The sequence below is a fragment of the Cornus florida genome, unplaced genomic scaffold (genome assembly GCF_030987335.1).
Source record: "Cornus florida cultivar Cherokee Brave unplaced genomic scaffold, ASM3098733v1 CherokeeBrave_3.0.0_Hap2_Chr11, whole genome shotgun sequence".
Classification (NCBI taxonomy): Eukaryota; Viridiplantae; Streptophyta; class Magnoliopsida; order Cornales; family Cornaceae; genus Cornus; species Cornus florida.
The window spans coordinates 14,813,063-14,881,447 of record NW_026775581.1 but is presented as its reverse complement, the minus strand read 5'-3'; the positions used below and the strand labels follow the sequence as shown (position 1 = coordinate 14,881,447).

The window sequence follows — 68,385 nt, the reverse complement described above, 5'->3', positions numbered from 1 at the left end:
ATGGGTTCTCAAAGATAGCAAGACCGCTCACTTACCTAACTAAGAAAGGAGTACGGTTCGTGTGGGATGAACATTATCACAAAGCTTTTGATGAGCTAAAGACTAAGTCGACTTCTACACCGGTTTTGTCTACTCCACAGAGCGGGGTAGAGTATTTTGTCTACACAGATGCTTCTTTGCAAGGTCTTGGATGTGTTTTGATGCAGGAGGAATGACCGATTTCGTATTGATCTCATAAGGTGAAGCCTCATGAGCTTAATTATCCAACACATGATTTGGAATTGGCGGTTGTGGTCGTTGCCTTACGCATTTGGCGGCATTATCTATTGGGAGAGTCCTTTAGATTATTTAGTGATCACAAGAGTCTGCAGTATTTGTTCACTCAGCCAGAGCTGAATATGAGACAGCGCCGATGGTTAGAGTTTGTAAAAGACTATCAGTTCTCTAAACAGTACCATCCAGGGAAAGCAAATGTGGTGGTCAATGCACTTAGTCGTTGACCTGTTGCTAGTCTTTCTGCTCTATTCACTACTAAGTAAAATACTTTGAAGATGGTGAATGAGTTGTCTGATGTTTTTATGGCTTGCATGGTAGTTACACCTGCTATTATTCATAAAGTTTTAAAGGCGTAACTCACGGATTAGCAGTGCATTGACAAAATTGCAGAGATAACTTCTGGGGAGGTCTCATTTTACTATGTTGGGGCTGATGGAGGTTTGAGGTACAAGGGATGGTTAGTGGTACCTTCTGCTGATGATTTGAGGACGGATGTGATGACTGAGACTCATCATTCTGAGTTTTCTATTCGCCCAGGAGGAGACAAGATGTATCAGGATATGAAGCGGCAGTTTTGGTGGGCAGGTTTGAAAAAGGACATTACTATTTTTGTCTCTCGATACAGTACTTGTCAGATGGTCAAGATTGATCATCAGCGGCTGCCAGGAGCTCTACAGCCACTACCTATACCGGAGTAGAAATAGGATAGCATTTTTATGGATTTCATGGAGGGATTGCCTACTTCCTATAAGGATCACAATTCCATTTGGGTCATCATGTATTGGTTGACTAAATCATCTTATTTCTTGCTTATTCGCACTGACTTTACTTCAGAGCAGTTGGCGAGACTTTACATTACAAAGATTGTGAAGTTGTATGGGATTCCATTGTCTATTATATCAGACAGGGATTCGAGCTTTGGGTTCGGATTTTGGAAGAGTTTTCAACAGGCTTTGGGTACAGAATTGCGTCTTAGTATTGCTTATCATCCTCAGACTGATGGACAAACCGAGAGGGTTAATCAGATCATGAAGGATATGCTCCGTTCATGTGTTCTTGACTTCAAGGGCCACTTGTGGAGTTTGTGTGACACCCCCACATTTTCCACGCATAAGTTGATCAGGCTTATACACGAAAAACGAGGGATATCAAAAACAATTGGCAACATACAAGCATGGAATACAAAATGATAATAATAAAAGAATTTAGACAGGAAAGGAACACTAAATAATACAACATCCATCCATCCGTTATTTAATACAGTACTCCGTTACAACTTGGAAATCCTATGTCAAGGATCCCTAAATATAAACCTGAGAGTTCAACGTCAAAAGTAAATAAAAATTGAAACTAAGGTAATTCTTCTACCCTGAACTGGATCGTATGAGTAGATGAGTTCGGATGGTGGTCCTACACTGCTAACCTCAACCTTGGAACGGGTACTGACCGTATCCTGAAATAACAACAGTGGTGGGTCAAACCCACGAGCAAGTTCTCTCTACTATGACCCAAATCAGAGAATCAAATAAATTAATCATTAATTGGATGAGTACTATATTTGTATACATCCTAAGGGAACTATCCAATGTATAACATAACCTCAACCAGAATAGACGGTGATCACTTAGACTCACACTAGGTGGTTAAATGTCGCCTTTCCCTACCCGGGAAATCAGCCATTATACATGGTGCACGATACTGACAACACAGACTATAACGAACTACACAGTGATAACACCTCTCAATGTACTGATGAATATACTGAGCATATCAATTAGGCAACACATGCCAACAATATTAATAAATATACCGAGTATGTCAATTAGGCAATACATGCCAATAATATTAAACCACATACCCCGACAGCCACACATCTGTCTATCGCAACGAATGCATAAGGTATAAATGAGTCTAAACTTATTAGCCAGCTCACATGGTTCTATATGGCAACACATTCATATAATATAAATGCGACAGAATTTAAATAGTCCATTTATTCTCTGAAATGCACACAGCATAATAATTATGGTTGATATATGTTTAACAGTATAAATATCCCATAATATCTAATGGACAATTTATATGACAATAACCGTGACATTATTAACAGTACTAATGAATACCATTTAATAAAATAATAACAGCATCTATAGTAATGTTGTTAAATGAATCACATTCATATCCGTACGGTAAACGGGCCAATTAAGGTTTAGAAATATTAATCGGCCATTATAATACTTAACGGGTGTTAAAATAATAATTTCGTGGCCCGTTAAACCCGTAAATACCAACACAGTACCTAAAAATCCAAGTTTAAGGTTCTGAAATTTACAAAACAGGCCCTAGGGGTATTCTGGTAATTTCCAGCAGCTGACAAGGCCCTTCACGCGCCCTCACGCGCCGCCCTAAGCTCCCCCACGCGCAGCCCAACCTTCCCCACTCTTCCACGCGCCTCCACGCGCGTCTGGCATCAGCCACGCGCGCGCACGCGCTCCCATGCGCTCGTTTAAGTCTCCTGCAGACGTGGCACCTCCTGGTTGGTTGGCTGTATTGACTTGCTGTGGGTGTGCTACACAGGATCACTTCATCTCATCTCACCTAATCCAAGGGTCAATGATCCGGGTGTACCGCGGTAACATGGACCGCGATGCACTGGATCAATCAGATTCATCTAAGGCCCAGGATGCGTGCGCACGCTACCCTAAAGTACGCTGCATCACACCGGATCACTCCGGTCATCTCCCCCACATCCGGTGGCCGGAAAACTCGCCGGAAATTGCAGAAAAGCCCCGGAAAAATCTAGAAAATTCTAGAAAAATCCCTAAAGCCTTATTTAATTATTTTCAGCCCTTATAAATTTCATAGGATATTAAATAAATATATACCGTCCTATATAATTAAAATTTCATTAATTTAATAAACTAAAATTAATAATTTATTAACCTCCTAACCTGGTCTCTATGCATAAAAATAAACTAAACAATTAATTTATTAATTCAAAGGGGAAAAGTAGATAATAACTTGCCTTATGGATTTAAAATAAATCCGCCAGTTGCGCGTAGTCGGGTAAAATCGCCTACACCGGTACAGGCTCCCTTCTTTCTCTCTCTTCCTTTCACTCTTCAACAATTGCTCACTGTTATTCTTTCTTTTCTACTTAGGTGAGTTGCCTTAAGGGTAAGTTGGCTAACTAATATATATATACTAACTTATATAATATATATAATACAAATATCTAAATTTACATTTAATTCTCACCCATTCCTCACATTCCTACCTATAAGGCTTAATGGTCATGCCTCCTAAGTCCACCCAAAACCCAAATGTCTACTATAGGAATTAAATCCCAATCCAAATGTCATTGTTTTCATCATGACATTTAATTAATAATAATATAATTACATTATTATCTTATTATCATTATTATTATTTTATTAATCTTATTATTATTATTGTTATATTATAATTTAATACAACATAATCCATACAATATAACTACTAACATTAGAATATGTAGAGCACATACTAAACATATTATATTAGGCACATTATAATATTATTTTATTATTTAATAATCTTACTTTCTATTATTATAAAACACAAATAACTAAAATATATAAAAAAAAAATTAGCATTATTATACGTAGTGCACATAATCAACATTTCACGCACAAATAATTAATTTAATAATCTAACATTAAAAGATGAATAAACCTACACATTATAACATTAATTTAAATAATCACTTTCAAAAATACAGGGTATTACAGTTTGCATATAACAATAGTTTCCAGAAGACTATTGGTATGGAACCATTTGAAGCATTATACGGTCGACCATGTTGATCGCCTGTTTGTTGGATGAAGGTGGGCGAGAGCAGATTATTGGGTCCTGAGTTTATTAAGGATACTTCTGAGAAGATTGCTCTTATTAGGGATCGCATGCGCACTTCTCAGAGTAGGCAGAAGAGTTATGCAGATCGACGTACTCGTGCTTTGGAGTTTTAGGTTGGGGATCAGGTTCTGCTTAAAGTGTCTCCTATGAAAGGAGTAATGCGCTTTAGGAAGAAAGGGAAGTTGTCACCGCGGTTTGTCGGTTCATTCATGATTACGGATCGAGTTGGCGTTGTTGCTTATCGGTTAGCACTTCCGGATAATTTCGATCGCGTATACAATGTGTTCCATGTTTCCATGTTGCGGAAATTTCTGCGAGATAAGGATCGGTATCAGCATATCAATGTTGGGGAGATTGAGTTGCAGCCGGATACAACCTATTTGGAGCCACCATGCCGTATTGTCGACCAGAGGGATCCAGTTCTTTTTAATAAGGTTATTCCTTTGGTTCGTGTTCAGTGGAGTCATCACAATGAGGCTGAGTCTACTTGGGAACGGGAGGATGTCATTCGCTCACAATTTCCTAAAATATTGGAAGAAGGTAAGAGCGAATTTCGAGGACGGAATTCCTTTTGTTAGGGGAGAAGAATGTAATACCCCTAATTTTAAAAGGATAGTCTCAACATTTTTATAATTATTTTTACTGCATTTTTAGTTGATTATTTGTGTATTTGCATGATTATTGTGATTAATTGATTACTTGTTTTATTTGATTTATTTAATTGAATTGTAGTTTGTTAAATTGTTTTATTTTCTTTAATTAAATTATTTGTCTTAATTGTTAATTTTTTTTAATTAATTTAAATGGAATTAATGGAATTAATTGGATTAAATTAGTATTGTTATTGTTCAGATATAATTAGGGTTTATTTTAGAAGTCACGTATTGGTAGCCGACATAGATTATAAATTAGGTTTTATTCTATAGGCCGACTAGGGTTCAGTTTAGGGTTTTAATTGAACTTAGGTTTTGTGGTTGCCTATAAATTTGTTTGTCACACGTCTGCCAAGGGATTTAGAACCCTATTCACGTACTGGAGGTAGAGAGAAACAGAGAAATGGCTTGAGAGGAAAATAGAGAGGACCAAGGAGGTTGATTGTGGGTTAGAGCTGGAGCAATAGGAGGCTAGAGCTGGAGCAATAGGAGGCTTGACGGTATTCAGTAATTGCTGAAAACTTAGAGACGACGCCGAGATTTCATAACTGAAATCACAGACAAGTTCTTTTCTTTCTCTCTCCCATTGGCCTGTGTTCTGTGCATACCTAGATAGTCTCTAGGGTTTTAATGGATCATTAACTGAATCTTGCATGCCTATTATATATTAAATTGATCATCTGTATACGTTGAATTAACTATGTTACAGTCTTGCAAGGTTGGGTTTCAGTGTTTGTTTTCTTAAGCATGTTTAATCGGTGAGTGTTCTAAGGTTCTTAATAATGCAAACTAATCTAAGTGATGGTCTGGGATGATACTGGACACACTTAGGACTCTTAGGAACAATTTTAAAAATAAACAGAAAGATTGGAAGTGGCCGGAGTCAAAGCAGATGGTCAGAAATGGAGCTGGAACGGACTAGAGGCTCTCAGAGAGGGAGAGAGCCGACTCCATGGAAGTGGGAGCCAGCTCCCACCCCTTTAGAGCTAGCTCGAAGAGGCATGGAGCCGGCTCCATGCTTTAGGGAGCCTGCTCCCAAGTCCAGAGAGCAGGCTCTCTCTTGTTGCACGTTCTGGAATTATTTTTTTTCAATACTGTTTGAGTGAATTGGATTTTTCCGATTGGTTTTGGGACTTCACAAAGGGTTTAAATATTTAACTTTGGATGTTATTAAGTCCTCTAATTGCATAAGTTATCCATTAAATTAATTGAATGAACAGTATGAAATAAAACCACTTTGCATGCTGATTAACGGTTGGAGGGAATTTAATCACTTAGTTTAATTCGGCGATGTAACGGATTATAGCATGAGTTTAAATCCTGTTTTAAATGCACAGTAGGGTCATTTAATTATCAGATTTAACCTATGCATGCTTTGGATTTTAAATTGCTGAAATATTAGTTTTCTGCAATTACATGAGTTAAGAATTGGAATTAATTACTGGGATAAGAATTGGAATTAATTGCTGGGATATTATATACTGTTCTGTAATTAACTGGATTATGGTTTTGAACTGGATTATGGTTTTGGATTTTAATTGTTGAAATATTATACACTATTCTACAATTATCTAGATTATGGTTTTGAATTTTAATTGCTGAAATCCTATACACTATTCTGCAATTACCTAGATTATGGTTTTGAACTAGATTATGGTTTTGGACATTAATTGCTAAACTGTTATTTAGGTTCTGTAATTTACATGGATGTGGTGGACTGTATACACCGGTATGGGACAGTGGCATACCAGGGATGGTTTAGCTTAGGACGCTAAGACCTACCCTATGGGAATAAGGGAATGGATTGTAAACATTGAATCCTACTTATATTTAGGTCAGATCAACTGAGTAAGTTGAGTGACTACATGGATTAACTGTGTTTGTAGTTAAGTCATATCAACTGAATAAGTTGAATGACTAACTGGATTATAAATCGTATGTCAGATCAATATATAATTGAATGACATATTCTTGTTGTGGACGGACTTTAGATATATGGTTATTGTACCACGAGATGAGCTTGAGTCTCAGGCTCGTTGGTTAGGGTGCGTATATGCAGTGGATGCGTAGCTAGAAATGATAGGTTGAGGTGTACCATGTTAGGTCTAGGTACTCATGCCCACCTTTGGGTGAGTTTTTGCATGTTGCCTTCTATTCAGGTTGAGACCCCTTTGTAGTCTGGTGAATGTCCCTTAGTGTGGATAGATATATATATTTATGGACTAGATAGATATTGTGAGATATCTAGGATATATATACGTATTGAGTCACTGTATGGATTGTAGTTAGAATAGAATTTATTCGTGGGCCTGACCCACTCTTTTATTCTTTTCAGGTACAGGACGGTTCCAGCCTTAGAGCTTGGTCGTGCTTACCACGGTGACAGTCACTCATTCATCTGTTTACATAGGACTTCTCTCTATGTTTTAGTTTGGGATTTTATTTTCAGTTATTCAGTTCAGTTGGGATTTTGTTTAGGGGTCCACTAGATGGATTCCCGAGTTGTACTCTTGGAAGTTTTGGAGAATTGAATTATTATTATTCATTTTTATTTTGAGGATTTTACATTTAATAATTCTTTCAGTTTTTTTTCATTTTCTTAAATCTTTTTGTATTCCATGTTCGTTTATATATTAATTGTCTGATATTCCCTCGGGTTTGGGCTTGGGCTTGATCAACCCATGTCTCGGATTCGAGGGGTATCACATTATAAGGAGGATAAAAAGAGTAATCAAGTTCATAATAAGATGATGATGCTAGTAGGGAATTGGACTTAATTTCATAAGGAACAAAACATGATGGAGGGTTATAAGTAGAAAGGATGTAATGATCCCTATAACTTGGATCTAAAAATTCCTCCATTCACACTCAATCCTCTTCAACATAAAATAATAATAATAATAAAAATAATAATATACAACAAAAATAAGTGCAAGGATAAGAGTAAGAAAAACCCACAAAAGGTTCAGAAAATTCTATTCCCTATATTTTGTTGTTCCCGCACCTAAAATTTTACACCTGAAAACAAAAAAGAAATCAAAAGAAAAAAATATACAAAATCCTAAAATACAAATTAAAATAGAACTAATCTTAAACTCAATAAATCCGTGACACAGTCCCCGGCAAACCATATCTAAGACAAGGTAGGTGATAACTATTCAAAACTAGAATGGGTTGAGAACAGTTTATAAACAGTTATATCTAAGACAAGGTGATAACTATTCAAAAACTATTAATTCATTAAAACACCAATTGAGTTGACTCAATTACACAAAATCATATAATCAAAGTATATAAATTATTAAATTCCCAAAGTATAAACAATCAAACCATAGTAATCAGATCGGGTTAATTTCATCAATGCTCTAAGAGAGGAATTAGCCACTCATGACGACGCTAGATATCATCTGTGTAGTCTTCATCACCAAGGTCTGCACTTTTCTCTTGGGGACTTCCCTTCAAAACCCTAGAAGCCGCCGTGAGAGAGAGGAATGAGATTGATAGAAAAGAGATGGAAGAGATATTGATGGATGGATCCTCTGTGGCCTTCTCCTCTTCTTTTATAGTAGAGAACAAGTCACAATCCCCTTTGGATTGGTTTTACAGCTTCTGGAAATAAAGAAATATGATTTTTGATAATTCTTGGCGCCGTTGCCGGGGACTGCATCTTCCTATAATCCAAATCAGCCCCATAGTCCAAAGTTCTTTATTGAGGATGAAGAGTGGATTGAGGTCTTTCCATTACCTCTTTCCAACTTTTGTCTTCAAGCTCTTTTTTTTCCGCTTCCAAAAGAACTTTCTTATTTGGGGAAGTTTGAATCTCTTGAGAGACATGGTATAGGGTAAGGAGGACTAACATGATCTTGGTGTGTCTAGCTATCGAGATTTTTGAGGATTAGTACCTGCTTTAACTTCGTCTAGCTATCGACATTAAATTTAGCAAAGCAAGGGAATAAATTCTTTCGATGTTCCAAGCTTCTCTACCTTCTTAAATTGCTCGTGCCTTGAAATTTTCTGGGAAATGGTTTCGATAAGCCAAAAATTTGATTTTTCTGAAATGGTCTTCAGTTGTGTTTCGCAATTTTAGACTGGCCTCTTAGACCTTCTCAGCTCTAATTTTCATTCCCAGAAATTTCCATCGCTTTCGAGCAATTTCATAGGATCTTTGGCATGCAACCCATGTGCACAACCTCTCATTTTCAACGCATTGTTGGATCATGGTTCCCCAAAATTTTCCATGCATTGGAGATGAAGTGCAAGGTTTAAAAAAAAAAATTCCTACATTCATCCATGCATTTGAAGAGACCAAATCCCATCCATGCATTGAAGAGATGTTCCAAGGCTTGAAAATTTTCTCAGAATCCATCCATGCATTGGATTGGAATAATGTGTCAAGTTTCAAATTTTCCATGCATGGCTTGAATTTAGGACTGACATGTAAATTTTCAAAAATTCTCTATGCTTAAAATTTTCATTTTTGAGAATTCTATCCATTTTGCATCATGTTGCAAAAAGCTTGAAATTTTTCTTAAACTCATACATGCATTGTGTGCAGTGCAAAGTTTGAAATTTTTTTCCATCCATGCAAAAATTTCAATCCATTTCATCCATGCACTCAAAATCTATCCATGCAAGATCTTCCATGCATTCAAGTTGGCTGAAACATTCAATCTCCAAGTGCCAATTCATTTCCAAGCTACTGAGCCAATTTCGTGCCCTTCAAATCCCATTCAGATTGCTCCAAATTACCACACCAATTTTGCATGCTCACTGCCCAAGTTTGGAGCGCTCTAGCTTCCATTTGGATTGCTCCAAACTTCTCCACCATCATTCCGAGGCTGCTGCTTGTACTTAGAGCACTCTAATTCTATTTTAGAGTGCTCTAAATGTGAACCAATCTCATCCCAAGCTACTGCCTTCATTTAGAGCACTCTAGCTCCCATTTGGAGTGCTCTAAATGTGAACCATCAATCCCAAGCTCGCTGCCTTCATTTTGAGCACTCTAGCTTCCATTTAGAGTGCTCTAAATTTTCAGCCCAACATCCCGCAACCACTGTCTCCAATTCGAGCACTCGAAGGCCAAGCTTCGAGTGCTCGCAGCTGCTATCCCACTACAACCCAACATACCGAACTCTCTGTCTTTAAATCGAGCACTCGAAATCCCATTTCGAGTGCTCGAAATCTCTTTCTCACCCAAGCCAACAACCATGCAACCTTCTCTCGACATTCCTACCACATCTTGGCCAATCTCACTGCCCAGAGCTCGAGCACTCCAGCTCCCATTTAGAGTGCTCGAGCCTAACCAACCTCCCAACCTCACCACTCAACACTTCACATCTCGGCTTCCCATTATCTTCACCATCCCAACCTCACCCCCTCATACACACCACTACCTCTCGGCAACATCAACCCACCTTCCTCCTTGCTCGAGCCTAACCAGCATCTCACCTCACAAACCAACTTCCCTCTCCACCATGCAATCCTTATGCAACCCAAGCAACCCACACCTTCCAATACCAACCCCACCCTCTCGGCATCTTGCATGCACCATTAACTTCCACCACCTCAACCCACAAACTAACCTCTCGACAACCCCTCACCATCCTCAACCATGCATGCCTTCCACGGCCACCCTCCCAACACAATCCCAACCATTCACATCAACACCATGCACACACCAACCAAACCGACCACCACCCCAACCTTCACCCCTCTCTCATTCACCAACCAACCCTCACACAAGCCTTCTCTCTCTCGGCATCTACACACACCAACAACATGCAACCCCCATGCATGCCCCTCTCGGCATCCTCTTTTTTCCCAACCATCCAACCAACCTCACCAAACTTCCTCACCTTACCCCACCATGCATACCACCATCTCTCTCTCGGCACCTTCACTCCCTAACCACCCACCACCCTTCACACTCAATCAACCCCATCCTCAATTCCTCCACAACACCCTCATGCATGCCATTCAAAAAAAAAAAAAAAAATTGGCACACTTTTGGCATTCTTTTGCTATCCATTTTACACTTGTGGCTAATGTCTGCATTTGTGTTTTGTTTGGATTTTTATCTTGCACTACAATTCAGGTTAGTGTTTTTAATTCTGTTTTGATTTTTCTTAAGAGCCTATGCTTTTACATGTGTATATTAGTTGTGTTTTGCTAGGTCTTCATGTCCAAGTTTGGGGGGAGCACTTGCACATTCACATAGATGGAAACCTTTGCCTTCCTCACTCCGCTTGGTATTATTGTTCTTTAACCCTCTCTATTCTTACTTTCATTTACTTGTCTTCTCACATTGAGGACAATGTGACATTCAAGTTTGGGGGTGCATTTATGCATTTTTGGTTTTACATTTTTGCTAAGCAATGATAATGGAATTTGAAACCTGTTGGAGATGAAAGCATATGTTTAAAACTTTGTGTATAGAAGCAGCTGATATTTTTGAAAATAAAGAAAATTTGAGTTGAAATGATCATGTAGATTCAAATTAGTCTGTATAAATGTCTCAATTAAATTCTCGCTGGATTTAACACTCTTTTAAGCTTCACAATGCACAGATGCACATTGGAACCTTAACTGTGAGGCATGCAACTTGATTGACCTTGACCTTGGCCTAGTTAATCTGATTTGATGAACCTAATGGATGAATACTTTTGGCATGAATCTAAAAAAAAAAAAAAAAAAAAAAAAAAAACTGAGAAAGAAAGAAAATAATGATCAGTTGACGTTCATAACCTTTCCAACTCGAGTTATTAAGCCCTAGGAGTGTCTCTACACTTAGCACCCTAAAACCGTCTGGTTTGGGAGTTGTTGGCCTAACGCTTGCTACAGGGGTTAGTTAGAAAGTTTAAGGGACTTAAACATTGCACGGTCATTCAAAAAATAAACTGGTAATAAACATGGTTCGTTGGAGTTCGTAGCCTTTCCAACTTGAGCTATTAAGCCCTATGGAGTGTCTCTACACTTAACACCCTAAAGCCATCTGGTTTGGGAGTTGTTAGCCTAACGCTTGCTACATAGGTTGGTTAGAAAGCTTAAGGGACTTCAGCATTGCACAACCATTCTATGTTTCGCTTATGAGTTACAATAAATTGTCAACAAGCAACAAAAGTTGTCTTGTAAATAAAATCATGCCTTAGGGACCTCATTTAAAGGGGAATTCAATGATTTGAAAACTTGTGCTTTGGAATTGGAAAAGAAAGTAAAAGCCGCATGTTGAGAATCCAATTCACTTTCACTAAAGCTAGAGTTGATTTCCATTCAAGAGATGATAATTGAGTTATTTATATAGACTTTGATGTTGATGCATGTATGTGGAAATGTATTTAGCCAATTTTTGTAACAATGCTTCATATATGCAAGGTAGTCTTCCCAATGACCCCATCTCCAGTTCTTTGTTGTTTCAAATTGTATTTGAGCTATGTTTGCACTTCATTTCACCATGGATGATATTTTTGTAGTAGCATGCCCATGGTTGTATTTTCATTGAAGTATTCATTTTGGTTTTGCTAAGGGACTAGCAAAATGTAAGTTTTGGGGTGTGATAAGCGCCGAATATTGCATATTCAAGCGCCCTTAATTGCATTATTTAAGTCCATTGTTTGTTTAATTATGTAGATTACCTTCATATGCACGTTTTTGCATATTTTCAGGTTCATTGGCCAAAAAGAAGCAAGAAGGATGCTTTGTGGAGTTTTGAACATCAAAGGTCACAATGCTGAATTTCTGGCAGCAGTGGAACCTGGACTTTGCTCGCCATTTTGACTTTGAAAACTCGAGATCTGGACTTCCATTATAAAATGACATATTTAGAGCTCTGAATTAGCTTTCTAAATCTTTAAACGGTTTGTTATTCGGAGCTCAGAGCAGAGAGTTATGGCCTTGTTACCAGAGGTGCGCAGAACTTCCTGGCAGCAGTGAAATTCTGCCTTGATCTTCATTTTCGACCAACCATCCTTGAGAATTGGATCTCCACCAAAACATGAAGTTTTTAGATCTCTGAATCAGATTTCCAAATATTCAAATATTTCATTATTCGGAGTTCGGAGCGCAAAGTTATGGCCATTTTACCAAAGTAGGTCCGGGTAGAGCAAACCAAGCATAGGGCATTCTGCCCAATTTTTGAGTGCTCGAGGCCCTATTTCGAGCACTCGAAATTAGGGCAGAATTCTACACGACTCAGCCCACTTGTGCTCAGATTTTACCTACTTTGGAAGCTCTCCTTTATGAGTTGGTTGGGGATGTTTCTTGGAGGAGAGAGAGGGCTTTTTGGGTGGATTTCTTATCTAGATAAAGAGGGGAGAGCCACACATATCATTATCCTATATTCTAGCAAGATAGAGGAGAGAGAAGAGAACAAGGAAGAGGGTGTTCTTGAGTGCTACAGTAGGAGCACGAAAATGGAGTCTTGGATGGAGCTTCTTCCTTCTTCTAGCTTAGCAATGGGTAACTAACTCTTTCTCTAGGGAGGTGATGAAGTCCCTCCCTTTTAAGCATGTCCTAGGATAGTCTATTTTGGGGATTTGCCATGTATATTTTATGGTCTTTTCATAACCAAGAGCACCTCATTTGTTGTAATGAATGTTGATACATGTATGGATGATTCCTTTAAGTTGATTATCTTGTTTTAGATGATATCTTAGAGTAATCATATTGCTTGAGTTTTCATGGTGAGAGTGGAAGCAAGGTTATGAAATGGTTTCATGGCATGTTGATAGGTGACTTTGATAGACCATTGCTTAGGAAATCCTTTGATGGTGTATGCTTAATCTCTAACTTCATGTGCTTTATCATTTTGTCAAGAACTTGATAGTCTCTCATTTAAGTAAATGCGTATAAGCTACACCTTAGTTAGGTAGTCTAAGCATGTTTATCTTTTGATGGATTATACTTGTTTGAGACCTAATGAACCTCTTGATTACTTACATGGCAACCATGTGTTGCTATGTAAGTCTTGACCATCATATGTTGTTTTCCCCCAATTTAGGTCTAATCTAGCATATGTATAGGGATGGAGGCGGATTCACTTCCCTAGACCTCTTTTTCTAGACTTCTTCCTCTTAAATTCCTTGCATTTATTTTTTTAAGCACATTTCAATTCTAGTGACTAAGTGACAAACCAACAAAACTCTATATACCCCCTCATCATTCTAAAAGTAATCTAGACTCTTAGGTTGCCATAGACTAGCGCAGTCCTAGTGGTTCGACTTACCCGACCAATAGCCCTATTTTACAATGATTCGTGCTATTGCGAAGGTTGATGTTAATTAACCAACCGATCAGGTTTAGAGTTTTCATCAATGCTTGAGCCCAAAGTGGTGGTGCTCGATCCTCTCTTCATGGTGGTTGATCCTAAGGTGTTGGGCTCGAGCTTTGGGGCTGTGGGCTTGAGCTCTAGGTGTTAGTGCTCGATCCCTGAGACTTGGCACGAGGTCCTGGGAGCTTGGATCGACTTTTCACATTCCGACGCATCATGTGCTCGAGCTTTTAGGTAAAGGCTCGAGCACCCTTGGTTAAGGCTCGAGCCTGAAGATGCAAGGCTTGAGCTTTCTTACTTTGGTGGAATTTTCTTGTTTTGTACTCGAGCTATAGAACTGAGGCTCGAGCTTCCGAACTTGAACTCTTCCAAAATTCAATATTTTGGCTCCCAGCTTGCTTCGGATGATCGGCAACGACGCGGTAAACTTCATTATCATTCTTTTCATCATAAAAGTCCAATTTTAACTGTTTCTTTGGGAAAACACCTAAAAACATTAAATAAACATAAATCAATATAAAATAGGATAGATATATCACTTTAGGTCTTAACATACGTATATTTAGGGGCTCGAATATGTAATATTTAGCGCTCATCATTGTCCACAATTCTTCCACTCTGAAGTGTGGTGATTGTTTGGACTTGCTCAAGATTTGAACCACTAGGAGGAGTGATTTCATCAATCATATATTGCCCTTTCAGGTTCACCACGGGTTAATCTGGAAGTTTTCCCGTATCCCTCTTATGAAATTGGTTCACAGAAGTAGCCAATTATCCCAGATGGGTTTCAATATTGGCTATTGATTGGGAATGAGTATTAACCAAATGCACAGTTGATTGCATACCACTAATGGCAATCATTATCTGCTTATTGGAATTCAATATCTCATCCAATTGAGACGGAGAAGGAGCAGTAGGATTTTGATTAGAAGAGCTCACATTATAGGATGGAGGACGGTAGCTTGAAGAAGCTTGGAATGGCCGGTTCATGGGCTGAGAATTAGACTGAGTTTATTGCCCATAACCTTAAAATGATGAATTTTGTGGGGCTTATTACCTCCACGAGAAATTTGAATGATCTCTCCAACCTGGATTATAAGTATTAGAATAAGGATTATTTCCAGGGCAAGAGAATATGGCATTGGCCTATTCTGGCATCCCTCCAGAAAATTGCTCCGGTGTGGGGCAATCTTCTGTAATATGGAAAGTGCTTGTGCAATGTACACACATAGCACTGGATGGAGAATTTTAAGAAGATGAGGGATGTGGTGCTATAAGCTGAAAAACTTTGTGGGCTATGGTATCTACTTGAGAGGCTTCTTCCCTAAGAGTCCGTAGTTGGCAAGGATTTGAGGGTTTCACAACATTTGAAGTAGAAGCTCTACGAGAACTATGTTGCATAGAATTTTTGCTTATATTTTCAAGTAGAGTCCAAGCATCATCAGGATTTTTAGACATGAACATACCCCCATGCTCCTACACGAAGAATCAATTAATTGTCTATGTGGTTCTGTTAAACCATCATAGAGGGTTTGCACTAATTGCCACTTTGGAATTTGGTGGTGCGGGCACTTCCTTAGAAAATCTTCAAGTCTTTTCCATGTCTCATAAAATTATTCCCCATCAATTTGGGAAAAGCGAAGAATGGATCGACGCATTTGATTGGTCTTACTCACAAGATAGTACTTTTTAAGGAATTCTTATTGTAATTGGACCCACGAAGTGATGGAATTTGCAACAAGAGAATTCAACCAATACTTTGCTTTTTCTTTTAGAAAAAATGGGAAGAGAAGCATATGAAGTGCATCTTTAGGGAAATCCATCATCTTGATAGTGGAGCAGATTTCTAAGAACTCATCAAGATGTTTATAAGGACCTTCATTATCAAACCCATGATAAATTGGAAGCATTTGGATTGTGGTAGATTTGATCTCATAATGACGAGCCTTAACATTGAGCATGACAATACATGATGGAGATGTATATATGGAGGGTACAAAGTGATCCCTTAGAGTCATTGAGGCTAAATTTTCATTTTCAGCTCTAGGATTTTCAACTCTAGCATTTTCGAGATTAGGTTGTTCAAGATTATCTTGTTCATCAGTCATATTATCTACTTTTGATTTCAAGTTCTCTTATAGTTTTGGGATCCCTAAGGTTCCTTCTTTGTTGCCTAAAAGTCCTTTTAAGTAAAGCAATATCAATTGGTTCCTTAAGATTTGGTAAAGACGATGACCTACGACTTACCATCAACTAACAAACACAATAATCATAACAACCTTTCACCAATACATCCACATAAATTCATCAATTTCGCCTCAATTCAACATTAACAATGAAAAACATATTTAAATGGCCATGACAAGTGATGAGCGCTGAAAAGTGTGCAATTAAACCCCTTAAGCTTAGGTATTCTAGCACCTTTATCTATCTTACATTCCCGTTTTAGACTAATTTCATGTTATTGCCCTTTTTAGGTACTTATCCCAAAAATAAGTTAATTCAGCCAAAAAAGAGCATTAAAGAAGCTAACTCAAGCCGGATGGAAGAAAGGAACAAAGTGGAAGCAAAATGAAGCAAAGTGTGGAGATTCAACATGTTAGATCGATCTCAACAATCCTTCGATCAATCTAGAGTTAATCGATCTGGACACTTCAAGATGGATCCAAGCCTTTGTTCTTATCCAAAAGAATCCACCAAGTTCGATCGATCCAACATCTCTTATCCACACTTACCACCCCACCTACCACTTTTGTCTCTGTTCCAAAATATCCTAAAATATCTCAGAGATTTGTCTTTATTCAAAAAGGCGCCGCCAAGGATGGATCGATATCTGCAGCATTCAATGGATCTCACCTCAGTTTGATCGATCTCTATATAGTTCGATCGATCTAACCCTCTCAAGTGCAAAAAAAAATAAGTTCCAGCTCATTAAAAGTTGTCTCATGGTGCAATCATTGGAGGAGCCCTTGTATACGAGTCAAGACCATTGGGTGTGACACTTGAGCCTCCTATAGAAACATTTTGAGCCATTTTTGCACATAGCTTGAAGGATATCATATACTTAGATACATTTAGAAACATTCTTAGAGAGGAAGAAAAAAGAGGAAGAGAGGCTAGAGATACATTCTTGGGAGTTCTTCCATTCTTCTAGGGTTTCCATCAAGAAGGAGGTCATTCCTACCATGAAGATAGCCCTTGAGGGTTGGATGACTACTTCAATGAATGGCTAAACATCTTCTTGGGGCTAGAGTTAGCCCTAAGCATGCCTTCTAGACTCTAATGATTTGTTTTTTGAGGGGATTTGTGTTGCAATCTTGTCTTGATATTTATTTTATATACGAATCTTGTTGATTCAATGATTTGTGTGGTTTAATACTTTCAATTGATCATTTCATTCTATCCATATGCTTATGTATGTTAGAATAGATGTTCATGTGTTTATCTCTAGTTTTTGTGTTATTGATGCATGTCTATGTGTGTAGATGCTATGGATCTAGAGATTGTCAAGGCATAGTGCTTAATAGAATACTATTGTAGTTTATTTGATGGTTCATACTCATGTCTTAATGGATTGTGCCTCTTCCTTAGTTTCTTTAGTTTAATTTTCATGCCCTTAGCTTAGTTGTTGTGTAGTTACCTTAGTTATTAGATAGGAGGACAATCCATACTTGTTGTTAGATGTTTCGTGCTTATGAATGCAAGTAGTATTATTCTCTAACCATGTGATGTGTTTGGATTGTGAGCTTTAAAAGAAGGATTAATGGATTAGTTTGATGTATTGTGCTATTCACTAGGTTGCTTGGACAATATACGCTTAATTGGTCATCCATGCTTGTTGAAACAATCAATTACACACTCTCAAATTGCAACACATCTTTCCCCTCTTTAATTTATACATTGAGTGTCTAGAATGGTGATGTTTAGTGGTGACCTCTAGACCCCAAGACCTTACTCTCTTGTTTTCTCTAAATTTCATTTAAATTGCTTATTTTACATTGAACTTGTTTAGTTTAGTTTGTAGTCTAATCAACCAAACACACCATCTCTTGATCACTCAACCTACTAACCCTATACATTGTTTCCATTGCTAGTGCCTAAAATCCCTTGGGACGATCCCTACTCACCCTAGCTATATTTTAGTTAGAGGAAGTAGTGGCATTTATAACTTTAAAACTTGGCCACACTATTTTGCACAAATTTGGTTGTACCCGCGATGAACCACCAAGTTTTTGGCGCCGTCACCGGGGATCTAAATTGGCAACGCCGTGTCTTGGTAACAAATAGGAATTAGTACTCTTTTGATCGTGTCTTTACTTTATTTTACTTTTGTTACTTATTGTGTTTGTTCATATTTAATTAGGTGAATTGAGCAAGGAAGCCAAGTGAAGCTAAGCAAAAGCAAAAAGAAGCTAAAATCTAAAAATTTGCAAAGCATAGCAAAGCTTGAAAATTGAAAATGAATTGAAGTTACTTAAGGACCCTTTGTGAGATCTTTCTAACTCAATCTCTAGTTAAATCTTCGACCCGCGTGGTGGCAAGTTTTTCAATTCTTAGATAAATCGTGAGCCCACGTGGAGGCAATTTACTTTTCTTTGCATGTTGTTCAAGCATGAGAGTATGAGATCATTGTATGTGGAGATTTGTTGATTGAGTTGTTGTGGGGACGAAGTGATTGTTATTTTGTTTGTTATTTGTTTAGCTAGTGTCTGCATGGTCATAGGTCATTAAATCCTACTCTTGTCCCTCCTAATTTGCATCTTGAATCAGTTGTTTGTAATCCTACGGGAAGAGGTAGTTCTCATCACTCCATTTTACCAATGGAGGAATTGAATGACAGCCATGTGGAGGACCTTGGTCGCATAGACCAACAAGGCATCCTCCACCCTAATGTGCAACATGAAAATATTCAAGTACCATTAGGCATGCCTAGACCATTCATTCCACCACAACAACAAGGCCAAATTCCATTGGGAATGCCTCAGTCAATGTTTGCTCCACAACCTCCCATTATGCAAGGCAATCAAGGTGTTCGAGTAGCACCGCCGATTGTGAATCCTCCCATTGCTTTAAGAGACCATTATGTGCCTAATGAATATAATGCGCCCACTTGCATTAAATTGCCTCCATTTAGAGCACATCACTATGAGATTAAACCACAAACCATCCAAATGCTTTCTATCTATCATAGACTTCCAAGTGAAGAACCTTAAAAGCATTTGGATGAGTTTCTTGAAATGTGTCCACCATGAAATACACGGATATTTCGGAAGAGGTTTTAAGACTTAAACGTTTTCCTTTCACCCTTAAAGATAAGGCAAAATATTGGTTCAACAATCTTAGGTCTTTTTCGATAATTTCTTAGGCTAAAATACAACAAGAGTTCTTGAAGAAGTACTATCCGGTTTCTAAGACCAATGCCATGAGAACTTCAATTCGTGAATTTTCTCAAAGGGATGGGGAAATGTTTCATGAGGCATGGGAAAGGTTTAATGATTTGCTTAGAAAGTGCCCTCATCATGATATACCTAAGTAGCAATTAGTCCAATATTTCTTTGAAAGTTTGCCGGATAATCACAAGTGTATGGTTGATACATCTATGGATGGTTCTTATCTTGACAACCATAAGGATGATGTGTGGCAATTGTATGAAAGCATGAGTGAGAATTCAATGCATAGATCTTTATCCTTTAAAAATGGTAAAAATTTAGGTGGAAGGAAGAATGTTGGCTTTTATCAAGTTGACAACTCCAATGATATAGCCGCCGAGATGAAATCCTTATCTCAAAGATTTGATCAAGTTTTGATCAACCAAACTTCGGTGAATCAAGTATCTTCCTCCCCTAATCATGTTCATCATCGTGCATCTAATGAATCTTGCATGACTTGTTCAAGTGTTTTACATTCTACTTCCAATTGTCCTCATGGATATGTGCAAAGTGAAAACCATAAACAAGTCAATGCGACATTTGTCAACCAAGGGAATAATCCTTATGGCACTCATTACAATTCAAATTGGAGGAACCATCCAAACTTTTCTTGGAAAAGCCAAGGGGAAGGCTCAAACCCTCCCCAAGGTGGTTTTCAAAACAAGTATATTCCACCTCCAATGTAAGGCCAAGGTTCCCAAGGTTTTAGATCATCATCATTTCAATCGCATGGTAATCAATTCTCTAATTCTCATTTTCCTAACCAATCATCATATTCTCAAGGAAATTCTAAGAGTCCCGCTTTTGAGGAGAAAGTGTTGACTACTCTAGGTACTCTAGAGGCGAATACTCAATTGCTTCATTCCCATTCTCAATCCATTGCTAAGCTAGAAACCCAATTCGGGCAAATAGCTAGTACCTTGAATGCTAGAGAGAAAGGGAAGATGCCTTTGAATGCACCACCAAAGCAACAATGTATTGTGGAGACTCATTCCTCATTAGAAGGTCACACAATTGAACATGTCAATGCGGTGATAACCTTAAGAAGTAGGAGAATTGTGGACAACCAAGTGAGTATGTCCAATGAAGAGAGTGAATCGGTGCAACCAAAAGTTGACACCTATCCCGTTTCACATCCTATTCCTCCTTTATTGCATATGCATGACCCTTTTGTTGAAAAAGTAATGGAAAATGATTTGAACAAAGTTTTGAAGGATGATTTGAAAAATTCTTGTGATAGTTTGAAAAATTCTTGTGTTGAAGATTCTTTAAAGAAAAATTCTGAAAAAGCTTTTAAGCTTAAAGCTCCATTTCCAGATGCCTTGAAAGGATCCATTTCTCTTGACAAACAAAAGACCAAGACTAATAAAATCATTGAAATGTTTAGGCAAATGAAGATCAATCTTCCGCTTTTGGATGCAACTAAGAAAATTCTGGCTTATGCCAAATTTTTGAAAGATCTTTGAACCCAAAAGAGGAAGAATAAAAGCCAAGCACCAAGAAAAGAGGTCTTGACCGGGCAAGTGAGCTCCATTTTGCAACATAACACACTCCCAAAGTTTAAGGACCTCGGTTCACCTACTACTTCTTGCATCATTGGTGACCATGTCATTAATCGGGCTCTTCTAGACTTAGGAGCAAGTGTCAACCTTCTTCCATATTCGGTATATGTCAAATTGGGCTTAGGAGACTTAAAACCCACGTCGGTGGTTTTACAACTTGCCAACCGATCCATCAAAAAGCCCCGGGGTATCATAGAGGATGTTTTAATTAAGATTGATAAGTTCTTCTTCCCCGTTGATTTCGTTGTCATAGACACAGAATCGATTCCGAATCCCAAGAGCCAAATTCCCGTTATCCCTGGCCATCCCTTCTTGGCAACCGCAAATGCCAACTTAAATTGTAGGACAGGGATAATGAAAATCTCATTTGGGCATATGAAGGTGAAGTTAAACATTTTTAATCCAACCCCGAATTCGATAGACAAGCATGAAGAAGTGTGTGTTGTAGAAAAGGGCAAGGAAGCCCAAGAGTTGTTTTAACCAAGGACCATCAATGTCTTTTGATCCAAATCCAACAAGTTCCTTAAAGAACCATTTGTTGGATGGGGTTCAAAGTGTTTTTCACCCCGTCAAGGAGGGGATGCATAAGAAGATATTTGATTCAGGCTAAAAAAGCCCAACGTCTTGCTAGAGACGTTAAAGACTAGCAAATGCTTTGTAGGGTTTACAACCCTATTCCTTCCTCATTTCTATTTTATCTTTCATTTCTTGTGACGTCTAGATATATTTTGGGTTCATACACATTGTTAGGGATTTTGATTGGGAATGCCTACACTTTCAGCTCTGAAATAGACATTTTGTGCCTGTTCGATCGATCTCAAAAAAGGTTTGATCAATCGAACTTCATACCTGCATCCAATCACCTCTATGTATATCGAGCGAACTTCAGTTCAGATCGATTTGAGTACTCCAAGATCGATCGAAAATTTCCTCGGATCAATCTTCATTCCATACTTAGAAAATTTTTTGAAACCCATGAAAAAGGCCACTCTGTGTATCGATCGAACTTGTCTGCAGGTTTTCACCTATTCGATCGATCGAAGCATTTTCCAGATCAATCTTGGAGTGATAGATCTGTATTTCGTTGTTGACTTTGACTACATTTTTTTATTTTTAATGTTTATTTTATTTTATTTTCAAAAACCTCAAAAAGATTTTATTTTTATTTTAATTCAAAAATATTTTAATTTCAAATATTTTCAAAAAAAAAAAAATTCCAAAAAGATTGTTATTTTATTTTAATTTATTTTTCCAAAAATCCAAAAAATATTTTGAATTTTGAATTTTGAATTTTTAAAAATTTAAAATTTTAAAATTTTCAAAAATATGTTTTACAAGGTTAGATCGATCTAAGTTCTTTTCAGATCGATCTATGTTCGATCGATCGAAGATATTTCCAGATCGATCAAACATGTCGGAGGCGGTTTTTAAAAATAGAAACCCTAGAGTCATTTAATCGATTTACACATCAATCTCAACCCTAGCTTCATCTCCCACCGCTGCAACCCACTTTCCCAACCTCCGGCGACCTTCCACAAGCTTTGAAACTTCATTTCCCATCTCAGATCTCATCTCTCTCTCTCGGACCACTTCTCTCGTTGAGTTTTGGTAAGTTTGAGTTATATTTTTGGATTTCAAGCTTCAATCACATGTTTTAGATGCTTTCCATACTAGATCTAAGTTTTAATGTTGATTTCTTGCCATATATGAGCTTTAAACACTTGTATATATATGTATATATTTTTTGATTTCAATTTGATTTTAGGGGTCCCCAAGTGACCATTTTTGTGTTATTGAGGTGTAGGGGGACCCACAAGCTTGCTTGGGTGCCCCCCGTGTCATCCACCATGTCACAGATCTATGACTTTTCAAATTTCTCACCGCAGTTCGATCAATCGATCGAAGTTTTCTCAGATCGATCTGAGAAAGATTGATCGAACTTAATTATGATCGATCTGAGAGAGATCGATCTCATATTTTCCTGATCGATTGAACTTCACAGATTTGTATATATGCACTTCACACACCATCCATAGTGTTCATGCTGGTTTTTTGATACCCAATGCCTATGTTTTCCATATTGGATGCATTCCATACTTACACTCTTTAGCATGCTTCACTTAGTTACTATTTACCTGGCTACATTATCTCTTGCATAGATTCATGTCCATTACTCTAAGTTATCTATCTTACTTGACAAACATGTTTCTATATGTTGTGCTTTAATTCTTTATTATATAATTGCTAACTTTGCACGTGTTTCGTTCTTTTGCAGGTCATGGCACGGGTTAAGACAGTCACCCGTCGACAGTATCCGAGGAGGGTAAGATAGCGTGTAAAGGAGCCCGCAGAGCCCTCTCATGCTCGAGATCCAATTCCAAAGTAGGCTGAGCAGCCTGAGCAGTTACAGGAGTATGTGGAGCCAGCTCCAGCTCAATCTGACCGCTCTACCTCTATCACTTCTACATCTTCATCCCATTCCGATGAGGATGAGTATATATTTTCTCCTTCTCCACCACCGGCACAGCCTGGCCAAGTCCGAGACCGACCTGTCTGGAAGTTCAGACGCCTTTCTGTATCTCATGAGTCAGTATTTGACATAGCTTTCTACTCCCGGTCAGTCTTGACCCAGGCAACTTTCGATGACATCGAGCGGCGCGGCATTCTAGCCATTCTAGCGCCAGTTACTTATCCAGTTTTCCTGCGGGTTATTCGAATGTTCTTCCAGAACCTCTGGCTGGCCCTGGGTAATTTGTCAGAGCTACAGACTACGATTAATGAATATCCCATCCGCATCACCATCGACACTTTGGCCACTTCTTCTCAGTGCCCCCATGTCTGCCCTCCAGGACTTGATTATCCTATTCTGAGGAAGCCTTCTGATGCAGACATGGTCGTTGCCCTTACTGGCCATTATGCAGCTGGTGAGACTTTCGCCACCAGGACTTATCTGCCCAACAACCTATGGTTCTTCGATTCAGTCTTGTACCGAAATGTATTTATGGTGGGGCATAAAATCCAGAGGCATTCTGATTTTCTGGCAACCCTTTATACTTTCTACACTGGGTAGTGGTTCTTCATTCCGGCACTCTTCTGGAGTGTCATGATGAAGCTTAATACAGACTACATTAGCAAGGCGAAGCCCAAACGAGTTAAGTACCTTCCATTCGCTCATCTCATTACTCAAATCCTGCAGGATCAGCGCTACCTTCCATCCATAGGAGCGTTCTGAGTCCGGGGCTTGCCACTACGGCAAGAAGGACTGGAACAAGAGCTACAATGCTCTTATTAAGAGCCTGGAGGAGGATGCTACCTAGCAGCAGAGGAGGCTGCCGAGGCTGAGGAGGTGGAGATGATGGCAGCAGCAATAGCAAAGCACGATCTAGCAGACGCACTAGCGGCTGCAGTACATATGGAGATAGACCTGGAGCAGCAGCCTCCAGCAGAGGAGCTACCACATCACTCTCCAGTTGGGTCACCACTTCATTCCCAGGAGCAGACTCAAGATATACCATAGTTTCACGATCCAGTCATACCTGAGGGTCCAGTTCCGACACCCAGCTTAGGAGAGCGTATACAGACCTTGGAGGATGTCATTGTCTCTCTTTGGTCCAATGTGGCTTCCCTTAGTACTGATGTGGCATCTCTCCGCTCAGATGTCATGGCCGCGCTGCGAGATATATCCAAAGATATCCTGGGATCACGCCCCGCTCGCCCTACCTCCTCTGCCTAATCTCCCTATCTCTCTACTTTCATTTGATATATCTGTGATACATTACTATTACATTGCTACTGTTTTGATATTTTTGCGACCAGTCTATTGGCCCTGATACTGTGATGTGCTATACATTATTTTTTTTTTTATGCATGATATTTTTGGATGTCTAGATTATATATTAATACATTTCTCTGTGATTGACTCCATTTATCAAGTATATCCTAGTGACTTAAGTGAGAGAGAATGCTGCCCAAAATTTTTCAGGACCATCCTTTGTCCTCTCTCCTTACTTCATTTCTTATTCCATTTACACTTGTATGTCCACTGCGCACTGTTATTATCCCTTTTGTTATCTGATGAGTTTTATCCAAGTTCCATTTTTTTAGGACCACAGTTAATTCCAAGTTTGGGGGGGGGGGGGGGGGGGGGGTTATACCACCCACTTTGGATATTTGCGTCCTGGCCATTCTTTGTCTTAGTTGCACTGGTATACTCTCTCCTTTTGTTCTCTGTGCACATTGAGGACACTGTGCCATTTAAGTTTGGGGGTAATGAGTGTTAATTGTAGTATTTGCTTTCAATTCAAAATTTTAAGCATAACTTGTGTATTTGAGGGATTTTCTATGATTGGTCCATAACTAGTGATGATTTTGATCTTTTGAGGACTATATTGCTTAAAATTTAAAAATTGATTAACTTGAGAGTCTAATACTCCTTGTATGCCTTGTGGATGCCATTTTGAGTAAATTTTTTGAAAGATTGATATCATGCTTGCACTTGTGGTCCACATCATCCTAATTTTGTGATTGCTTTGAGATTCACTCTAGGATTCTACACTAGCACAGGCGCACACTAGCATTCATTTGTGGGGTACATGCTTTGTTGATTATTGAATTGGTTATATCCCAATTGAGCTAGTAGTGCATTGAAAGCTTTCATTTTGATAAAAGTGGATAACAAACTCTTTTCATTAAGTAGCTGGTATTCTAGCCTCATCAAGCACTGAATTTCTCATGCCGAAAGGTGAAGGGCCCAAACTCTAGATTAATAATTGAATGTTTCTAAATAAAAAAAAAAATTACAAAAGCAATAAAAGTGAGGATCGCTAGAAAGCTGTCCAGTTTGGGAGTCATTGACCTAACGCTCGACCTCATAGATCGCTAGAAAGCTTAATAGATCAACACATTGCACTATGCTTCCATCTTTGATCCTTAGGATTAGTAAAAAAATTAATAATAATAAAAATAAAAAATAAAAAATAAATAATAAATAATAAATCGAGAGAAAAAAATAAACGCACCTAGATCAATAAAGCTTTAATAAAAGGTCCACTCTTTGTTTTGATGATCGGGACTAGATTTGTGTGCTAGTTTAAGGGTAAGGATGTGATCATTTCTCTAGTTGGCTAAGATAGCAACATATTTGATGCCGGTCTACTCAAAAAGGATTCTAGTGTTGTTTTGATTTGCATGATCATTTTCTTGATATGTGGAGGACCATATTGCTTGCTTGATGTTGAGATTCTGGGAGATTGCTTGGAAATGGTTGAAAATTTGCATACTTGAAGTAGTTTTCTCCCAATGCTTGTTTGCAATATTGGTGCCTCTTTTGTGAGAATGAGCTTAATGTTTGTGGGTATCATTTCTGGAAACCCTCACGAGACTTCACTCGTCCACTAGGGATAACCTAGGGGTTCAAAAAGCTTGTTGCATATGCTAAATGCAATCGTGTTCCCTACGAAAGTGGCGTTATCCATTTATTGCTTTCTAGTTCATAGTTGTATAGCCATTCATTTCATTCCTTTACTTTGTAGTTCATTGCCAGGGACTAGCAATATTTAAGTTTGGGGGTGTGATGAGCGTTGAAAAGTGCGCAATTAAACCCCTTAAGCTTAGGTATTCTAGAACCTTTATCTATCTTACTTTCCCGTTTTAGACTAATTTCATGTTATTGCCCTTTTTAGGTACTTATCCCAAAAATAAGTTAATTCAGCCAAATAAGAGCATTAAAGAAGCTAACTCAAGTTGGATGGAAGAAAGGAGCAAAGTGGAAGCAAAATGAAGCAAAGTGTGGCGATTCAGCGTGTTCGATTAATCCCAACAATCCTTCGATCGATCTGGAGTTAATCGATCTAGACACTTTAAGATGGATCCAAGCCTTTATTCTTATCCAAAAGAATCCACCAAGTTCGATCGATCCAACATCTCTTAGATCGATCGAAAATATTCGATCTTATCAATACCTACCACCCCACCTACCACTTTTGTCTCTTTCCCAAAATATCCTGAAATATCTTAGAGATTTGTCTTTATTCAAAAAGGCGCCGCCAAGGATGGATCGATCTCAGCAGCATTTGATGGATCTCACCTCAGTTCGATCGATCTCTATATAGTTCGATCGATCGAACCCTCTTAAGTGTGAAAAAAAATAAGTTCCAGCTCATTAAAAGTTGTCTCATGGTGCAATCATTGGAGGAGCCCTTGTGCACGAGTCCAGACCATTGGGTGTGACACTTGAGCCTCCTATATAAGGATTTTAAGCCATTTTTGCACATATCTTGGAGGATATCATATACTTAGATACACTTAGAAACATTCTTAGAGAGGAAGAAAAGAGAGGAGGAAAGGCTAGAGATACATTCTTGGGAGTTCTTCCATTCTTCTAGGGTTTCCATCAAGAAGGAGGTCATTCCTACCATGAAGATAGCCCTTGAGGGTTGGATGACTACTTCAATGAGTGGCTAAACATCTTCTTGGGGCTAGAGTTAGCCCTAAGCATGCCTTCTAGACTCTAATGCTTTGTATTTTGAGGGGATTTGTGTTGTAATCTTGTCTTGACATTTATTTTATATATGAATCTTGTTGATTCAATGATTTGTGTGGTTTAATACTTCCAATTGATCATTTCATTCTATCCATATGTCTATGTATGCTAGAATAGATGTTCATGTGTTTATCTCTAGTTTTTGTGTTATTGATGCATAGCTATATGTGTTAATGCTATGGATCTAGAGATTGTCAAGGCATAGTACTTAATAGAATACTATTGTGGTTTATTTGATGGTTCATACTCATGTCTTGATGGATTGTGCTTCTCCCTTAGTTTCTTTAGTTTAATTTTCCTGCCCTTAGCTTAGTTGTAGCATAGTTACCTTAGTTGTTATATAGCAAGACAATCCATACTTGTTGTTAGATGTTCTATGCTTATGAATGCAAGTAGTATTATTCTCCAACCATGTGATATGTTTGGATTGTGAGCTTAAAGGAAGGATTAATGGCTTAGTTTGATGTATTGTACTATTCACTAGGTTACTTAGACAATATATGCTTAATTGGTCATCCATGCTTGTTAAAACAATCAATCACACACTCTCAAATTGCAACACATGTTTCCCCTCATTAATTATACATTGAGTGTCCAGAATGGTGATGTTTAGTGGTGACCTCGAAACCCCAAGACCTCACTCTCTTGTTTTCTCTAAATTTCATTTAAATTGCTTATTTTACATTGAACTTGTTTAGTTTAGTTTGTAGTCTAATAAACCAAACACACCATCTCTTGATCACTCAACCTACTAACCCTATACATTGTTTCCATTGCTAGTGCCTAAAATCCCTTGGGACGATCCTTACTCACCCTAGCTATATTTTTAGTTAGAGGAAGTAGTGGCATTTATAAATTTAAAACTTGGCCACACTATTTTGCACAAATTTGGTTGTACCCGTGACGAACCACCAACAAGGACCTATGCTTTGAACAAAATAGAAAAATTGCCTCGACAAGGGCCAAACAATGAATAAACTAGAAAGTTCAAAAATTTACCCAAAGTCCTTTAAGACTTCAAATTTTGCAATTAGATCACCTGGAAAGTCTTTAGTTCCTAGTAACTCAAAAACACACTAAAAATATAAAATACACCAAAATAAATAAAATATATACAATCAAACACAAAGCAATTTTTAAACTTTGATTATAAAACCGTATGCAATCCCCGTTAATGGCGCCAAAAGTTGATGGGTATAAATTGTTACCACTTAAAATACCACTTGTAATAGCACAATTCAATGTAGAATAAGGCTATAGTAAGGGTTGTCGAACCACAAGGATTGCTAGTTTATGGCAACCAAAATTATAAAATTACTTTTTAGTTTGATAAAAAGAGATGATAGTTTGATTGGTTTGTCACTTAAACTATGAAAGGAAATTGCATAAAAATAGTAAATAAAATGAATTCAAATGGATTAAACTTATAAAGATAAAAACTAGGGAATTGACTTCACCAAAACCTCATAAATATGTTAACTTGCACTTCACTTGGGGATAAACAACTATGTACATAAAAGGATATGTAGAAGTATAAAACAACCACAACATCTTCAAGAAAATCATACATTTTAGGACTAAGCATAACCCATCTTTGGTTGGAATGGTTCATCCACCTAAACTAGGTTGTGGCATAAACTATCTTCCTTAGGCATGGCCTATCAAGGTCCTTCAATTTTATATTGAAGCACCTGAAATTTGATTATCTATCATAAATTATCTTCAGTTGGCATAGACTATCTACCTAAATAAATTAATCTAAAGGTGTAGTATGGTCCATCTTCCTTAGGTATAATTTATATAAATTTTCAATTAACATACCAATAAAACCATTTAATAAATTCATTCCCATTGTCACTATAGGAAATTAAGTGCATAATTGTGTCCATAAGATTTCTAAGACAAGATAAACATATCAACATAATTATATATTCAAATGAAGATCACATTCATTCCTTCAATGTATAAACACATCAATTCAATTTAAACAACTTCTAATTTATGAAACCAATATATACAAGATGAATCCCCAAATTGAAATAGCAAGTACAACATATTTACTTGGTTTAGGTTACATCAACTCCTAGGAAGGAGTTAGTTCCTCATGGACATGATAGAAACTTTAAGGATTGAGAAGAAGAAGATTCCCCTTTCAGCCCCATTGTTACAAAACTCAGCATAAAAACCCTAAGAAAAATCCTCTCTCTCCCAATATCTTTTTAGAATCCAAAACTAATTAATTCAATTCAGACCTTTGCCCCTCTTAATCCCAAAATGAGTTTCCAAACAACCCAACTCATTGAAATTCAAAATTCCACTTAAAAGGGAACAAACTTTGACTTATTAAAAATGGAGGCCCGTAGGCTGGCGTCCGGACGCGAGGTGTAGCTAAATGGCGTCCAGACGCAAGATCCTGCATCCGGACGTGAAGCATGATGCTTGGCTTCCATCTTCTTTTCTGCAATGCTGAATATATCCAATAAATGTTTAGGTCATCTCTTCTTGAAAATCACTTGGTATTTAGGCCCGATATGACTTATTCTTCGAAAACCCTTAAAACCTTATTTTTATTTCTTTTTAGTAAATAAACCTGCAGAAACACAAAAGTGAAGATAATCTATGTACAAAGATCAAATAATGGGCTTAACTAATGTAATTAAGGGCGCTTGAATATGCAATATTCGACGCTTGAATATGCAATATTCGGCGCTTATCAGTCGGCTAGTTACAAAACTACCGACATTGGCTTTAAATCACCCAAGCCCAATTAGACATATACCGAGTAGGGAAGAAGATTCACGCTCGCCCCTAAATCCAAAAGAGCCTAATTAATGACATGGTCACCTATGGTGCACGATGTAGTTGGTGAACCAGGGTCTTTGAATTTGGGAAGAATGTTGTGTTGCAAAAGAGAGCTCACTTGCTTGGTAAAGACAACTTTCCTTGGTACTTGGCTCTTGTTCTTTCTCTTTAGAGTGCATAAATCTTTTAAAAACTTGGCATAAGCCGAAATTTGTCTAATTGCATCTAAGAGAGGAAGGTTTATTTTAACTTGCCGAAACACATCGATGATTTCAGTCACCTTGCTTTGTTGCTTTTCAAAAGATGTGGACACTTTCAAAGCATTCAGAAATGGATCCTTTGGCTTAAAAGATTTATCAATAACATTTGATGATGGATTTTCAATAATGGGGTCCTTTGCACTAAATAAAGGAGGAATAGGATGTGAAATGGGACAGGTGTCAACATTAGGTTATACCGGTTCACTCTCTTCATTGGAAACATCAACTTAGTTATCAATAACCCTTCCACTTCTCAAAGTGGTCACTATATTTACTTGTTCAAGTAAAGGACCTTCTGAAGGGGAAGTGGTCTCCACTACAAATTTTTGCTTAGGTGGGGGATTAAGAGGCATTTTTCCTTTTTCTCTCGCATTCAATGTGCTAGCTATTTGCCCTATTTGGGTTTCTAGCTTGGCAATTGATTATGAGTGAGAATGAAGCAATTGAGTATTCGCCTCCAAAGTACCTAAAGTAGATATAACTTTTTCCTCAAAAGCGAGACTTCTAGGATAACTTTGAGAATGAGATGGTTGATTGGGAAAATGAGAATTTAAAAATTGATTCCCATTGGGAGCTTGATAAGGCGAACGATAGCCTTGGGAATTTTGACCTTGGAAGTGGGGTGGAACATATTTCCCTTGAAAACCACCTTGGGGAGGATTTGAACTTTCCCTTTGGCTTTTCCAAGAAAAATTAGGATAATTTCTCCACCCGGGATTGTAATGATTGCCATAGGGATTATTCCCTTAATTCACAAATGCGGCATTGACTTATTCATGATGCTCATTATGCGCATGTCCATGGGGATAATTGAAAGTAGTATGCAACACACTTGAACATGTCATTCAAGACTCACTAGAATGATGAGGGGAGGAAGACATTTGATGGGCTGAATTTTGATTGATCAAACCTTTGAGTTAAAGACTTCACCTCGGCAACTATGTCATTAGAATTTTCTACTTGATATAAGCCTGAATTCTTTCTTCCTCCTACATTTCTACCATTTTTAGAGGATAATGTTCGATGCATTGAGTTTTCACTTATGCTTTCATATACACGTCACATATCATCTTCATGCTTATCCAAATACGAAATTCCCATTGAGGCATCAACCATGCCTTTATGGTTATCTGACAAAATTTCATAGAAATTTTGAACTATTTGCCACTTAGGAATGTCGTGATGAGGACACTTCCTAAGCAAATCATTCAATTGTTCCCATGCCTCATGTAACATTTCCCTATCCCCTTATGAAAATTCATGAATTGAAGTTCGCATAATATTAGTTTTGGAAACGGGATATATTATACCCCTCGATTCTAGAGCCACGGGTGATCAAGTCCGAGCACAGATCCGAGGGATACCAAATAATTAAGTATGTAAATGAACACATAATACAAAAGAAATAACTAAGAATAAATAAAATAGCAAAAAAAAAAATTACTAAATAATAAATCCTCAAAATGAAACATCCAAAACCTTAAATTATCATTACAACTCGGGAATACATCTAGTGGACCCCTAACAATATTCTAACTGAAACAACTCAAAATAACCATAATCTAAAACTAAAACATAAAGAGAGTCCTATGTAGAACCGGAAGAATGATGTAGACTGTCTCTACTCAGCACGAACAAACTCTATGTCTGGAACTGACGAGCACCTGAAAAAAATAATAATAGTAGGTCAGGCTCACGAACAAGTTCTTTCTACAACAACCCAAACACAGACCGGAGAAACTATATATTTATAGCTAACCAATGCAATAGCTGAGTAGTCCGTATATATATATAGATACACACTAAAGGAATCTCACTAGACTATAGGGTTGTCTCAACCTGAATAGTAGGTAACATACAAAACGCAGATATTGTGGGCATGAGTCCTAGATCTACCAGGGAAACAACTACATTATATCTAGCTACATATTCCTGACAATATACGCACCCTAACCATAATCATGAGACTCAAGCTCATATCATGGCATATGTCTATATATATATATCCAATCTAAACTAATCCACTATGTATCATCCAACTTGTCTAGTTGACCTGACACAAATATAAGTAGGACTTAACATTTTAGTTAATCCGTTCCCTTATAAAATAGGTAGGACTTAACTGATAAGTTAATCCATCCCTAGAGTGCCACCATCCCAGGTACACTAAATCCACACAATTCAACAGTTGATGTAATAATTAAAGGATTACATCAAATAATCCAGAATAAACATAATGATATTATATCATGCTATCACAAAATATGAACAATTTATAATTTATTTAAGCTTCCTACATCACATATCCTACATATACTGAATCTTAAACAGATTGATACTTTACTATACAATCACTTAAGCATTCTCGATATACCATTCATGCTATACATTTAATCTTAACTGTTAAAACCAATTAAAGACTAAGTCCATTCATTCCTCAAAGAATCAAATAACATGCGTTAATAAATTAAGTTTGTTTAAAATTTATTTAATTTGATTGTTAGTCCTTATTTGATGTTTAGGACTCCTCAATTTCAATAAAAATAATACAACGTTGTTTCCCAAACCTCACCAGGTAAGGCTCGAGCTTTTGTCCCAATTGCTTGAGCACCTTGCTTCAGGCTCGAGCATCCTACTTTAGGCTCGAGTTTTTCACCCAATTGTTCGAGCTTTCCTTCTCAGGCTCAAGTTTTACATCCAATTACTCGAGTTTTTCCTTACAGGCTCGAGCTTTTCATCCATGGCTCGAGCTTGGTCCCCAAGGCTTGAGCACTGTATCGACAACTCAAACCCTGTTTACGTGATTCAACCCAGAACTCTACTGTGAACCCAAATATTTCTTGTTTAAGGATTCTAAGGCATGTTTCTAAGTTCCATCATATACAGATATAAAAATATATCATGTAAAACATATAACAAAACATAAAGAAATTAAATTAAATCATGAATTTATTAATTATACACAAGAACAACCATGAAAAATGTAATTTATAAAACCTACATTCCAGATCAATTAAATTATAAATTCCAATTTTAATGGTTCTTTAAATAATCCTAAGATTAAACTAGAGATATAAATTTCACAGATCAAAGGAGAAGTGTAGAACAAGAACTTTTCTTTAGGGATTTGATAAAAAAACCCTAACCTCCTTCTTCTTCTTCATCTTCCTTCTTCCTCCTTCTTTCTCTCTCTCTCTCTCTAAAATATACGTGATATATTTCTAGCCCCTTTTTTCCAACCCTATAGTTATGTTTATAGGCTACATATTAACCCTATTCATTTTCCCAATCCACATCCAATTAATAAAGAAAAAAAATAAAATAAAAACACTAAAAAGGTAACAAAAAATATAAGTTACGTATAATCTATGTATATTATTTCTATCAAAATAAAATAAATATATTAGATTATCTCTAAAGGACTTTCCTTATATATATATATATATATATATATATATATATATATATATATATATACATACATACATACATATACACTATCCATGGGTAATTATCCGTACCCAATAAATCCCTTATCCAAATAGTCCATGGAACCCAATTGGGTGGCCCATGACTGCTATCTATAACCATTAAAAAAAAATGAAAAAAAAAATAAAACAATATAAAATAAAATAAAACAACCATTTAAAACATTTAGTTCCTAAACATTATTTTTAAAGAAAACACCTAACATTTAAGTAAACAAATACACATCATTAAACAGGTATTTCAAAAAAACACATAATCAATTAATTCATATAAACAATTAACCAATAGCAAAGAAATCAATTAAATAATTAAAAACACAATTAAAAATAATTAATAAAATACCGAGACTATCCTTTTAAAATTAGGGGTATTACACTCTTCCCCCCTAACAAAAGGAATTCCGTCCTTGGAATTTGCCTTTACATTCATCCATTATGTCTGGAAAGGTTAAGCGAATGACATCCTCCCGTTCCCAAGTAGATTCAGTCTCATTGTGATGACTCCACTTGACACGGACCAAAGGGATGACCTTATTACGAAGAATCTGATCCCTATGGTCAATAATACGATACGGTGGTTCCACATAGGTTGCATCGAGCTGCAACTTAATCTCACCAACATCAATATGCTGATAACGATCTTTATCATGAAGAAATTTCTACAACATGGAACACATTGTGGACTCGATCTAAATGGTACGGAAGTGCTAAGCAGTAAGCCACCGCTCCAATTCAATCTGTAATCATAAAAGGACCGACAAAACGTGGTGACAACTTCCCTTTCTTCTCAAAGCGCATTACTCCTTTCATAGGAGACACTTTGAGTAAAACCTGATCTCTCACCTGAAACTCCAATGCACGAGTATGACGATCTGCATAACTCTTTTGCCTACACTGGGCAGTGCGCATACGATCCTTAATAAGAGCAATCTTTTCAGAGGTATCCTTATTAAACTCAAGACCCAAAAATCTGCTCTCACCAACCTCCATCTAACAAATAGGAGATCTACAAGGTCGGCCATATAAAACCTCAAACGGTGCCATACCAATAGTCTTCTAAAAGTTATTATTATATGCAAACTCCACAAGTGGCAAATAATCCTCCCAGTGACCCTTGAAGTCAGGGAACAAAGCATGATCTGATTAACCCTCTCGATCTGTCCATTAGTCTGAGGATGGTAAGCAGTACTAAGATGCAATTCGGTACCCAAAGCCTGCTGAAAACTCTTCCGAAATCCCAATACAAAGCTCGAATCCCTATCCGATATAATAGATAACGGTATGCCATGTAACTTCACAATCTCTGTTATATAAAGTCTCGCCAACTGTTCTGAAGTGTAATCAATACGAATAGGCAAAAAATGAGCTGATTTGGTTAACCAATCAACGATGACCCAAATGGAATTGTGATCCTTAAATGAATTTGACAATCCCTCAACAAAATCCATAGAAATGCTCTCCCATTTCCACTCTGGTATAGGTAGTGGTTGTAGAGAACCTGGTGGCCGCTAATGATCAATCTTGACCATCTGACAAGTACTACACTGAGAGACAAAAATAGCAATGTCCTTCTTTATACCTTCCCACCAAAAATGCTTCTTTATATCCTGATACATTTTGTCTCCTCCTGGATGAACAGAAAACTCAGAACAGTGAGTCTCAACCATCACGTCCTTCCTCAAATCGTCAGCATAGGGTACTACTAAACGCCCCTTGTACCTCAAGCTTCCATCAGTCCCAACATGATAGAATGGAACAGTCTCAGAAGCAAATTTTGTAACCTTATCAATGCACTGCTGATCTGTGAGTTATGCCTTCAATACCTTATGAATGATCAAAGGTGTAACTACCATGCATGCCATAAAAGCATTAGACAACTCATCAATGGTCTTCAAAGCATTCCATTCAGTAGCGAACAATGTAAAAAGACTCCCAGAAGGTCGGCAACTGAGTGCATCTACCACCACATTCACTTTCCCTAGATGGTATTGTATAGAGAAATAATAATCTTTCACAAACTCTAACCATCTGCGCTATCTCATAGTCAGCTCCTGCTAAGTGAACAAATACTGCAGACTCTTGTGATCACTAAATAATCTAAAAGATTCTCTAATAGATAATACCTCCAAATACGTAAGGCAAAGACCACAGCTGCCAACTCCAAATCATGTGTTGGATAATTAAGCTCATGAGGCTTAAGCTTATGAGATCCATATAAAATTGGTCGCTCCTCCTGCATTAAAACACACCCAAGACCTTGCAATGAAGCATTTATGTAGACAAGATACTCTATCCCACTCTGTGGAGAAGGCAGAACTGGTGTAGAAGTCAACTTATTCTTTAGCTCATCAAAAGCTTTTTGATAATGTTCATCATATACGAACCGTACACCCTTCTTAGTTAAATAAGTTAATGGTCCCGCTATCTTCGAGAACCCCTGAATGAATCGATAATAGTATCTTGCCAGTCCTAGAAAACTCCGAATCTCTGTAGGTGAGGTAGGTTGTCTCCACTCTACCACTGCTGAAACCTTGGCCGGATCCACCGCTATCCCTTTCTCTGACACTACATGACCCAGAAACTTCACTTCTCGTTGCCAAAATTCACACTTCTCGAATTTGGCATATAACTGGTGTTCACGAAGCGTCTGTAACACTGTACGAAGATGTCTAGCATGATCGTCCTCTATCTTAGAATAGACCAAAATATCATCAATGAACACGATGACAAACTGATCTAAGTAAGCCCTGAAGACTCTGTTCATTAGATTTATGAAAACTGCTGGTGCATTAGTCCATCCAAAAGGCATGACACAAAACTCATAAGAACCATATCTAGTGAGAAACATTGTCCTAGGACCATCCTGCTCCCTAACCCGAAGTTGATGATATCCAAAACGCAAATCAATCTTAGAAAAGTATGTTACTCCCTTTAGCTGATCAAAATGATCATCAATCCTGGGCAAATGATACTTGTTATGAATAGTAACCTTATTCAACTCCCTGTAATCTATACACAGGCGAAATGAACCATCATTCTTCTTCACAAACAAAACTGGGGCTCCCCAAGGTGAAGTACTCCGACGAATAAAACTCTGACTAAGCAATTGCTGAATCTGATCTCTTAGTTCATGCATCTCTACTGGTGCCATCCTGTATGGTGCCCTAGCAATAGGCGTCGTGCCTGGAGCTAAATCAATAACAAAGTCTATCTCTCGACTAGGTGGTAACCCTAGAATCTCTTGAAAAACATCTGAAAATTCTTGTACAACTGGTATGTTATCCAATGACATAGTAATCTCCTCCTCGGTCTCCTCATCCATATGAAACAAATAAGTGCTAGAAACCCCATTAGAACGTGGCATAGCAACGATATACATATCCTGACCAGGTAAAGTGAAAATAATAGACCTATCATAACAATTAACATGGGCATGGTAATGAGATAACCAATCCATCCCGAGTATTACATCATAAGTGTGCATGTCCAGGACCAATAGATTGGTTAGAAATCAAAGTCTACCAATATCTAGTGTCGCAGGCCCATTATTCTCATGTAAAATAGTTGTATCGCCCATAGGTGTAGAAATACCATGAGGTCTATCACACACTCGCGTCATATCCCGAATAATACAATAAAAGTACTAGACATGAATGAATGCGTAGCACTTGTATCAAATAAAACATTACCAGATCTACTATGAATAGGAAACATACCCTCAATAGCCTGAGTCGCCTGAACATCCTGTGGTGTGGGGTTATACACCCTGCCATAATGCAACTGCTGCGGTGCCTATCCCTGAGGTTGTGGCGGCGTTGGTAAAGCCGGATATGTCTGTCCCTAAATTCGTGGAATCTGTAGAGCGGGTAAAGGTAACGATACCCTCTGTCCTTGCTGCACATGTTATCCCTGTCCCTGTCCTGCTTTAGGACACTGCCTAGAAGTATGACCAAACTCTTCACAAGTGTAACAACTCCCCTAAACAATGCCAAATTTCCTCCTATGTTGGTTTGCTTGTGGCTGACCCTGTCCTGCCTGTGGTCCCTTATTTTGCTGTCTCTAAATAGGCGCCCTATCTCTGTGAGCATCTAAACCACCTTTGTGTTTCTTCCAAGACTGCTGTCCCTGGAATTTGCCCTTATCATTGTGTCAGTGTTCATTGCCATTCCCTTTCTGCTGATTAATAGAGTCTCTGTCACCCCGTTTCTCACCCCTAGCATGTCTGAAATCCACAGTCAACTGATACTGCTATAGAGCAACATCTACCACTTGAGCATAAGTAGTGTAGGCCGGACTACCTATAATAGATCTCTTAATAGACCACATAAGTCCCTTAACAAAACTATTATGTTTTTTCTCCTCTGTATCCACCTCCTCAGGAGCAAAAAAAGAGATAAGCGCGTGAACTACTGCTCATACTCTGCCACTGTCATGTTTCCCTGCTTTAGATTAAGGAACTCTGTCTTCATAGATGTCCTGACTGCATATGGAAAGTACTTCTCGTTCAAGCGAGTACTGAACTGCTCATAGGTCAATAAAGTCCTCTCCTCCATAGTGGTAACTAACTCTCACCACTGGAATGCATCTCCAATAAGCTTAAAGGCAGCAAGCATATACTTCTGAACCTCTGTGCACTGAACCATGCGAAGATGTCACTTGATATCCTTCTTCCACTGGTGAGCTGCTTTCGCATTGGTGGAGCTTCAAAACTCAGGTGGGCTCCTCTTTGTGAAAGAACTCCTAGCCTTTTCCCAAGGATCAGTCTGAACCACTAGTGCTTGTATAGGTGCCTATTGAACCTTTGGCTGATTCCGAAGGACAGCTATTACTCCTACTTCTATAGCCCGAGCAATGAGGTCATTGAGATGAGGAGGATACTCTAGATTTCCTCCCTGATCGTGAGTCTGCTGAACTTCCTCCTGCTCTTCTTGCAACTGACCACCATCGTCCTAAAATCCAGGCAATTGCTGCTCTTCCTCTATTAATTGACACTGTAGGAGATCTTGTTGCCTACGTGCCACTTCCCTTCGCTGCCTATTGTTCTATCTGGTTCTAGCATTAACCATTCTGTTAACACAGAAAGATAGACATTAGCACAATTTTAAACGAACCGTAAAGGAATACAACGAATCCTAAACTTAAGATCTACACAAGAGAATACGCTACGCGGAAGTCTTAAAACGATAAATCCCTAGAGACACTTGAACCTGGAGTGCTCTGATACCAACTATGATACCCCTCAATTCTAGAGCCACGGGTGATCAAGTCCGAGCACAGATTCGAGGGATACCAAATAATTAAGTATGTAAATGAACACAGAATACAAAAGAAATAACTAAGAATAAATAAAATAACATAAAATTAAACTAAATAATAAATCCTCCAAATGAAATATCCAAAACCTTAAATTATCATTACAACTCGGGAATCCATCTAGTGGACCCCTAATGATATTCCAACTAAAACAACTCAAAATAACCATAATCTAAAACTAAAACATAAAGAGAGTCCTACATAGAACCAGAAAAATGATGTGGATTGACTCTGGTCAGCACAAACAAACTCTATGTCTGGAACTGACGAGCACCTGAAAAAAATAATAATTGTGGGTCAGGCCCACAAACAAGTTCTTTCTACGTCAACCCAAACAGAGACCGGAGAAACTATATATCTATAGCTAACCCATGCAATAGCTAAGTAGTTCGTAAGGTTGTCTCAACCTGAATAGTATGCAACATGCAAAACGCACATATAGTGGGCATGAGTACCTAGACCTACCAGGGAAACAACTACACTATATCTAGCTACACATCCCTGGCAATATACGCACCATAACCATGATCCTGAGACTCAAGCTCATATCATGGTATATATCTATATATATATATCCAATCTAAACTAGTCCACTATGTATCCTCCAACTTGTCCAGTTGACCTGACACATATATAAGTAGGACTTAACATTTTAGTTAATCCGTTCCCTTATAAAATAGGTAGGACTTAACTGATAAGTTAATCCATCCCTGGAGCGCCACCATCCCATACTGGTGCACTAAATCCACACAATCCAACAGCTGATGTAATAATTAAAGGTGTACATCAAATAATCCAAAATAAACATAATCATATTATATCATGCTATCACAAAATATGAACAACTTATAATTTATATAAGCTTCCTATATCACATATCCTACACATACTGAATCTCAAACAGATTGATATTTTACTATACAATCACTTAAGCATTCTCCATATACCATTCATGCTATACATTTAATCTTAATTGTTAAAATCCAATTAAAGACTAAGTCCATTCATTTCTCAAAGAATCAAATAAAATGCGTTAATAAATTAAGTTTGTTTAAAATTTATTTAATCTCATTGCTAGTCCTTATTTGATGTTTAGGACTCCTCAATTTCAATAAAAATAATACAACGCTGTTTCCGAAACCTCACTAGGTAAGGCTTGAGCTTTTATCCCAATTGCTCAAGGCCCCTGCTTCATGCTCGAGCATCCTACTTCAGGCTCTAGCTTTTCACCCAATTGCTATCCTACTTCAGGCTCTAGCTTTTCACCCAATTGCTCAAGTTTTCCTTCTCAAGCTTGAGCTTTACATCCAATTGCTCGAGTTTTTCCTTACAGTCTCGAGCTTTTCATCCATGGCTCGAGCTTGGTCCCCAAGGCTTGAGCACTGTATCGACGACTCAAACCATGTTTACGTGATTCAACCCAGAACTCTACTGTGAACCCAAATATTTATTGTTTAAGGATTCTAAAGCATGTTTCTAGGTTCCATTAATATACAGATATGAAAATACATCAGGTAAAACATGTAACAAAACATAAAGTAATTAAATCAAATGATGAATTTATTAATTATACAAAAGAACAACCATGAAAAATATAATTTATAAAACCTACATTCTAGATCAATTAAATTATAAATTCCAATTTTAATGGTTCTTTAAATAATCCTAAGATTAAACTAGAGATATAAATTTCACAGATCAAAGGAGAAGTGTAGAACAAGAACTTGCCTTTAGGAATTTGATAAAAAAACCCTAGCCTCCTTCTTCTTTTTCCTCTTCCTTCTTCCTCCTTCCTCCTTCTTTCTCTCTCTCTCTCTAAAATATACATGATATATTTCTAACCTTTTTCCAACCCTATAGTTATATTTGTAGGCTATATATTAACCCTATTCCTTTTCCCAATCCACATCCAATTAATAAAGAAAAAAAATAAAATTAAAACACTAAAAAGGTAACTAAAAATATAAGTTACGTAGAATCTATGTATATCATTTTTATCTAAATAAAATAAATACATTAGATTATCTCTTATGCAAAAAAAGAAAAAATACATTAGATTATCTCCAAAGGACATTCCTTAAATATATATATATATATATATATATATATATATATATATACATATACACTATCCATGGGTAATTATCCATACCCAATAAACCCCTTATAGAAGTAGTCCATGGAACCCAATTGGGTGGCCCATGACTACTATCCATAACCATTAAAATAAAATGAAATAAAAATAAAACAACATAAAATAAAATAAAACAACCATTTAAAACATTTAGTTCCTAAACATTATTTTTAAAGAAAACACATAACATTTAAGTAAACAAATACACATCATTAAACAGGTATTTCAAATAAATACATAATCAATTAATTCATATAAACAATTAACCAATAGCCAATAAATCAATTAAATAATTATAAACACAATTAAAAATAATTTATAAAATACCGAGACTATCCTTTTAAAATTTGGGGTATTACAGGATAATACTTTCTCAAAAACTCTTGTTGCATTTCTGCCCAAGAAGTTGTGGAAAGAGGTCTCAAATTGTTAAACCAATACTTTGCCTTATCTTTTAGGATATAGGGAAAAAGTTTAAGCCTTAAATTTTTTCCGGCATGTCCGTATATTTTACGCTGGAACAAACTTCAAGAAATTCATCCAAATGCTTATAAGGTTCCTCATTGGTTAGCCCAAAATAATTCGGGAGCATTTGAATGATTTGTGGCTTAATCTCATAATGATGTGCTCTAAATTGAGGAAGTTGAATGCCTGTGGGTGCATTATACTCATTAAGCACATAGTGATCTTTTAAAGCCATGGGAGGATTTGTAATTGGTGGCTCTACATGAGCTCCATTGTTAACTTGGAAAATGGGTGGTGGAGGTTGTAATGACCCGGCCATTTTCTTTCCTTTCCTTTTTCTCAAATTTTTTATGGATAATTTTTTTTTTGTTGATCTTTTCTTTTCTGAGTTCAGTTTCTCATCACTTGGTGTATCTCGAGTGCTCGGGAATGGTTTCCAAGACTCTTTCATTAGGATTGACAACAAGATCGCTTCATTTCCACATTTTCGTTTTTCAACACTATTCCCTTTTCGTCTTTTCCCCGTTCGTCACTTTTTTGGCATAACCTCACTTTTCATGTTCAAAGTTGATTTTTGACTTCATAAGTTTTCATTCCAGTTGGTTTCCTCAAAACGCGTAATTTTACTTTTGGAGAAAAGCTCGCCGATTGTTTCCTTTTCCCTTAGGGGCGTGGATGAAAGGATTCTTCAGAAACATTCTTGTTTCTTGGGGTTTTTTCATAAATATCTTTTGAAGATATTTATTTTAGGAGTTTTTAAGAAAATATCTTTTGGAAGATATTTTCATTCTGGGCCAATTTCACAGTCATCCCTTTTTATCGGGGCCATTGTGCAATTAACAAAAGTTATTGCAAAATGCCTCATTTTGAGCCTGGATACTCGTACGAGATTCATTTTCAGTTTTTTTTGAGTCACGTACTCTTAGAATTGTCTTCTGGTCGTATTCCCCAGTTTTAGGGTTTCTAACCCCGGTTGCCGCCAAACTTGTTCGAGGCATATCTTTCTGCACAGAACTCGATTTTTTATGCCGTTTCTTCTACTATTCATTTTTTTTCATTTCAGTTCTTTTTTGTTCATAGTGTTTTACCGTTTGAGTGCGTCTACGCAAATTCCACTTTTTTGGGCCCGGCGGGGCCCATTCAGGGCACTTTTAGGATTTTTCTATAAATAAGGGACTTAAAATGAAACGTCAGATTTCGTCATCTCTTTCCCCTCTTGGCTGGCAACCAGACAGCCCCTTGGCTTCCACCGTTCTTTCTTCTTTTCCACCTTCTTTCCTCTTGAATTTTGTAGTAATGTCTTAGTGTTTATCGTAGGCCTTGGCGAGGCGGTCCTTTCCCCCTTATTAGAATCCGTTTTCGACCATTTTTGAGTTCAAGTTTGGATTTTAATGGTACCTCAAGGGTGATATTTTTGACATAACCCCGAAGTATCGTCGGATTTGGGGTGGTTTCCTTTTGGTGGTTTTTGAGATTTTCATCTCAAATTGAGGTAGGGGATGTTTTAGGTTCATATATGTGTTGTATTGATTGTTTTCGATGTTTATACAACTTGTATGCATGCCTTTTTATTAATTCTAGAATTTAATTTAATTATTTTCTATGTAAAAGATTTAATTCACATGGTTGTATATAGTTTGGAATTAATTTGTGGCATGCTATTAAATTAACTCTTAATATGTTCATTAACATATATTAAATTGGGAGTATTTGAATAAGTATTGTAACTTTTATTTAATTATTTTCTTGAATGAAAATTTAATCCACATGGTTGTATATAGCTTGAAATTAATTTATGGCATGCTATTAAATTAGGCCTTGATATGTTCATTAACATATATTAAATTGAGAGTATTTGAATAAGTATTGTAACTTTTATTTAATTATTTTCTTGAATGAAAATTTAATTCACATGGTTGTAACTAGCATGAAATTAACTTGTAATGTGATATTAAAATAGGCCATGGTATGTTCTTTAACTTATGTTAATTTGAGAACATTTGAAGTTGTTTTAAAATCTAGAGGAAATTAATTAATCTAATTAATTAATTTTATTTTAAGTATTTTACTCACTCAATTGGATTTTTAACTTGATATTGTTGATGACCATGTTATGTTCCTTAATATATATTAATTTGAAGTTATTTGAAATTGATTTGAAATCTAGAGAATTTAATTATTTTATTTAATTAAATTCTATCTACTTGTTCAATAGATTTAATTATGTTTTATAAGTTGTTTCTTTGTTTAAATTATGGACTTAGACTTGTTGTGTATTCACTTAGTTATGTTTTAAGCATTGAATAGTATTGTTGTTATATTTATATTCATGTGAATATGTTTCCAATAATTAATATATTGTTGTCATATGTAATAAATTGCACACTTTGTATTTGACATTTAATATGTCATTGTAGCTTGAATGCCTAGGGCATATCTTATGTGATTTCCATGACTTGGATGTGCATGGTATTTGGCTAAGTGCATTGAGTATATATGATATACATTTGTTGCACAATTTGTTGATTTTGGATTCTTAAAGCATCTTTTGTTTTGACTTGGCTAGAGTAAGGCTCTAGTACGGGAGATGTGAGTTCTCCCTACTTTATAATGCGCACTTAGGGGAAGGTATCCACGGGCTAGTAACCCAAAAGTGGTCTTTGTATACGGTTCTATTCCGGTTGGTGTCCAAAAATATCCACTTTGTTTGATTTTGCAATTTCATTTTCAAGTTGATAATATTGAGTATTTATAACTTGATGTATTATTTTGGAGGTTCCAATTGTGTTTAATTATAGCACTTTGGTTAATTTTGCAATCTTGATTCCAAGTTAGTAACTTTGATAATCTATACTTTGATGTGCTATATTGGAGATTTCAACTATATTGCATTGTATCATTTTGTTAGTTTTGAGTTTAAACTTCAAGTTGATAAATTTGAGAATATATATATATATTGTTGTAATATATTGGAGATTCCAATTTTGTTAAATTGCATGAATGATGTGGTTTATGTTAGAAATGCTTTGAGGTAACTTATGATGCTCCCTGAGTCTCACCTTTGACATAGACATTAGGTGGCATGAACCGTATAAATTGATTATATATCAACTTAATAAATTTGTAAAACGTTAGGTCCTTGCATGCTCATTTCCTATGAGTAGCTTTATGTTACTCACCCACATAGTGGGGACATCTTTCAGGTACAGGGAATCAAGATTTGGGGATTCACATTATGCTTTGGATGAATTGTAGACTTGAAGTATTTGATTCATGCAAATGTTAGCATAAAATGTTATTTGCAGCTTTTTATGTCGAAACTTGTATATTTTGTTTTAAATATATCATGTGTACATAAGTACACATTTTGTGATATATTTGACATGTATGAGATGAGGCTATGAGCTAATGACATTTATTTTGTATTTTCAAGTTTCAAATTCCCTTTTTAAAGTTCATTTTAAGTATTTTTGAGTTTTGATATGTCATATTTTGCTTCGGCAATTTTCCAGAGCCGCAGACCATTCCCACACGCTTAAAATCACTTATTACGTTTGCGTGCATAATCGTTTTAGCATACAACACCTTTTAGGGTCAAATGAACACTTGGTGCAAAGTTGCATTTTTTTCGTTTTTCGCTTAAACTGATCTAGGGGCATTCTGGAAATTTCACAGCACATTTTAATTTTTTCTTTTGACATGGTCGGGTAGAAAACTTGATTTTAGGGGGAGTTTCTTCTTTGTGTTTTTCCAAAAAGTCTATCTTGATGCCCAAAATTGCTCTCAGTTCCAGCAAATCTCTGCTGTCAAAAAAATTTATTGTTGTTAGCCATGCATGCACCTAGCGCTATGCCCACGCGGCGCTGCCCTTGCGCACGCGCGGCACGTATGCGCGCTTCTTGTTGCCCCTTTTCTACTTTGATGTCAAATTTTCAAATGATTGTTTCTCCTTTATCCGGACTCTGTTTTTAGTGATTTTTGAGCCTAACTTGCCTAATTTTTCGTCGTCTATCCAATGGTGTACTCGGTTATACTTGGAGCTTTCTAAAAAATAACCAATTTGCCCCTAGGCCTTAAATATTTCATTTTTCGTTGTTAGGCCATAACTTCTTCGTCTGGATTCCGAATCAAGCAATTTTTGAGTCTAACTTGATAATTTTTTCGTTGTCTATCCATTGGTGTGCTCTGCAGTGCCCAAATATTTTCAAAAATTACCATTTTGCCCTTGGGGCTAAATTTTTCCGTTTTCCTTTTTAATTCGTTTCCGCTTTGCTTTCTTTCGAGTTTCGTGACTTCATAGGAAGTCACGCTTGTGTCTTAGGGATGATATAAATTTCTAGAGACGTTGTTTCCATGTAAAAAGACTATTTTGCCCTTGGAGGCTTGTTTGGTCTTTTTCTGATCTTTTACTTCCGCGTTGGTTCTCGTTGAGATCTGTGGCCTCATGGAAGGTCACTTTGGCATCTTAGAGATACATTGCATCTCTAGAGACTTGTTTTATGTTTTTGCTTCCACATTTGGATCCATTATCGGGTTAAACTTCTGTTCATCACAAGACGCACTGGCTTGAAAATCCAGGACCGTCACAAAGGTGGCACAAAAAATGGCCTTGGCATTCCAAGTGGAACTTAGCCTTGTGGTTAAGGAGCAAAAGGTCTAGGAATACCTAAGGGAACATGCATATCATTGTGTTATTGCACATTATGATGGAGTATGCCTTGTTGGTCTACATGACCAAGGTCTTTAATATGTTTTGTCTATTGATGAAATGAATTCACTTGAATTACCCCTTCCCCTTGGATTGTGCACAACTGACTCAAGATTAAGATTCAATAGAACAAGAGGGCGGTTTAAAGACCTACGACAATGCATGCACAATGCAAATCAGCACAAACAACAATCACAACAAATAGCAAATACTTCTCCTCCACAACATAAATCAATCAACAACAAGCCTCCACATACATTGATCCCATACTCCCATGCTTTTCAACAAATACAAGAAAGTAAGTTGCCTCCACATGGGCTGATGATTAATAATAAAATTGCCTCCACACAGGTTGATGATTTAAACTAAGCAAGAGGAGTTAGAAACGCTCACAAAGGGTCCTTAAGCAACTTTAAGAAATTTTTAAGCTTTTTGCTTTGCTTTTGCAATTTTATTTATTTATTTTTTTTATGCTTTGCTTGCTTGTTTTGAAGTTCCTTTACTTTGCTTCTCTTTACTCCAAGTACCTAGTCAATTTAAAAGTAACAATATGAGAAAACAAAACAAAATAAAGTAAAGCAAGGATCAAAAGAGTACTAATTCCTAATGCGGCGTTGCTAATCCCCGGCAACGGCGCCAAAAACGTGGTGTGCGCGTGACCGATACTTCAAAATGATGTAGAATGTTTGAGTGTGAGAAGTGGCCACCACATTTAGAATTTATAAAAACCACTTAACACTATACTATGTAGTATGAGTGAAAAGGGATCATCCAAAGAGATTTGCAAAATACTAAGAAATTGAATTCGGGTTAATAGGTTGAATGATCAAAGAGGGGTTTAATTGGTTGAATTAAGCTAATGATTCAATTAAAAACATGCAAATTAAGAGCAATATAAAGATTAAGGTATAGAGAATGAGAGAGAAGTCTTGAGGCATAAAGTTCACCACTAAGCTTCACTTCACTAAACATTTAACATTTGTAAATTTAGGGGGATTCCATGTTGCAAATAAAGTGTGTGTATCATTAATTGAAATACTAAGCATGGATGACAAATTAAGCATAAATTGTCTAATCAATCTAGTGAGTAGCACAACCTATCGAATTAAGCCATTAACCATTCAATAAATCCACAATTATTACTCACACAAAAATCTAGAGAAATGTACTACTTGCACTCATAAGTATGGATCATCAAACAACAAGAATGGCTTGTTTACCTATCTTAGAATTTAAAGCAACTACTCTACAACTAGACTAATGACAAGGAAATTAAACTAATTAAACTAAGGAAGTAGCACAATCCATTAAGAAATAATTATAATCCATCAAACAAACCACAAGAGTAATTAATTAAGCACCATGCCTTGACCATCACTAGATTTATAATTCTAACACACATAGACATGCATTAAACTCATAAAATCTAGTGTAAGCACATGACCATTCATTCTAGCATACATAGACATATGAATAGAAATCATGTAGAAACTCAAGATTTATATATAATCAAGGTCAAAACATTATTTACAACATAAATCCCCAAAAACTACAAAATACTAAGTTTAGGAAGCAAGCCTAGGGGCTATCTCTAACCCCAAGAGAAGGATCTAGCCACTCATGGTTGTTGTCATCCAACCCTCAAAGGCTTTCTTTAATGTAGGCACCATCTTCTTCCCTCTTTGCTTTGCTTCAAAAACCCTAATTTGGAGAAAGAAAATTATCTAAGAGCTATCTCTAAAACTTCAACAAAAGTTGTAAAAAAATTTGGAACCCTATACAATTGGTTTCATTTGATTTAAATACAAGCCTCTTTGAGCAGGCAACAAGTCAGAAAATAGGCCTTTAATTGGGGCAATCTCGCAGGTACAAAAGTTGGTGGAGTTCGGCCGTGCTCTGGAATTAGACAACTCACTGCCAGTAGGGGCTTTGATCAATCAAAGCTGGCTTCGATGGATCGAAGCTCACTTCGATCGATCGAAGATGATGTGGCAAAGATATTTTTGATAACTGGCAACCTTATCCATTGAGCTAGCATCGCCTTAATTTCGATCGATCTAAGATCTTTTCGATCGATTGGGACTTCCTTCGATCGATTGAAGCTTCACCCCTGCAGATTTTTTTGACTTCTTCTGAATTTTTTCTCGACTCCAAAAAAAGAGCTAAAAGCCTCTTTTTAACCTGTTTGAACCTTATTAACCTAAAATAGACAAAAACACAAATTAGAACTAAAACGGGAAAGTAAGATAGATGAATAGATTAAAATATTTTAACTTAGGTGCTAAAATGCATCACATTTAAGCAGTTATCATGGGTCACCCATTTTGACTCATGTTTCACCCATTATATAAGAAACTCAGTTTCACATCCTCTATTTGACTCAAATTCACCTCTTCTTCCTCTCTAAAATTCTCTCACACGATCCCAAATTATCTCTCTTCTACTCTCTCTCTAACATTATCTCTCTAAAATTCTCTCGCATCATCCTCTTTCTCTCTCTAAAATTATTTGGAGTACTATACTTTTACTCTGTTACATCCGTAATACATTGTATCATGTATTATATCTTCTCTGCTTTCCTACCTAAGGAATTCTATGGGAAGGCTTGTTAGAGTTGCATCAATATTCTTTTTTGGTTTATCTACTGCACCAAAAAAGAAAAAAAAAAAAAAGAAAAAAAAAAGAAGAACATTTACCTTCATGCATGTCTAATCATAAAATAAAATAATATAAATTTAAAGAATTTTCAAAATAAATTGAAGTATTTACAATTATCCATACATATTTTTACAAGCTTTTATACATATAAAACCAAGAACTATAATAATGAGATTGTCCAAAATAATAACATTTTTTTTCCCTAAATCGGGCTGGCGGGTCATGACGGGTTAACCCAGTCCATTTTGACTCAACTCAAATTTAACCCGCTACAAGCAAGTTGAATATGAGTCACAAGACTCACAACCCATATTTAATCTATCCATATTAGACCATGCCTAAACACGAACCAACCCGCCCGTTTGCTACCCTTACTGAAAGGAAAACTGGCCCAATTGATAAGCCCATTAAATATTGCCCAACAAGTTAAAAACTGAGTTGATACAGAGAGAACAAGTAGGCCCAACCGAATAGGCCCAACGGTAGCTATTACCTGTTTACACTGTGGAGTATTATGCCTCCTAAAATTATATTTTTCTTAAATTCTCTCTAATTCTTTTTATTTTTATTTTTATTTTTCTGTTCTTTCTCATACTCTTCTTTTTCTACTTCAATTTACTCTAATTTCTTTCAATATGTTATTTAAACTATATATTGTTTAAAATAGTCTTCCAAGTTTAACCTATATATATGATATTTCAACAAATTCCATTTTCAGACAAACATAAATGATTTTTTTGAATTTATTGTGATTAATTTTAAAAATGAAACAAATTGTATGGGACTGCCTAGGTTTATTTCGGTACCATAATCAAATCAAAGAAACAAACACAATCCCCACACCATCATTTTATTAGACATATTTCATTACACCAACGAAAATTCGTCTATTTAATATACATATACATATTTAAATAAACTACATCCTTGAAATAAAATTATGTATTATTAGAATGAGTCATTTCTACCTAATAAAAAAAATATATGATATTTTTTTAAAAATAAAGTAGAGAAAAAAAAACTCTTTGATCGGAATTCATCCTACAGTCCTACACATCAACATCATAAGTGGGAATGACTGTTTGATGTTTGTTTCTTGCCCGCGAAAATATAACAAATCAAATAGGGAGCAGTCGTTTTCAGATTTTTTTTTTCTCTGCACAGAGCAGCTTTCCCTCAACACGAAACCATTTGAAATCTCTCTTTCTCTCTCTAGATTTTGTTGCTTTGTCCATCTCTTTCTCTGTCTAGATTTTTCGCATTTTATGTATCGATTCAAACGGAATTGCCAGATAATAGATTGGTGTTCGATTTGGCTCCCAGATTCAAGCTTCCGTGTCGTGAAATGAAGATTGAGTCTTTCAGTTATAGATTCTAGGGTTTCGAAATAGTTCTTCTCCAATGGCGATTAGAGGCGTAGATTTCAAGTGGTAACTTTTGATTTTCGTAGTAATGAAGATTTCATTTGATATCTATATTTTTGTTTAACTTCTGTCAGTTTCTCATCAGTATGTCTTTTTTATATTTATTTTTGTAAGTAATTTGTCTATCACTATACCACACGCATATATATGACTAACTAATTTCTGTTCATGCAGGTACGATGGGTTCTTCTTATCTATGCTTGCTACAAGTATGTATCCTTTATATATTCAGATTGAGGGTTTTTATGATGCCAAAAGCTGTAATAAGTTTAATTTATTTATTTTATTTTTCTTTTGGGATAGCTTATAAAAGAATATTTGTACTTATTCATCTTTCTTATTGGATTTTATCTCACCATTCATTTCCTTGTGGTTGTTTGTAATTTGGACATTTATTTGAATGGTTGTGTTGATTCTTTAACTATTTAACTATTAGAACCATTGTTGCAATCAATTGGAAGCGGTACCATCTTTGTGCATACCCATTGCACATATGGATCGTGGTGAGTATCAACAATTCTTCAATGAATAAAACTAGATCTGCTAGTTCTCACTTCTGATGCTAATTTAGTCACATTGTGGTATAATGTTCATCTTTCTTTATTGGACTAGGTCGACTACACCACAGTTTTTGTTTTTCGGCTCTTGATGTTCATAGACAATGGGCTTTCAGCTGGAATGGGATTGTAAGGTCTTCCATCTTGGGCTATTGAGGTTATTGTTAATTTTGTTGTAAATGTACATTGTTTGTTACATAATGGACGTATCACCGTGAACTTCTAAGCCGATTATGTTTTGGCTTATGTTTTTAAACGATTAGTTGGTAATTTTATTTTTCAAAATCTTCACAATTATATGATCAAGAGGTAAAACTTTTTTGCTTTCCTTCTGTACAATCCCATTGTTCTATGATATCACTGTAGTAGATCCCTTTTCTTACTGGTTAAGGTTAAGATTCTTTATATATATATATGTATAATTTTTAATAAGTAATTTCTGATTAAGACTTTTGTTTCTGGCAGTATGTTTTGATTGTCAATTTTAAAATTGCTTTCAGATCTTTTTTAGAGTACCTATACAAGGGTTTGGATTATTTCTTTACTTAGACCCCTAAATACATCTTATATATACTGGAATTGCATATAATCTTTTCACTCATATTCAGTTTAATGGTATGGTGTTAGGGATTTTGGGTGGCAGCAGAGATATGCGCGCTTTTGTGGAAGAATAGTGGTGCTTTCGATACTTTGTCTGCTACTTTATCCGTTTCTTTGGGCTTGGACTATTATTGGTACCTTATGGTTCACTAAGGCAAGAAACTGTGTAAGTTTTGCATTTGTTGTTTTCAATTTGTGGAGATGTTGTAATCTATAAACAATCTGAAAATGAAGGTAATGCATTAAAATGCTCACAGTTGCCGGAAGAAGGTCAGAAATGGGGATTTCTTATTTGGTTGCTTTTCAGCTACTGTGGACTCCTTTGCATTGCTTGCTTGTCTTTCAGGAAGGTTAGTGGGGCTTTCTTTACTTCCTCTGTTTGTGTGTGCGCGTGTATTTTTATAATAAATTCAACTGGCCTTTCCCCCAAGGACTTAAGGTTCTTCTTCCCCCTTCCCCCTTCTCAAGGATTCTGTATTTTTTATTTCTCATGGTTCTCTTTGTCGAACGTTGGCCATAATGAAGATATTCTTCAATGATTTGTTTTTTGTTTTTGTTTTTATTTTAAATAATATATACGCCCTTTTGATCTTTATTTTGCAGTGGTTAATGCGAAGACAAGCTCACATGCTACGTGCTCAACCGGGGATTCCTATTTCAGAATATGGGGTAAGTTAAGAAATTTTTTTTGCTTCATCATTTCGTGGATTTTTTTTTTCCTACTGCTTATTTATGAGTGGCTTTTATATTATGTGCAATCCCTAAGTATTATTCACTTGTTATCTTATAATAAATATCAAAGTGAAATGTATCTTCAATAGACATGCAAGTAGATTTTGAAAGCAAAAATATATATATATTTGATTGTTATGTCCATTTTTTTTTTTTTTTTTTTGTAAAACCAATTCCTTAGAGCTGTTTAATATAAAGTAGCTGCAAAGGTGTATAGGTTCTTGCCTTGCCAATATATATATATATTTTCCAAACCTATTCCTTAGTCTGGAAATAGCTGCATGATATTTGATGCTTATCCTGCCAGTGACATCCAATGCCAATAATGACGATTTGTGACCAATTTGAAATGTAGAACTTCTTACGTTTCTTTCTGAACTCTAGTGGTACTCGCAAAAGGGCTTGAATCTAGTAAGCCACACATCATGAATAATTATCATAAGGAATGAAATTACTTTATTTTTTATTTTTTATTTTTATTTTTGTGTTTTCTTTCCTGGGGTTGGTGATAGCAAAATCGCCACACTTGGTTCATTTCCATGCGCATAATTGTTACTAGTTTATAAATAATGGGTATTTAAGAGAGCATTAAAATATTGTTGTGACATTTCCAAGTATATTAGGTGAGAAATAAACTAGAGACGTTAAGAGATAGTAGGACTGTAGGAAACGTGTAGCAGTTCGAGTGACAAAGGGCCCTCAAGGGAGTGGCCTCCCATGCACTCTCTTCTTCTTTGTTAATTAAAAATGGGCATTTTTAGGAGAAATAATTGTGACTTACAAAGCATAAAATGTGGAAAAGAAGCTAGAGATATTAAGAATTGTGGGATCTATGTAGTACAAAAGGGTGACAAAGGGCCCTTGAGTGAGTGCATATGATTTGTCGAGGTAGTTCCTATTAATTTTAAATCCTAACATCCTTAACATTATCTGGTTTCCAGTGGGGATCTTACAGTGTGATTTGAACCTGGATGAGGTTCTGACCATAAGTTTTTTTCGAAGTTTCTGACTATAAGTTGTAAAAATGGATTTGTTAATTTTCTAGGATTCTTAGGAGTTTTTTTTTTTATTTCATATGCATCACTGTCAAAGTATTTGTCAAAAAAAAAAAAAATACATCACTGTCAAAGCAATCCGACAAAAAGGCCAGGTCCAACCGGTTTTGCAGAAATTGAGGGAATAATTCTCGAGGCTGCGACAATCATTTCCATGCTGTAGATTGTATGAGCTGATAAGCTATTTATGTTTTTCATTGACCACTCATCTAAAATAAGAGTCGTGAAGAACTGAAAATTGTAAATCATCTGAGACAAACATTATCTCAACACTTCTTGCATTATTGAATCAATGAATCTATAATTTAGAGAAAATTACTTTTGCTATTTGTTTCAAAGACTTAACATTGCCAATGATTTGTCGGGGTTTCACATTTTTATCCATCACAAATTCTTGTTCTTGTGAAGAAATTAATCATGAATGATTCTAGTCTTTGACTTGGAAAGTTCGTACTTGAAATTTGTTCAATAAGCACCGCTAATTACGAAAGGACATCTAAAGCTAAATTGCTAACACCATCAAGGCTGATTACAGATATTTGAAAGGGGCAGTAGGTATCATACCTGTTGAACTGCAGTCAACCTACCTTTTCTTGTTGAGGTCAAATATGAAAATCGCACATAAGGGAAGACACAAACCCTGCCTTTGGATTTAGTTATTTTAAGAGGTCAAGACTGGGTGTTGGACCATAAAAGATCTTTTTTAAGTTTCTAGGGCTTGGAAAGCTGATTTGAACATGACCATCAAAAGAATTCATGAAACAACTCATTAAACATGTTGAGTAATTGTAATTTCGTATTACTACCTACTCAAGACCAGGAAAATGTGCATGCAATGGTTTTAGTATTTGACTCAATTTCATTTTAACGAGTCTTTGAGGTATGTATTCTTTGTTTTGTTAATTAAAAGTCTCCTTATCTCCCATGTTGAAGGGGACACTTAATTGTGTTTTGTTATTTTATCCCATGGAGGAGCAGATGGTATAAATAGTAATGTTCTCCAACTGTGACATCACTGCTTCTAAGTGATTATTCTGTGCGTTTTGATGCAATTTTTTGTCCTCATATCATGATTGTAAAGATTGATTCCTCATTTCAGGTGTTGGTTGACATGATCCGGGTACCAGATTGGGCATTTGAAGCTGCTGGCCAAGAGATGAGAGGGATGGGCCAAGATGCTGCTGTATACCATCCAGGGCCTAACTTGACTCCAACTCAGGTAACAATTTGCCTTTGTTTTTCTTCTTTTGATAAGTACAAGTGCACAACACATGCAACTGTGTCCCAATTTGAGCTTGAATTCTGCTACTCTCCTTGGGAGGTGGTAGGAGATACTGCTCAAGCTAGAACTCGTGTTCCACCAATTTTTAGTGCGATTTTATGTTACGGTATTTGGCTGCCATATGAAACCCATGTAATAGATAATAATTTTAAAAAGATTCAGAGTTTGAACCAATATATAAGGAGTTATTTTAGAAAGTAAACAAATTTAGAAAGCTGGAAGCACACGTTTCGTATCCCATGAAATACCCTACAAATGGAGGAATTGAAACAGCATTTTGCACTAGTTTGTGCATTAGTTAATATTCTCATTGATTACCATTTGGAGGTGTACGAGTTGCAATCCTCTCTTTGCCTTTAACCATATTCTTTACTTTTGTTTTTTCAAAAAAAAATATTAGGGAAAAAAAAAAAATTCTGAAAGCCTTTATTACGAACTACAATTTTACCATCCTTTTTGTCAGTTTTGATTTTTGATGTTTGGGTTTTCTTTTTTGGCACATAGAGAGAAGCAGTGGAGGCACTCATTCAGGAACTTCCGAAGTTCAGGTTGAAGACTGTTCCTACGGATTGCAGTGATTGTCCCTTCTGTTTAGAAGAATTCCATGTGGGGAAAGAGGTAAATATTTTCCTAATCCAAGATATAATCATCCAAACACTGCAGCTTTCAGGATTCATCAGGTTTTTTATTCCCATCATTTGGTATTGGTTCATAAATCCTTTTTTGCTATCTATATATATATATATATATATATATATATATATATATTGTATAGGGATGGCCTTCCACAAGTTTTTAAAGCAGTAACATAGTTATAAAATGGTGGGTTTCAATCTCCTGAAAATCCCCCTTCCCCACCCAGGCTCAAAAACATACACAAATGGAAGTTACCCTCTTTAGAATCACCCATAATACAAATAAACATACTTGCACCTATTTCTAGCCTTATTTTGTGGCATTCGAACCCAATTCTCACGAGGTATCTCGCAGGTTCGTGGCCTTCCTTGTGCTCACAACTTCCATGTGGAATGCATTGATGAGTGGCTCCGACTGAATGTGAAATGCCCCAGGTGCCGTTCTTCGGTCTTCCCAAACCTTGACCTCAGTGCTCTATCTAACGTCCATGCTGATTCTGAACGTTCATCGGCCAGTGTCATGGCTACAACCAGATATGTGAGAACCCAACCACCCAGCCAGAGCTATCTGTTGAGATTGCAGGGTTTGCTCCGTTCAGTCCATACAGAAAATGCAGGGTCAGGTGCTGATGCAGATGTTACCTTGGAAATGGCTGAGAATGGAGGTCTGCCAGTGCAAGTCAGAGCCGCACTAACCTGGAACCGGAACATCTTATTTAACGTGTACATACTGTTCACTCCATCCCACCGTAACACTAGATTATTTCTTGGACTCTCTCTTACAGATTTTACTTCATATTCTAACTACGTGTTCTTGGAGAAGCTAAAGTTAAAGATTGTCCATCCCTGGTCGTTGCTCCATAGTTTTACTGTTAATTCATCACAAAGAATTCCATAGTTTTTGCTTGTAATGTTCATGGACAAAAAGTTGGTACCTTCATTTTTCTTTTTCCTTGTTTCTTTTTTTCCAGCCCGTGGACTTCGAACCTTGTGTCATTATATGATTCATTGGGACCAATGATCCGGGACCGTACAAATAATTTCATATAGTTCAATTGTTTCTTTTCTATCTTCTAAAGTATAACATATAAGACTCAAGTTGTGCTAGTGATAACAAAATAATGTGAGTTCAATGCCATTGATTCCATTTTTATATAGTTTTCTCAATTTTTTTATTTTATTTTTTTCTTTTTTTTAATTATTGTTATTATTATTATTTTTGTATGAATGTTAAATTTCATAGTGGGGAACATATAGCTCTATCCAATTTGAGCCCAGTGACACAATATTCTCTATCAAACACCAAGAAAATTAAAATTGTTTAGATGTTGGATCTTCAGTTGAAGTTGATCAAACACAATGAAACTCCATGTTCTTAACTGAGGGAGCACAATATAATTTGAGGTGAGTTTCCTCTTGTTGAGATTTATATGCCTTGGCATAGCAAATTCCTATTTGGATTATACTGACATATGTTCCTGACATATCTGAAATATTTATGATTTATATAATTGACGAATTCAATGTATTATGTTTCGATTCATTATGGAATTGATAGTGTCCACTTGATTATAAGAAATATTTATATATGTATATGATGGCGATCGATATATGAATATAAATAATAATCATAAATTATTCATAGTCGGTAATTATGGATGAACTCATTATTAACTAAGACTTGAACTGGATCCGCGTTAGGTTGAGATATATTGTTAGAGTCGTCGTATGCAATTGCTCTTTATCACTGTCATGACATTTGACTCTTAAGCATGAGAGAAGTATAGACTCTTTTATTAATTAGTAATTACTTTAATTTGTTCGACAGAATCTTCGGAATCCATAGACCGACATTTTGGGTAATTATGTAATTAATAGTTAAAGGATTATATTTTCAATATTTGCATCATTAATACTTGTATTTATATTGTATTGATTATGATTGATCACAAAGTAAATTCAAAGGTCTTCGTGTGTTTTTAGATAAAATGATTTATTATATATATATTTATTTAAATTATTATTTTTGTCAAACAAATGTTTTATTGTAATCAAATCGGAAATAATCAAAGGTACCAAAATAAATATATTAATTAAGTAGTTAGATTGATGACTTTATTTATCCGATAACTAATTATGCATAGAGGGGTCAAAGTGCAACATTGACTTAGAGGTTATTTATTATTTAATTGGATTTCAATTAATTTCTTTTAGTGGAACAGAAATTAATTTATGAATTAATTGAATTGGGTTCATGGATCGGACCAATTATTCATTCATTGTAGCCAAGAAAATAATAAGTCCAAAGGATTCTTACTCATAGCCCAACTTGATATTGGAATCCTATTAGATTTGAGATATGTGACTTAGAGATTGAGAAGGATTTAGTGTTTCATTTCCTTATATTTATGTTGCCTATATATACATGGTCCATATATATTTTATGGGTGACTTTTGGAAGAAAAATGAATATATTTTCTCTTTTTAGAAATTTGGGATTAGTGTTCTCATCTAATGGAGGCTTTCACAAGCCTAATTTTCCAAGGTCTTTCATGGAGGCTTATGGGTGATTCCTAAAGGTAAGACCATTATCAAGAAGATGGAGATCCAAGGAGAAGGCATCTACCAAAGGGATCTACAATAAGTGAGAACATTCACTTTAGAGGAGAGATCTAAGGTTTACTCAAACCTTTGATGTAAGTATTCAATCTAATGATTGAATGTTACATCATATTTTTTTGCATAAAACTTGTCTCTATGTGATGAATCAAGATCTATATTTGAAAATCCCTTAAAAAGTTTTTTAAAACTTGCACATTTCCCAACAGTGGTTTCAAAGCATGGTTTGATTCATTACTAGAGATCATGTTTTTTTATGAAAATCATCATTCATGGATCCAAATTATATATGCATATATATATTTATTGATGTATGATTTAATATGTTGATATATATTGATACATGATGATGATGTATGTATAATTTGTAACGACCCAAATCGGGGGTCCAGATCGCTAAACTAGTTCTTAACCAAACCCGAGGACACACTAGGGGCAAATCAGTCATTTTACATTTTTAGAGGGTAATGCATCCTTAAAATTATCAAATGAGGTTTGAAATAATCATTCTTAATCATTTCATGACACTTGAAGAGGTTTCATGGTCATTGGATGTGATTTCCCAAAAGTACCCTTACCGGTTCAAGACAATTTCCGACACTACTCTACTAAAACAATTATAATTCTCAACATGAATGGAATTTGGGGATGAGGCTTGTCTCATTGGAAAGTTAACTCAAAATCCTTGAAAATGGACTCAAGAATGACCCTATTTGGGTTCCGACCGCATGAGGTCAGGTGATCAAAGCTGGTAGGCTATCAAGGCAAAAGTGACCCACTGGAGGACTTGAACCGGTTCAAGATGGGCAGTAAGCCCATTCGAGAACAATTGCAACCCCTTGAACCGGTTCAATGGGGCTGAACAGGTTTAAGATATCCAGAACCCTGAAAATGGCCAGAAAGCTCAAAATTTAAGTCTTATGCTGCTTGACACCACTTTGGTCTTTTAGTGACCTTACACAAAGCCCAAACCTGTTTCAATTCTTCCATTTGATGATAAAACTAACACAACTAAGTGGTACTAAAATCAAATAAGGCCATATATGAGTCCGATACACCATTAAAATTAAGTGAAAACGTCATACATAAAAAATATAACCTTAAGGCCTTACATGGATGTTAAAATCAAATTGAGACCACAAAATACAATGAATGGTCTCAAAACCATTTCCAAACATGTAGAAGATACCAAATGTCCTCTAATATTATTTACAACAAAATGGGTTAACATACACTTCGAACACAAAAATTCCAAGTCTGTCAACTTTATTAAGCTGGTGGTGGATTATCGTCCGCCACTTCTTGACCGTACCCTGAAAAATGTTAAATATAATGGGGTGAGCAAATTGCTCAGTAGGTGGTGCCTAGGACATACCTCTTGTAACCCCGTGAATCTAAATAATGAATAAAAATAGAGGATAGGGGTCATGTTATGCCGGAAAAGAATATAACATTAATTTCAATTTCAGAATAAACAATGTCGTGCCATGATATGTGATGCCATGTATGTCGCTCCCCATTTTCAAAATCCAATTCCATCCATTTTTCAAACTGTTAATATAACCCATCCGTTGGTGACTTTGCAGCGACATGAGAGAATGATTGGTTACTGTCCCTGACCCTTGATACCCCCGTGGCTTCATTTGGGGCCAGCTAGCTCAACCACGCTAGGGAAATCTCCCTAGTTCTCTCTAGGTTACATTAACACACCGGCCCTTTGGTGACTCCGCGGCGACCGGGTTTTTCTTAAAATCATTTAATTAAACTTCTTCCCCAAAAATCCCTTTCTTTCCATTTTAAAACAACTTTCCCATTTTTCCTTACCCATTGTTGTGCATGAATGCATCATGCTATTCCATGTCATGCCATTATCCATCTTCATACACCAAATTTAAGCTCAAATCACACATCATAATTTTTCAAGAAATCCCAAGAGAATATCATGCTTTCACAATATAAAATTTGGCAAATTCTAAATACAATAGGCAAGGAAAATTACTAATTAAGCATGTTAATTTGCACAATATCAACTACACACAAAATCACATACTTCATATACACAACATATACATCATCTTCAAGGCAATTGATTCAAAATTAAACATGTTTTACAACAAATATTGAGGGATAATTCACAAAGGAACAAGAAAACATAAATTAGGGACCCCTAACTCAATCTAAGCAAAAAGCCCCAATTTTGAGCCCAAGATTCCAAATCTCCTAGTGTGCACCAAACACGAAATTGCTCCGATCAACTTGTAGATCTCGTCGTGAGCTTCGAATTGCAGCAAACGGCACTAAAAAATACCAAGTATTTCAAGAGAAATCAAGATTGGAAGTTTGAAACCCAAAAGAAAGAAAAAAGAAACATCTAGAATGGGGGAGAGAGAGTCCAATGGGAGTGAGAGGAAAAAGGGGAAGAAATGTGACCAAAAATGTCTCTTTGTCTCTCTTAAAACACTAATGTGGGCCCCACCAATTTTCCTTTTTTCAATATATACCACATACACATATAAATACACATTTAATTCACAATTACTTATTACACATTAAATAAAATAACTATGATGTAAATGGATCCAACTAAATTCCCCGTACTCGACAAGTCCAGTAGTGGGTCCCACACGGGACTGTCCGGCCCGAAAAGCTGAAAAATGTAAAAAAGATCACCCTAACATTTCAAAGAGTTCTGGACTCAATGAAATACCCTAACCAACTCTAGGACACAACCGACACACTCCACAGTGTCCGGTACGAAAAACGGCAAAAGACGAAAATGCCCTCGAAAAATCAGAAAATTCCAAAAATTAGAAAATGGCAAAAATTAGAAACATCACAATCTACCCTCCTTAAAGAGATTCGTCCTCGAAATCTACCCTCCTTAAAAGAAGGAGGCCCACAGCCACACACTTTTTGAGAACACCTCACAAAACCCCGAGACTAAGAACTCAACAACCATATTGCTTTTGACACCGACGCCAACAGGCAATCACACTCTGCTTCCAGAAAACCCAATGATCACCACCCTATGGGGGTACTCATCACTCACAACATCATACACAAAACCCGTTAAATTCTACACTCGACTTAAAACTAACACTGGTCCTCGCTACACTGCTACACAAGGTTAGAAAGGAGACTAATCACAAGACCCCTGAACATGACAACATCCTATCTCAACCCATCCCTTTAAAGGACACACAAGTCCTAGACAAGAGCCCTATCCACCACATAATCAGACTCAAACTTAGATCTACACCTCTCAGTCAGACTAACACTTGCCATCCAACATACGGCTGTACGACTACATAATCATACAACAACCACCAACCACACCAACCGGCAATCATTATACTGATCAACCTCAAGATAACTAGATAATGAATCTCCCGACGACTACATAATCATGAGTCACCAAAATAATTAAACAGATCATCTTGTACCCAAGTCACAAATCCTCAAAACAAGATCTTCAATAATCAATGATTGTACCACAAACCCCATTATCGGACACTTGGTTTTACCTAGCACACCTCGTTACCCGAGACAACCACCTGAATCCACACCATCACACTTACACAACACCCAATATCGTGCTTTCACTATCCCTGACAAATTGAAATAATTATTGACCTTTGACCCGACATCATGCTAAAGAGGGATTGATTCAAGAGAAATGGTTGGCCAGGCCTTTCTCATCCTCAATCCAGCCTCGACACAAACATCGTTCTTGTCCTCTGGTCCAAACCTCAAACACAGTCTCATACAGTCCACAAAATAACCATGAGATCCACTCACTATCCATCCATTTCTATACATAACCTCAATAACTATACAATCACATACTAGCACTAAGAATCTCAATCATTCCTCAATCATATAACTCGTAACAAGCTAAAAACAACACGGCACCAAACGTCACAATTCTCAACCAGCACGAGAGATCTCTAATTTCCTCATAACACCCTTACCAGGTAAACAACTCATAATATCACTTGATCCAAGTCTTACCTCATAAAAACAAACACTACAACCATCTTATACCGAAAACCTCAAAACCAAAGTCAATCATCCCATTATTCCTCAATCGAGTCCCACATTCACTTCCTTTAATCACGAAATTCTAAGGTAATATCAACAATTGTCCTCAAAGCGCTGCTCAAATCAGACATCTATAAAAACACCCTAGTACATAACTCATTTCAAATCACCTAATCATCCTTAATCTATCGTTCACTACATATTCCCTAGCCATCACCGACAGTGCCAAACACTAGAGACACAATCCTTATTCAGCAACTCGTGCCTCACACACCACCTGTCAAGAACACTCTCAGAACACGTACTACAAAAACTAAAGACTACACCTTCCTCTCTCGGAGTGAATCGACTGATTCAACCAAACCTTTCCTAGTGAACTCTAACAGCACAACAGCTCCACATAAGTCCGTCCATTCGCGGATACACACAACTCCTAGATGGAGGACAAGACATACGACAAATGACATCCTTGCCAGGACTAGAACAAATGGAAAGGGTAACAATCCCGCTCTTACAAGGGATTGACAACTTGTGATACCCCTCGATTCTAGAGCCACGGGTGATCAAGTTCGAGCACAAATCCGAGGGATATCAGACAATTAATATGTAAATAAGCAGGAATAAAAATTGAATTAAGAATAAAATAACAAAACGCTGAAAGAATTCTAAAATAAAAATCCTCAACTTAAAATAATAAATTAATATCATTTAAATCCTTCAAATCTGTACAACTCGGGAATCCATCTAATGGACCCCTAATAATTCCAACTGGTAAAACATTCACAGAATTAAAATCCAAAACCAAAATAAGAAAGAAAATCCTATATAGTTGGAAAAGTGAGTGACTGTATCTGCATCACCACGATCAAACCTTAAGCCTGGTACTCACAAACACCTGAAAAATAAAGGTGGGTTAGGCCCACATGCAAGTTCCATCCTACTACAATCCGTACATAAACCCGATACACAGATACATCTTAAATAGCTCGGCAATATCTAAAATAGTCCATATATATATATACACACTATAGGATGCTCACTAGCCTATAACATAGTTCAGCCTGGGTAGAAGGTGACATAAAAACACGCTTTCCAGCGGCCAAGTACCTAGACCTACCAGGGAGCATCAGCTATATCTAGCTACCCAAGCTTTGCGATATACGCACCCTAACCATGAACAGGAGACTCAAGCTCGTATCACGGTACCATAAGTATATATAAAAATTCCTTCATAGTGCAGAAAGTTAAAACAAATATCCATTATGTCGTTCAAAATCCAATAATTTCAGTGTACTGCTTAACATTACAGCAATTAAGATTCCAAGCTTAAATCCATGCATTCCAGAAAAGAATTTAGAACTTCAACCATTAACATCCAAGTTATGCATAGACCAAACTTGTTAATTAAATGATCCTAGCATGCAACCAAAATAAGATTTATAAATATATACATATTTCGTTCAATTGGTAAAATTAAATTAGGCAATTAAACTCCTTCCATTAGTTAACCACCTAAACTGTTGTATACTTCCCTACGGTTAAATCCATGAATACTAAGACCTAAATTTATTACAGGTGGCTCTAATATAGCATGGTATAATGTTTAAAGTCTATGCTACAATCCGTTAAATTTTTAAAAACAAGATTTAGCAATTTAATCCGTCCTATCCGAAAGTTGCTTATTCTTACCATGTTTCTTCCAATTGCCCTAGGAACTAAATTATACCATTAGAGGGACTAAAATTCATTGTAATTACTTTTAGAATTCCCATTCCAGTCCTTGAAACCATTTAAAATCCCAAACGGTACCCAAATAGTGTCCAAACCACTTCCAAACACAACCCAACCACGGGAGCCTGCTCTAAAATCACAGAGCAGGCTCTTTTCCACTTAGAGCTGGCTCCCTAACCCCTTGGGGCCAGCTCTTTGAAGGGGGAGATGGCTCCCACAAATCTGGAGCCTTCTTTCTTTCACTTTGAGCCTTCTCTACTCCCCTATTCGTTTTCTCTGCTACCGGCGAACTCCAAGCTTCAGTTCTGAATTTTTTTTAAAGTTTTAGGGTTCAATCAGAGTCTAAAGATCCCTAGGAACCCCTCATATTCCAGTGTAAACCAATTGACAAAAATTGAAACCAAAAATAACATAGTTTATGCAAGAAACAGGTTTCAGTTCTTTAGACAAAAAACAATTTACAGCCTAACAATCTTGTATCAAATTTCCGTTTTTAAGTTTCCAGTGTTAAATTATAGTCAAAACCATCCTAAGAACTCCTTGTATTCCCTTAAGAATTAAGTGCAAAAGTTTAAAACTATAATCAACACAGTTTTATGCAAGAACCAATTTCAGTGTTTTAAATAAAACAAATTATAGTCCGGTACATTATGCATTAATGTAATACCCCTAATTTTAAAAGGATAGTCCTGACATTTATTTAATTGTTTAATCCTTTATTTAATTGTTTAATTGCATGTTATTTTATTTAGTTGGTTATTTTAATTGTGTGTTTCTTCCATGGTTATATAAATTTGACTTTGTTTTAATTAATTGATTAAAGTGTTTTATTTTCTTTTATTAAATTATTTTTAATTAAATTGTTTTATGATGTTTTATTTGACTTAATTGATAATTGGTCTGACTAAGTGTTGCATTAGGGCTCAACTTATATAAGGATTAGGGTTGGATTACTACACCTATAAATATGACCTTATATGGGTTTAGAGTTGGAGAAAAAAATACATAAAACTCTATTCCTGTATACTGTGTTACAGAGAGTTGTGAGAGCAGAGAAACAGAGAGGGATTAAGGAGGGAAGCTAGGGTTGTGGGCTTCAACTAAGACTAAACCAAGAGTGACGGAGGTGGAACAACAGTCAGAAACTTCGTCGGAAAATTCAGGAGACGATAGTTTAGAGTTTCAAATTCTGAAACTTAAGGTAAGTCTTGTTCTTCTCTATCTCTTTAATCTGTGTTCTGTGCATGATTAGCTAGACTCTAGGGATTAAATAAAGGCTAAAATGAAATAGTAATGCATGCATAATTGGACTAAAACAAAGAGTTTCATGATTATATATGCTTATTCGTGTTTTCTTTATTTGTTTGATCTGTATGCATGAACTGTTGTTTAAATTGAATCCTGTATGGACGTATGGGACATAGGTGGAAGCTTAGAGGCCTTAACAATGAAGTTTTAGGGTTTACAGAGGCTAAACAGACGAAGAAGACGGCTTCAGCACCAATTTAGCCGACTCAGTTGGGAACTGAGCCGACTAAGTTAGCAACTCAGCCGACTAAGTTAGCAACTTAGCCTTCTCAGTTGTAACTTAGCTTGCTCAGTTGGGATTTTTGGTTTTAAACGCCCAATTTGGGTTTTTTGTGCACTATTTGGACTATATAGAGTGTTAGCACTTCGTTTAAATTGTTTTAAATGATGTATATTATTGTTTTAGACCTTTAAGAATATAGGTAAATAATGATTCATAAATGGATTAAGGTATGGACAGTGTACAATTAGGGGAAGATCCTATATGTTGAGCTTTGAATGTTAATCAGCTTATACTTTGGAACTTGGAGGATTGTTTATGTATGATTTAAATTTTAATTAATCATATTTAGATAGGATTATAAGTAACATGGATTACTTGAATTTAACCATGCTTGTATTGGATCAAATTAATTTTCACTTTGCTATACATCTGCATCAGTTTATGGATAATTTGGAGGATGTGAACGCTTATACTTGTTTTAGTTGTTTACATTATTGGAATTGGATTTTTAGGCTCTATAATGACTGCCTAATATTGATATATATGTGTTAATTTATATTGATGCATGATTTGAAGGATGGTTGTTGGATATATATAGTATCGTTTTATTAACTATGCTATCTGGAGGATTGTATGCACCGGTATGGGACGGTGACATACTGGGTATGGACTAGTTCAAACACTGTGTTCTACCTAACTTGGATTGAGTTATGGATTAATCACAAAGGTTAAGTCCTTCACCTATATGTGTCATATCAATTGTGAATTGAATGATCCACTATGGTTTCAGGATGGATTTGTTATACATATATCAGACCACTACACTGATGGATGGTATTTTGTATTAGGAGGAGTACGGACTTTATATATATATTATATGGTGCCGTGGTATAAGCTTGAGTCTCATGACCATGGTTAGGGCGCGTATATCACCTAGGATGGATAACTAGACATAGGTGTTGTTCCCTGGTAGGTCTAGGTAGTTATGCCCACCTTAGGGTGCGTATTCGCATGTTGCCTTCTATCCAGGCTGAGACAGACCTACTGGACTAGCGATCGTCCTATAGTGTGTACTATGTACTTATATGGACTACTCTAGATATTGTTGAGTCTTCCTAGGATGTATCTGCGTATTGGATTACTCTTTAGATTGTAGTAGATCAGGACTTGCATGTGGGCCTGACCCACTTCTTTATTTTTTAGGTGTTCGTCAGTTCTAGGGTTAGAGCTTGGACGTGCAGAGTAGATACAGATATTCATTCCTCCGACTATGTAGGAATCTTCTTTATGTTAGCTTTAGACTTTATTTCTATTATTTCAGTTTCGGTTTGAGAATCTTTAATAAGGGGTCCAATGGATGGATTTCCAAGTTGTAAACCTATGGAGTTTGGATTTAACAAATTTCAATAATTATATTATTTTAAGGATTTTCAATTAGCATTCTTTCAGCTTATTATTTTTATTTCTTATTTTATCTTGTATTCTGTGTTCGGTTACATATTAATTGTTTGATATCCCTCGGGTTTGGGCCTGGGCCTGATCAACCCGTGTGTCGGATCCGAGGGGTATCACAGTTGGTATTAGAGCACTCCAGGTTCAGGTGTCTCTAGGATTCTATCGTATAAGACTTTCGCGTAGCGTTCTCTATTGTTTAGAGCTTAAGTTTAGGATTTTTTGTAATCTTTACGGTTCGGTTTAGTCGTGTTGATGCCTATCTTTTTGTGTTGACAGAATGGCTAACGCAAGAACCAGACGGAACAGTCAGCAACGAAGGGAAGCGACCCGTAGGCAGCGTCAGGAGGATGAAGGTCAGTTCTATGAGGAGCAGGAGGAAGTTCAGCAGACTTGGGATTAGGGAGGAGATCCAGAGTTTCCTCCTCACCTCAATGACCTTATTGCTCGGGCTATAGAAGCAGGGGTAACGACTGCTCTTCGAAATTAGCCTTAAGTACAGCCGACACCGTTACTAGCACCAGTACCAGCACCGGTTGTTTAGGTTGATATTTGGGAGAAGGCTAGGAGTTCTTTCACAAAAGGGAGCCCACCTGAGTTCACAGGCTCCACCGATGCGAGAGCAGCTCACCAATAGAAACAGGATATCGAGCGACATCTTCGCTTGGTTCAGTACATGGAGGTTCAGAAGTAGATGCTTGCTACATTCAAGCTAGTGGGGAATGCACTGTAGTGGTGGGAGTCAGTTACCACCATAAAAGAGAGGATGGCTTTGACTTATGATGATTTCAGTGCACGCTTTGAAGAAAAGTATTTTCCTTATGCAGTCAGGGCAGCCATGAAGACTGAGTTTCTTAATCTGCAATAGGAAAACATGACAGTAGTAGAGTATGAGTAGCAGTTTACATGTTTGTCTCTCTTTGCACCAGAGGAGGTGGATACAGAGGAGAAGAAGCGCAACAGTTTTATCAAGGGACTGATGTGGTCTATCAAGAGAGCTATTACAGGTAGTCTAACCTATACTACCTATGCTCAGGTGGTAGATGCCGCGCTACAGCAGTATCAGTTGACTGTGGATATTAGACAGGCTAAGGGTGAGAAGTGGGGTGACAGAGACTCTGCTAATCAATTAGCTAAGAAAGGGAATGGGAACGGACACCGACAAAACGACAAGGGCAGATTCCAGGGACAGCAGCCTTGGAAGAAGCACAAGGGTGGTTTAGATGCTCTCAAAGATGTGGCACCTATTCAGCGTCAACAGAATGGGGGACCGTAGGC

At 36.6% G+C, this 68,385-nt stretch overlaps 1 protein-coding gene and 1 pseudogene across 1 annotated transcript; one reads left to right on the top strand and one right to left on the bottom strand.

Moving 5' to 3' along the window:
• Nucleotides 1-19,515: 19,515 nt before the first annotated feature.
• On the bottom strand, nt 19,516-19,614 carry LOC132287272 (small nucleolar RNA R71; annotated as a pseudogene).
• A 31,004-nt stretch (nt 19,615-50,618) lies between these two features.
• On the top strand, nt 50,619-57,121 carry LOC132284511 (E3 ubiquitin-protein ligase SIS3-like). The gene is made up of 10 exons (XM_059786621.1): nt 50,619-50,878; nt 51,047-51,085; nt 51,309-51,375; nt 51,485-51,558; nt 52,057-52,195; nt 52,287-52,379; nt 52,633-52,698; nt 54,916-55,035; nt 55,603-55,716; nt 56,089-57,121. The coding sequence occupies exons 1-10, from the start codon at nt 50,850-50,852 to the stop codon at nt 56,629-56,631; spliced, it is 1,284 nt and encodes a 427-aa protein (XP_059642604.1). The 5' UTR covers nt 50,619-50,849; the 3' UTR covers nt 56,632-57,121.
• The last annotated feature ends 11,264 nt before the right edge of the window (nt 57,122-68,385 follow it).

Excerpts from the sequence above, each read along its gene's own strand:
- LOC132284511 (XM_059786621.1), top strand. The coding sequence starts at position 50,850 with ATGGCGATTAGAGGCGTAGATTTCAAGTG. Across the intron at positions 51,559-52,056 it reads CTTTCAGCTGGAATGGGATT|GGATTTTGGGTGGCAGCAGA; the intron begins GTAAGGTCTTCC and ends GTATGGTGTTAG. Across the intron at positions 55,036-55,602 it reads CTAACTTGACTCCAACTCAG|AGAGAAGCAGTGGAGGCACT; the intron begins GTAACAATTTGC and ends TTTGGCACATAG.